This window comes from Lactuca sativa, chromosome 8 (assembly GCF_002870075.4).
Source record: "Lactuca sativa cultivar Salinas chromosome 8, Lsat_Salinas_v11, whole genome shotgun sequence".
NCBI lineage: Eukaryota > Viridiplantae > Streptophyta > Magnoliopsida > Asterales > Asteraceae > Lactuca > Lactuca sativa.
This window is the reverse complement of record NC_056630.2, coordinates 4,029,862-4,101,950: the sequence shown is the minus strand read 5'-3', so window position 1 is coordinate 4,101,950 and position 72,089 is coordinate 4,029,862. Positions and strand designations below refer to the sequence as shown.

Sequence of the window (72,089 nt, the reverse complement as noted above, 5' to 3'; positions counted from 1 at the left end):
ATAAAAAGATAAAACAAATCAGTAGAGTTGTAACAAAAATTTACAAACTAATAGTTCTAGTAACCTAATGTGTGCCTCACTATAAACAAGATTTGTGCTGATTTTTTTAAATGTGTGCCTCAATTGTGTCCACTCTTCCTTAGTAACACCACTCAATGACTCTAAATCTATGAACTTGCTCAAAGTATCTATATTACCTGCAAAAAAAGAAAAGAAAAGAAAATACAAAATATGTGTGAAGATGGATTATTACATTGTAAGAGAAGTAAAGAACCTTGAGCTTCCTCCAGTGGGACACATGGGTAGTCAGACTTGATACACTTTGCAACATGTATATCTCCTAATGCAAGATCAACTTTATTTCTCCAACTAGAAGGCCATATGAACCTCTTTAGTTTATCCTTAAAAAGAGAAACATAAATTGAATTATTAGATTATTTATTTATTTTGACAAAAGTAGTTGAAAATATTAAATACCTGACCAAAGCCAGCATTTACAAAATCATTCACAAAGTTCCAACTTCCAACAGCCCAGCAGTCGCCTTTTCTCCTTTAGCAACGATTCTATCGATATCTTCATCTGTGATTGTACTATCCTTTGAATTGAATACCATTTCAGCACCAAACCTCATCATTTGTAGCATCTCATCTTTGTTTATAGCTGCCAAAAAAAATGTCATGTTATTTAGAAGTAATGGGAACTAGTAAAAAGGTGATGTGAAGAAATGCTTACTCTTTTGCTCAGCTAAACGTCATTGTTGAATAACCAAAGCATCAAGTGCAAGCTTTTTATAAGCTCTTTCAATGACTTTCTCCTCTATAGTGTACTGTTATGTTTACAATCAATTAAAATTAGTAAACAATCATTTCAGCAGCCTTGTCATCTATTATAGTACACCACAAATTCCTTTAATATAATAAGACATGGACTTGATTAAACCAATACTTTCATGTTGCATAACAAATATAAATATAAATGTTAAAAGTATGAACCTGTAAGAATATCAACACCTTGAAGTCAAAAGTCAAAAGTTGAAATGGTAAATACCTGTGAAACAGCCTGTTTACACAACTGATGCACAGTCTCATCATTCATTATAACTCCTGTGAAATGTAACACACATGAAAAATGAGGGAAAAAATGTAAACATAAAGCTATTTGAAAATAAATGAAATCTCAATACTGTTAACATAAAGCTATTTGAAAATAAATGAAATCTCAAAGTAACATGATTGCAATGCGTGGTAGATTATGTGAGCTTAATAATAACTAACCAACAATGTGGCAGATTAATAAATTAATAAATGTGGCAGATTAATAATAACTAACCAACAATGAAATCTCAATACTCGTTATAACAGAAAAGGTATAAATTAATAAATGTGGCAGATTATGTGAGCTTAATAATAACTAACCAACAATGGAAACGTTGTTGTTAGCCATTATTAATTTACAATTCAAACTATAATCAAATAAAAAGTCATCCACTATCACATACCCACAAAAAGAAAATTGTTTTCCACAACTTACTTGAAGCCAATCAGCAACAGCAATGATGGTTTAGAAGGATCCCATGAGAAATATGTTGTGAAGAAACAAGGTTCATTTTCCTCCATTACTTTGTATAATGGCACATATGGCGACAATCCATCAAGAGATCCAGCCCATTCTATGTATTTCTAAAATCAAATTCATCCAAAAGAAAAAAAAAAGTAAATTAAGATAACATTTTTTTAGTACTAGTTACAAGCGATAGCAATCTACCTTTATCTCTTTGTAGATTACATCATCATGCTTTCATTTATTTCCATTACATCAATTGTACTTTTTTTTCTTGCAATTAACCCTTTATAGTTACCTTTTGCTGCAGTAATCTATGATTTCCATAAATGCCCTTAGTTTCGTACTCATTCAGCCAGAAATACCCTTTATAGTTACCTTTTATTTTCTAATGAAGGATCAAATACTTTCCTGAAATCTTTCTGCAGCTTGAGGATCATCTGGATTCTTATTTGCGTCAACTTGGCGTGCCTGATCAACTTGGCGTGCCTGTTCCATGTGGCGACAATCCATCATGAGATCCAAACGAACACCTCAGCATGTGTATCTAATATCAACATATCCTCGGGCAACAGGTCATCTTGATCAAAGTTGTAAACTTCTTCAATCTTAATTAACAATAATAATAAAAGAAAAAAAAAGTAAAACTAAAGTGGTATTATTATATGTTTGTGAAATTGAAACCTTTAATAAGCGAGAATGCAAACAAGTGAGGAAATCTAGAAGTCTCCAGTGATACTTTGGTGCTAGTGAAGCTTTGGTTCCCTCCAAATCCAAGCCAAAACGTTGATCAGCTTTCTGTTCCTTCATTTTGGAATTTTGATTATACCCCATGCTCATCAAAGACAACATAAAAAAATCATCAAAAAAGTATTTGATTATTGAATTCTTTCTTTTTTCACATTAATTGTTGTCTGAATAAGGACATTATACCTTCAAAGAATCAACAATTTTAGCTGCCCATTCTTGTTGTTCAAAAGTACTGTGTGTTCCTTTCTAGATATATAAGCTGAAAAGACAAAACCAATATAAAAAGATTGAAAACCAATACCAATGGATTTCATCCAGATAGGGAAGTTTCAGGTGGTTGTTCTGGAACTGAACTTGCACTATGATGTTTTAGACTGTAAGTTGCAAAACAAAAGAATAAATACTAAGAGGACATAAAATAAGGATGATTCAATTGAGGAAATCTCAATTTAGAAAAAAAAATGTTTAAAAATGAATATTTAGAAACAAAACTAATAAATAATAATCATTAATTATTAACGAACATACTTGGTTAATTGCTTGGTTGGCTCCACTTTCCAAAAGCTCAGGGGGGCGATCCGTTGTGAGTAATAGAAGAGGTAAAAAATCTTGAGAAGATTCCACTACCTGTAAAAGTGTAAATTATCCACCTTTTTATAAAAAATGGAAAAGGGTAAAAAATTATGATTTTTTTATAGACTTCCAGCAGGTAAAAGATTTGAAACTGGAGCGCTTGATGAGGTTATAACCACAGCTGGTTTTTGACATCTTTTCTGCTCATTCCCTACATGCACAAGGTTTGTGACCCCTTTTGGAGAAGAACCATTAAACCTATAGAAAAACGAATTCAATGTTATAGGTGACCATTGAAGAACAATCTGGATTTAAACTTTAGATCCAAAAACTCATATCAAACATTTGAATCCATCAGACAAGTTACCTGAGAAGTTGATAGCAACATTCTTGTAAAATTGTCATTCAATATGATCAACAACAGGTAAAAGAGTAGCATTTAGGAATATAAAAGCCTAAGCATGTATATATTGCAGAAAGTGGCCAAAGCCCTGGTGCCTGGTGGTAATAGAGTAACAGTTTCCCATACTACTTAATATCGAATAATCTATTGTTATTATTGTTCTATCTATAAGATAAATCATAATTCTATTAACCTAAAATAAGAATCTTGCATTATATACTCTCAAATGAATTGAATAAATACTTCATATTTTTTGTTCTATGGAATATATAAACCATAAAATTGTAGGCTTTTACTTATACTCGATACCAGAAACTGCTCCCTCATATCACGTGATTGCACTGTACCCGTCACTTGAAGCAATTTATCAGCTAATTTCGATTTTCTATGATCAATATGTGCAATGATGGAGAAATTTTTAATGTTTTCTGTGGGAACCTTCAATTCAATCAAAATCACATGTTTCAAAATCGTAGATACTTGGAAGCTTCTACCCAAAGAGGTCAATCAAAGTGCTAAAACTCCATTCAAGTGTTATCAAATATGTGGGAATGTGACTCGAACAAAATACATAGTTGTAAAATAAAAAGGATTAATGTAACCATACCTTTAGAAGACGATCTCGACCAGCGATAAATGTCGCTTCTGAGGCAAAAGCATCTTTGGAGTCATCACAAGCTTCATCTTACTGCTTCACCTTAGCAGGTGTATCACTAGCAGGAAGACTCACTTATGCAACTATATACCCATCCACGAATATAGTAACTAGAGACAAAGAAGACATCTTCAATTACAAACCCTAGGTTTCCCCAATCTTGAGTGAAAACAAAATGAATGACCTGATAAAGTAATTCGAGTTGTATTCAATTACAAACCCTAGGTTTTCCCCAATCTTGATGATTACCAAGAATAACAGGAGAACGGAAGCAAGATGAGCGATAGGATGAGTTGAGCAACGATTGTGGTCGACACGAGTGGGAAGAAGGAAAAGATTAGGGATTTCATGGCGGGGAAAAACTTGACTGGTCTTCTAACGAAGACATGGTAGGTGTTGTAGGTGATTGTGGCTATGGCATTGAGGAAGAAGATGTAGACAAAAACAGTATAGAGGAGATGAATTGTAAGGTTTTGATGAAGATCCGGCCGTTGGTGGTTTCACAGTGAGGCGATGGCTAGCGGCGGCGAGCAGAGAGGACTCGTCGCTTGAGGAGCCAACAATCGAGAGGAGAAAGTGGGTGGGTGAAGATGTAGAGGATAAAGTGCAGAGGTAAGGAAGCGGGGTACATCAAATATTTGGGGGATTTGATTTCCCATAGGCGCGTATTAAAATTTTATAAAACGACATTTATACATGACGCCCGTTTAATTTAAGTGCCCTCCGTGTTTGTAATTTTTTTTTGTTGGACACTTAATTTTAGGGCACGCATAAATGCGTATGCTCTATCCTTTTAATTATGAAAACCTGACATTATTTCTAGGACACGCACAAAATGCATAACGTAAATCTGCGTGTGTCATTGTTCGCGCGTCATTAAAGGTCTGTTTTCTAGTAGTGGTTGTTGAAACAGAAAAAGGAATCAATGAGGAACGGTCGGAGAAGCCCCTCTTACCATCATTGTCGGAAACAACAGCCACTAGTTGCCATCCTCGCTCCCTTCTCCGGCGATAACGGGTCCAAAACATCCCCGGATGTCCATTGTTGCTGCTTCTAGACAACCGACTTCTTCATTCTTCGACCGATCGAGCACCGGTGATGCTTTTTCGATTCATCACTGCCCAACATCCCCACCTCTTCTTATGCTTCCGTTCTTCTTCCTTCTCCGGTTGGACTGAGTGACAGGGACGCCCTCCGTGGAAACGACGGTTGTTGTTGCTCTCTTTGGTTGGATTGTTGTCGCCGACGGTGAACAAGGGACCACCATTTTGACTGCCTTCGTGTTTCTCCTTTCTTGATCAGACGAGGGATCGAAGACCTCTTGTCGACTGTTTTCTGTCCGTGATCCTTTCATCTTCTCTGGGGATTCAAGACTAATAACGTGTTTTAATTTTGACTAAGGGGGTGTTTGGATAAATTATTTTTTAGCTTATTAGCTTATTGCTTATTAGTTTATTGTGGTGGGAATAAGCAGTTTTTTAAAAAGTGTTTGGATTACCTTATTGCGGTGGGAATAAGCAATAAGCATTTTTAAGTGTTTGGCAAACAAGACAACTTATATGAGTAAAATGACCAAAAAGGGCTTCCTCTTATATGTTAACATATTTTTCTTATTAAAACAATACATTTTGTTTCTTAAATAATAATAATAATAAGAGAATTAAATATCCTCCTACTTTTCTTCCTACAAATCCTCATACCCAATTAAATGATGACATGTGTCATATTAGTATACTAAAATATCATTAAATGAGCATTAAATGTTGAACATGTCACTATCTAATTTGGTAGGATGATTTGTAGGAACAAAAAGTAGGAGGATATTTAATATTACTAATAATAATTTTCTTATTCATAAGAACTAAAAAAACATTTACCACATTATTTTTACACCTATTTTTAAATTGATCGGATACACCTATCGAAATATTCAAGAAACATGAGACCATAATGCTCTTATCCATAAGAATTAAAAAAACATTTATCATGCAAAACCATATGAGACCACAAATTTCATTTCAAATCCATATTATCCAGCATATTATCCTAAATATCCAAAACAGTTTCATGCAACTACATTAAACCATAAAATGAAAAATACGAAAGAGTTTCAAAACAAATCATACGTCATTACATGCACGAGTGTTTGACCTTGAGAATATTTGTCCCGCAATCATATCGCGTACTGCACTCATATACATATCGTCACTTCTATGTTGTCTACATGATAGTTCATCATGTGGCTCAATACCATCAGCGGGTCCTTCATCATTGTGTGGAATACAAGATTCTTCTTTCGCTATTTGAAATGCCGCATCACCACTACTGCTCATTCTAATGTAATTATGAATTGCCATTGAAGCTAGCACAATTTTAACTTGGGTCTCGAAGTTGAAATTAACATGCATATCTCTTAGTAACACCCATCGAGCCTTCCAGACTCCAAAAGTTCGTTCAATTACATTGAAAAGTGACGAATTATAATAGTTAAATTTTTCTTTGAAGCCTTTTGGTTCCCACAAGACACGAGTCTGTCCACGTCGAAAATCAGGAATATGATAACTGATGTTTGAACCTTTGTAGGGAGAAAGATAACCTTTTTTATTAGGATATCCGGCGTCTACAAGGTAAAACTTACCTATAGTTTTGTTGAAGTATGGATAATACCGAGGGTTATTTAAAATATGTCCTGGTATAGTTTTGTTGTAGTTAGCATTTGGTTTGATGATGTCCTTACTTAGGTTAACCACAACATCCAAGGCTTTATGAAAATGTCTATGGATTGTTTCCCCAGAATGATTAAAGAACACTCTTGCACTAACCGATTTCCACATCCATGCTCTAAGTACAACAAGAAAATACCAAGGGACTCTACAATAGATACACGACATGATTTCTTTAACCCATAATGTGCAACAAGATCCCTACATAACATGTTGAACACCGAGACATGTAATCTAAAAAGTTCATAACATCGGCTCTCATGATCGTTAAGTATTTCATTGATAAGCATGCTTCCTGTGCGCAAAGATGAACGGAGACGTCTACATACATATTTCAATTTATGAGTCAATAGTAACCCTTTGACAGCAAACCCACATAAAAGAAGTGTTTGAATCTCTTCATTTTCTTCAATTTCATCACATAACGAAAAGGAAACAAGGGTAAGATTGAAATTTACCACATTCTAGATAAAATCATGGCAACATCATGGAAAAGTAAACAAGAGCAAAATCATGGGGCAAGGGTAAAATTGACCACAAAACAAACATGAAACGACATTGCATAAAACAAACACAAAACAACCGTTTAAATTTAACATAATGGATGAAAGGAAAGGTCTAACACATAACACATGACAACCGTTTAAAGTCTACCTAATAGATAAAATCATGGAAAATGAAACAAAAACAAAATCATCGGACAAGGGCAGAATTGACCACAAAAGTAGAGTATGTCTAACACATGACATAAAAGGATAAGTCTAACACATGACATAAAAGGAGAGCATGTCTTCAACTACTTCTCTTTCTCTATAAGCCTCTTGGGAAACTCCACCTTTGTTTCGTTAGTCTTTGGAACCATAAAATTCTGACGAGCTGGCTTCTTTAAAAAGACCTTTAACGATTCTAAATATCTTATTGAGCCTTCTTCAAAACCTGGAAAAGTAAAGACAATTGCCATGCAATCTTCGGTTGTGGGTGACTGTGTGGTTTGTCTTTAGGGTTGAGTGCTCCTTGTTAACAAAACATCAAAAACAGTGTCCAGTTTCTCTTCATATGACGAGTTTGCCATACTTTTTCCCATTTTCCCTTCAAATTTTCTTTTGTTGTCACGCTTGGGATTTAACTTCTTTCCCCTCCTTTTCATACTAGACCTATCATATGTGAGAATATGATCAACATCTTCAAATAAGCGGACTTCGTCAGTATCCACTTTTCCATCCGTAATATCCACAAACTGTACATCATCCGGAGTGCTATTGTCGCCAAATTCGCAAGGTACCTTGGCCTTGTCTCTAACAACTACGGTATCCTGAAATAAAGCCTCGTAATATGTCTAATATACATCCAAATTCTTATCCTTAAACTTAGCATACTCTTTATCTTCCTATATGTACAAAATGAGAATGTCACGAAAAACAGAATACAAATAATACATTGTTAGATAAAATTTTTAATTATTACCTTTATTTTCTCATCCCACCATTCCTTTGATGCTAAGATTATATTTCTCATGGGATCAGTTGAAGTTCCCATTTCTAGTCTTGTTAAACGGTCATAATATTTGAACTATTTCCGCATAATGTCCCATTTGTTTTTCATTTGATTTTTGTCCAATTCTATACCCATTCGTTCCAAAAGCCTCTTACATATATTTTGGCACACGGGCTATTTGAAATAAGCACCCAATATATTCCCATTTTTAGCTCGGTCATACAGTCCTCAAGAAATATCTAGAATGTATGACGATCCCAATGAAACCTATTTGTAACTTTCACTTTGGGTGTATCAATATCCACATCATGAACATTGACAGTGTCCATTACCTATATTACATCATGATAAGGAATGAAATAAATTCTTAAATTTCAACCTGATGTTGAATCAAAACATGCAGAGGAATTTATGAATACAAACAAGAAACAATACCATCAATAGGAGCAAATAACCACAAGAATAATGAAGAAAAAATAGAAGCATCACAGGGGGGAAGTTTATGATCAAGCATCACAGGGGCAGTTTACCATCACAGTGGCAGTTTTTTAGTAGGTAGGAGCAAAAAAAAAACAACATCACAGGTAGAAGCATCAATAGCAGCAATAACAAGAACAATCAAGAATGAAGAAAAAAGAACAATCCATGGCTTCATCGTCTGTTTATGCATGAACGAACAAAAAAAGGCAAACAAGTTGTGTTACCAGACGAGAAAAAAAGGAAGAAGTAGCAAAGCAGCAAACCTACCTGATCGTCGATGGTTGATGGCTTGAAGATCATTGATGGCTAGTTTGAAGATCGTCGATGGCTAGTGGAGAAGAGGGAATAGCGATCGACAACAGATGTGAAGCAATTGATCGACAAAAGGATTTATAGGTTTATGTATCGTTTTTTTGAAGGGTAATTAAGTAATTTCCAAAATCATTAAAAATAAGCAATAAGCAATAAGCATTCCCCCCCCCCCCCCCCTGCTTATTAAAATCTGTTTATTTAGCTTATTCCTACCACAATAAGCTGATTTTTTAATCTTCCTATCCAAACACTTCAACTCAACTTATTGTGGTGAAAATAAGCAATAAGCAATAAGCAACCACTTTTTTCCCTATCCAAACACCCCTAAGTTAAAAGTCAAAGAAATCTCAAACTTTCATTTAAATTAATCAAAACTTACCCTCACTTGACAATATATTTCAAGATCAGTCCAATCCTCAAATATTGACTCCTTTTATTCAAAACAACCCCCCATTTGTATTAATTAATCCAAATAAGCCCTTGTTTGAGCTATTTAATCAAATCAGCCCTTCCTTATTGTTTTTAGACCAAAACACCCTCCATTCATATTTCAATATTTAAATCAATCATTTCGATTTAAATCATTTCAAAAATAATCCCATTAGTTTTATTCGTTATAAAATAGTTCGGAAACGTTTCAAAGTTTGAGAATTGTCAAATTGCGGTTTCTCACATCAAATTTCACAAAAATGGACCAACTACAAACAAATCAAGCTCACACTTCAAGGGTAAGTTTCTACGGACCCTCTTTTACTGTTTTAATATTTTGGGGAGAATACATGCGTGTCTATTCAAGTTTTGATGATTTCAAGTTTTATATGTTAAAATGCATCATAAAGGTTATTGGTCAAATGCTTATGAAATAGCAATCTAAAATGTTATAAATCATAAATCAATCATACAAGTTAAAGTAGATTGCTAAAATATAATATACTTATACATTGTTATGAAATATTACTTAATATTAATAAAAGTCACAAGATTTTTAAGTAGATTGTTATAAAGATATAAGTATATTTGTGAATCTTAAATTGAAAGCCTTGTTGTATATATACATGAATATGTTTGAGAAAGCATGAAAAGACATTATACGTATAAACAAATATGATATTCAACATAATTATGTAAAAAAAATATACATTACCTTAAACGGTTGATAAGCGACATTTAAACAAATACATAATAATTAATTAAAAATATACCAAAAATCAATTATTATTATTTTACTCTAGATCATCATGTAGAAATGATTTAAAATAAAATGTATACTTTATTTTTATATTTATTATAAAAATATAAATCATTTTTACTGTGATACGAAATCTATCATGTATGACAACATAATTAATTCTCAGATTCTAAGAATCGTTACCAAATAAATTATACATCGCATAAATTATCCAATTTATTGAATGTTATGGGAATTGTTGGTTTCATGTTGGTTGAAACCAGGAAAATATTATGAAAACAATAGTTATGTTGTCTAAATTTCAAAACAACAGATAATAAAATTTGGAAATGTGTTAAGTCTTACGAATATCAAATACCATAAGAATTCAATCAATAATTATTCCTAAACATCAAATAGTTATAGGTGTTCAATATACTTATAATGGAGAGTTTAGGATTAGGATGCCTAGACTCATTGTTAGGATCCAACACTCACAGGTCTCTCTGTAGAAGTTACGTTCATTTCTAAAGCCATATGAGTTAAGATCATTTACTAAGCTATATGGGCTACCTTGTAACAACACCAAGACCGTATAAGTTCGGTTTTATAGACTTATATGGGTTGACATCCCGACATCGGTTGCTAGTTACAACCGTCGTCTGATAAGTCGAAACGATGGCGTTCCTAAACTATAAAGTCCACGACAGTAAATAAACGTGGGTGTGGACTTTCAGCACTAAAATTTCCAAGTGTTGGTGCAGAGGTGTTCGTCACAGTTCGATTATGAGCTCATTTTATACCCCAAATGTATTTTTATTACCGTATAGGATTGGAATAGGATATATACGGAGATTCTATCTACTTATACTAGTTGAAAGAGAATGTATGTAGTGGGATAGATTATGACTCAAAAAGATAAGTGTCAGTACCAGAAGTTAAGTAATATAACACTTAATTAATATCATGACACGACTGAACGAGGTTTATTAACTTACATAAAACAAGCTATTTATATAAAACTCCTTGTTTTTGTACGAAAACACAATGTTTATATGGGAGGAGTTTGCCCCACTATTAGTGTCACTTCATAAATTAAGTAAGATAATACTTAATAATTACTATGACACAATCTCACAAGTTTTATAAACTCAAAACTTATGAGTTTTACATATAAGGCATACCAATTCCCGTAAGAGTAAAGTTGGTTATCTTATGTTTTACAAAGGGTGACATGCCTTATTTTTATATATATGGTATTCAAAATCTTTATATAAAAATACATTTTGGTCATGAGAACTACAAAATTTTGATATAAGATTGATTTACTTATATATTCACTAAATTTTGAACTTTCTGATTCGAACAAACGAGATTTCTAAATGAGTCCAAATACACTTTTAAAACTCATTTGTTTTTATACTTTTGATATAAAAATACATATTTATAAAAGTTGGCCAACCAGATAGATTTTATAAAACGCTTTTGGTTATAAAAAGTACTTTGTGTCAAAACCTATAGAACTCACCAACAATTTTTGTTGACGTATCTTAATGCATGTATTCTCAGGTTTCTTAGCAGGTTGGAAACATTCGCTCAGAAGACTCTCCGTTATTTTATTATACATTTGTAAACGCCAAATTGTTAGGCATGTGTCACGATTTAGCAATAGTCATTGGTAATATAATTTCTATTTCGATAACAATAGAATATTATATTTGTATTGTTCAATAACTGTGATCACTGATTTACGTCGCATACATCGGCGTTTCCACCGGCGGACGGGGTGTGACAGATGCAAACTCTGGCGGAAAGCTTTCGTCTTAGATAATCCGTTAGGAGCTCAAAGACTTATATGCAACCTCGATCCAAAAATATAAGCTCAGAGATATGCTTGTTTAAAACTCCGATTCTATATCTACTTATTCAAAAAACTTGAATTCCATATGTGATTGTTAAAAAAGAGTCACGCAAAAACCTTGTCGTATCCTTCAAGACCTCATCATTTCCTTCCATCAGAGATTGTCTCTTTCATTTGGTGTATATGGTAGCTCCAATGTGTGGTTTGTTTTGTGGGTTTTTTGTTAAAGAGAGAGAGGACACACTAGTGTTTTTTTGGTGGTGTTGGATAGAGAGCGTGAGGTCGATGAGGTCGGAATCCGCAGGTACGGCCGGAATCTGCAGGTGTGGCCGACAGTAGTGGGTGGCAATCGACGGAAATGATGGTGGTTGACGATGTCGTTGGGGATAGTTTTTTATGGTGGGACTTTTGTATATTAATACATTTTTTTAATTAAGAAATAATAAAAAAAAAGGAAAAGGAAAATATAAAGGGCATTATAGTCTTTTTATGTTTGAAGGGATCAAAAACATAATGAAATCAAACAATAAGGCCAGTCCGAGTGCAAAAGAAATGTTAGGGACAAAACGTGAAATATTTGCAAACCACAAGGACCATTTTAATAATTTTTTCTAGTTTCTTTTTTATTTGTATTGTAAACCCTAATTTTTTATTTATAAATTTGACTGATGCTAAGAAATCAAAAACATCAAAAACAAAATATATAAACATGTGTATATTATTTATGCTTGTTTTTCTCATGTTTTATCATTTAGTATTACATATATTTTAAAAGGGGTAAATTACACCGATCGTTCATTATACATATGTCAAAACTTACGTTTAGTTCCTATTTCTTCCACGTTTAGTGTAACACCGTGAATTTCAAAATAATTTTTCACAAATTATAAAAACATTTCTCATTTAATTTTCATAAAACATTAAGTTTAAAATCCCAATTCACATCACACAAAATCCCAAGATCATATATATATATATATATATATATATATATATATATATATATATATATATATATATATATATATATATATCAAAAATCCTATGCGTGTGTACAAATCAAGTCGGCGCCTTCCCACGGTCATCGCTAGTACCTGAAACAACAACACTAATACTGTAAGCACAAAGCTTAGTGAGTTCCCCAAAATACCACACATAACACATATTAGCCACTCGAGGCTATAACTCTATGAGTCCGTGCACCCAAACTCTGTGAACCCTCGGGTTCTAACTCTGTGAACCTTCCGGTTCCAACTCTATAAACATGCACAGCATAAATCACATAGAAATAATGTAGTACAACACATCACATACATATAGCATACAAATACTCTGTCACATAACTCTGATTACCTACTCAAGGTAAAGTATAGTGAGAAGACTCACCTCGTGTATCTCGATAACTCGCGAATCCTGGAAATCACTCGTGCTCGATCCTCCGAGCTATAATCCTCCTATAACATCATATGTCTCTAATTAACACTTTTACCACTAAGGTTGACTACCCCTATCAAGTCAACACCGGTCAACTCTGGTCAACGGTCAACTTTGACCGGACTCGGTGAGTGCACTAGGGCGACTCGGCGAGTCTAAGCGTTTTCACCAACTCTCTAGGATTCCCTTTTTGACACGTCGAGTACTCCCCTGACTCGACGAGTTCCACCTGGCATGAATCGCGGGGCTACCACGACTCAACTCGCCGAGTCTCAAGAACAACTCGGCGAGTTCCAGTTCGACTCAGACCACCTGCCAACCCTCTCTAACTCTCCCTGACTCACTGAGTTAACCCATAACTCGGCAGGACCACTCGCTGAGTGGTTAAGGGCAATCTTCATGCTACTCGCCGAGTCTGTTCTTCGGACTCGGCGAGTCCATGCCATGCGTCAACTCAAACTTGCTTCTGAGGTCAGATCCACTCCAACAACTCATAGATCTGGCCCTCCTAAGCTCATTCATCACGTAAAGTTCATATCTTGGTGCTCATAACACACCCCATGACTCATAAATGGTGTTTTGACCTCAAGCACAAAGACTCCAATCCAAAACCCCCATGGATTCATAAAAAGCTTGGATAAAGGGACACTCTGGACCTCCAAGGGTCCAGATCCATAACCTAACTCGCTTAAGGGACCAAGGAAGCACTAGATCTAGCCACAAAAGGGCTCAATAAGCCCTAAATCAACATAAACATCAACATAACAGAGAATGGCTCGAAGATGGTACCTCAAATGTGATGTTCTGGACCTCAAATCTTCAGGAAGTGGCTCCTCTTGTTTCCCCTTGGCTATTGCTTCCTTTCCCTTGCTAGATAACACCTCCAAGGTCAATAATGGCTCCTTGATTTACTCCAAGCACTCAAGCTCGCTAGGGTTTCACTCAGGGGACTGGTGAGCACAAATGACGGCCTTAAGGCCCTTTAAATAGGTCCCAAACCCGAGAAATTAGGGTTTCATTAAACAACGCGGACTCGCCGAGTCCATTCCTTGGACTCGCCGAGTCCAGGCGCGAACCCGCGTCCAGAACCGCGATCCTACTTGGCGAGTTTGAGCTCCAACTCGCCGAGTCCCCTCACAAAACACCAAAAATATATACATAAAAGATACCTGGAAATCTGGGCTGTTACAACTCTCCCCCACTAGAACTAGACTTCGCCCTCGAAGTCTCGCTCTGAAAATAGCTCCGGATGCTGCTCACGCATCTCACGCTCCGGCTCCCAGGTCATCTCTGATCCCTTCCGATGTTGCCACTGAACCAACACTAGGGGCACCACCTTGTTCCTCAGAACCTTGATTTTCTGATCTCTGATGGCCACTGGTCTCTCGGCATAATTCAGGCTCGCATCCACCTGAATATCCTCTAATGGAACCACTGTCGACTCATTGGCTATACACTTCCTCAGTTGCGACACATGAAAAGTGTCGTGAATTTACCCCAACTCTGCTGGCAAATCCAAACGATAGGCTACCCGGCCTACCCTCGCGATCACATGGAAAGGACCAATATACCTGGGCCCCAACTTGCCCCTCTTCCTGAATCGAATCACTCCTTTCCAAGGGGAGACCTTCAGAAGAACAAAGTCGCCGACCTGAAACTCAAGCTCGGACCGGCGCCTGTCAGCATAACTCTTCTGTCGGCTCTGAGCGGTCAACAACCTCTGTCTGACCTGCTGAATCTGCTTTGTCGTCTGAAGTACGATCTCTGTACTGCCCATCACACTCTGCCCAACCGCTCACCAACAAATGGGGGTCCGACACCTCCTCCCATACAACAACTCAAAGGGCGGCATACCAATGCTCGAATGATGGTTGTTGTTGTAGGAAAACTCTTCCAAGGGTAAATACGCATCCCAGCTACCCCCGAAATCCAACACACATGCTCGGAGCATGTCCTCAAGCGTCTGAATCGTCCGCTCACTCTGACCGTCTGTCTGGGGATGATATGCGGTACTAAAATGCAGTCTAGTACCCAACTCCTCGTGAAACTTCTTCCAGAATCTGGAAGTGAAGCGCACATCATGGTCTTAAACAATCGAGATCGGCACCCCATGCCGAGATACCACTTCCCTCACATACACCTCCGCCAATTTCTCTGCTGAAGAACTCTCACTGATGGCAAGGAAGTGAGCGCTCTTCGTCAACCTGTCCACAATCACCCAAATTGCATCAACTCCTCTGGCGGTCCTCGGCAATTTGGTGATGAAATCCATAGTGATATGTTCCCACTTCCACTCGGGAACCTCCAATGGCTGCAACTTGCCATGCGGCCACTGGTGCTCGGCCTTAACCCTACGGCAGATCAAACACCTCTCAACAAACCACGCAACATCCCTCTTCATACAGGGCCACCAATACTCCTTTCTCAATCGAAATACATCTTAGTGGCCCCCGGATGTATCGAAAATTTCGACCGATGAGCCTCCTCCATCAAAATGGTACGCGTTCCTCCCACAAACGACACCCAGATACGCCCCTGAAAAGTCATAAGCCCCCGACCATCGATAACGAACTTTGAAACCAAACCAACAACTCATTCCCTCTTCTGCATCTCAGGTTGCACAGCCTCGGCCTGTGCCCCACGAATGGCGTCCAATACCGGAGCTATCACAGTCAATCTCAAACATACATCCCGCAGTGGAGTGCTCTCCGCCCTGCGGCTCATCACATCGGCTGCCACATTAGCCTTGCCTGGGTGGTACAGGATCTCACAATCATAATCCTTGACCACATCCAACCACCTTCTCTGGCGCATATTTAGGTTGGGCTGATCCATCAAGTACCTCAAACTCTTATGGTCCGTGTATATCGTACACCGAACCCCATACAAGTAGTGACGCCAGATCTTGAGGGCGAACACCACTGCCCCCAACTCTAGATCATGGGTGGGATATCTCGTCTCATGAGGCTTCAGCTGCCTCGATGCATATGCTATCACATGCCCTCTCTGCATCAGCACTGCTCCCAGCCCCAAAATTGATGCGTCACAATATACCACAAAGTCTTCCATCCCTTCCAGGAGAGCTAACACCGGGGCTTCGCACAACCTTTGGCGAAGTGTCTCAAAGGAGGTCTGCTGCTCGGGGCCCCATGAAAAAGCAACACCCTTCCGGGTCAATCTGGTGAGTGGCACTGCGATCTTAGAGAAATCCCTGATAAACCTCCGATAATACCCTGCCAATCCTAGGAAACTCCTGATCTTGGAGGGTGACTTCGGCACCTCCCAACTCATCACCGCCCCAACCTTGGCCGGATCGACCAATATCCCTTCCTGGTTAACGAGATGTCCTAAGAATTGGACCTCCCGCAACCAGAAATCACACTTGGAGAATTTGGCATAAAGCCTCTCCGATCTCAGAACTCCGAGAACCTCTCTCAAATGCTCATCATGCTGCTCTCTGGATCTCGAATATACCAGAATATCATCGATAAATACAATCACCGACCGATCCAGCATCGGCCTACACACTCGGTTCATGAGATCCATGAATACTGCCGGGGCATTGGTGAGCCCGAAAGGCATCACCACAAACTTGTAATGCCCATAACGCGTCCTGAACGCTGTCTTCTGGACGTCCTCATCCCGCACCCTCACCTGATGATATCCAGACCTCAAATCGATCTTGGAGAACCAAGATGCTCCCTGCAACTGATCGAACAAATCGTCGATCCTCGGCAACGGGTAATGGTTCTTGACCGTCAGCTTGTTCAACTCCCGGTAATCAATGCACATCCGGTGTGAACCATCCTTCTTCTTGACGAACAGGATAGGCGCTCCCCACGGCGAGCTGCTCGGCCGAATAAACCCCTTCCCCAGCAGCTCCTGAAGCTGTGAGGATAACTCTTGCATATCTGGAGGTGCAAGGCGATAAGGCACCTTAGCGATAGGCGCGGTCCCCGGAACCAAATCGATACTGAACTCAACTTGCCTCACAAGAGGCACTCCCGGCAACTCCTCGGGAAATACATCCGGGAACTCACGCACCACCGGAACCTCCTCAACTGAACTCGGCCTCTAGGAAACCACCCGCGTATCCATCACATACGCCACAAAACCCTTACAGCCCTGCTATAGACACTGCCTCGCCCTAGCGGCCGAACAAAACGTTGATCCTGAACGTGTACCCTCGCCGTACACCGAAAGAACTCCCCCACTAGGGTCTCGTATGGTCACCAGCTGACGCTCGCAGTCGATAACCGCACCGAATCTGCTCAACCAGTCCATGCCCAAAATGACACAGACATCACCCATCGCAATAAGAACCAGATCAATCGGGAACTCAACACCGAAAATCTCGACTACGCAACCTCGGAGAACCTCTGTGGCATATATCACCCTCTCATCAGCTATGGAAACTCTCAGAGGCCGACTCAACGCCTCACGACTAACACTGATATGCTGACTAAAAGCCAAAGATACAAAAGACCGACTCGCACCCGAGTCAAATAACACCAAGGCAGGTACAGAATTCACAAGAAAAGTACCTACGCATAACATAACATAAGCATAATATCTCAACATCAAAATAGATACATGAAAGAATACATACCAGCCACGACATCGGGCGCTGCGCGGACCTCCTCCGCGGTCAGCTGAAAAGCTCTCCCTCATGCCCGCGGTGCCTTGGCCTTCACTGGCCGACTCTCTGTAGCTCTGATGGCGGCAGGGGCGGATCCCTGAGGTGCTCCCTGAGCTGATCCCCGCAACTGCGGACACTCCGCCTTCCGGTGTCCGGTCTGGTTGCAGTGAAAACACACCGCAAACCCCTTGGGGCACTCCTTGGCCATATGCCCCTCCTTGCGGCATAACGCTCGTCAAAGGTCTCAATCAACGTGGTCTTGATAGACCCAAACATCTCTGGTATCTCTGCCCTGATGGCCACAGCCACCTCCTCATGGATGATCCGGCGGATCTTCTCATCACTGGTACCACTGCTCTCAGGCATCAAACGTGTCCTCACCATGATCTACCTCTGAAATACAACATACGATAAATTAGAACCCATTCAAGCATACTCACACTCGTCAACTCTTTCCTCCTTGATCCTTGGTATTCCAAAGATTCTTACTTGGGCAGTACACCGCTCCGGTGCTTTCAGTAGTACGGGCCCAGTACTACTGTCCGCACCGTATCCGAATACACCCCAAGTCCTCCTCTTCGGATCCCAAATTCCAAGTACTCTATCATGTATAGACCACTCTCTAATAGATCTCTCATAAGCCCCTCGCTGCTACCTACTCACTCTCAAGCATCTCATAGCAGCTCACCTCTTCCTAGGATAAGGCATCGCAAATCAGGCCACTCTAGTCCTAATAGGAATACCTAGCCTACTTTAGCATGCGAATACATCATATCAATATCAATACCACATAACATAAAGGTATTTTGGGAAATCACCGTTCGGGCGCGGACTGATCGTACACACAACTCTGCTCTGCGTTTTTCAAAAATCTTTTACTCTTTTTGAAAATAATTCTTAAATCCTCAGTTTGAGTTCAAATACGCCCGAAGGTGTACTCGAATCCCTCAAACCAAGGCTCTGATACCAACTTGTAACACCGTGAATTTCAAAATAATTTTTCACAAATTATAAAAACATTTCTCATTTAATTTTCATAAAACATTAAGTTTAAAATTCCAATTCACATCATACAAAATCCCAAGATCATATATATATCAAAAATCCCATGCGTGTGTACAAATCAAGCCGGCGCCTTCCCACGGTCATCGCTAGTACCTGAAACAACAACACTAATACTGTAAGCACAAAGCTTAGTGAGTTCCCCAAAATACCACACATAACACATATTAGCCACTCGAGGCTATAACTCTATGGGTCCGTGCACCCAAACTCTATGAACCCTCGGGTTCTAACTCTGTGAACCTTCCGGTTCCAACTCTATAAACATGCACAACATAAATCACATAGAAATAATGCAGTACAACACATCACATACATATAGCATACAAATACTCTGTCACATAACTCTGATTACCTACTCAAGGTAAAGTCTAGTGAGAAGACTCACCTCGTGTATCTCGATAACTCGCGAATCCTGGAAATCACTCGTGCTCGATCCTCCGAGCTATAATCCTCCTATAACATCATATGTCTTTAATTAACACTTTTACCACTAAGGTTGACTACCCCTATCAAGTCAACACCGGTCAACTCTGGTCAACTCTGGTCAACGGTCAACTTTGACCGGACTCGGTGAGTGCACTAGGGCGACTCGGCAAGTCTAAGCGTTTTCACCAACTCTCTAGGATTCCCTTTTTGACACGTCGAGTACTCCCCTGACTCGACGAGTTCCACCTGGCATGAATCGCGGGGCTACCACGACTCAACTCGCCGAGTCTCAAGAACAACTCGGCGAGTTCCAGTTCGACTCAGACCACCTGCCAACCCTCTCTAACTCTCCCTGACTCACTGAGTTAACCCATAACTCGGCAGGACCACTCGCTGAGTGGTTAAGGGCAATCTTCATGCTACTCGCCGAGTCTGTTCTTCGGACTCGGCGAGTCCATGCCATGCGTCAACTCAAACTTGCTTCTGAGGTCAGATCCACTCCAACAACTCATAGATCTGGCCCTACTAAGCTCATTCATCACGTAAAGTTCATATCTTGGTGCTCATAACACACCCCATGACTCATAAATGGTGTTTTGACCTCAAGCACAAAGACTCCAATCCAAAACCCCCATGGATTCATAAAAAGCTTGGATAAAGGGACACTCTGGACCTCCAAGGGTCCAGATCCAAAACCTAACTCGCTTAAGGGACCAAGGAAGCACTAGATCTAGCCACAAAAGGGCTCAATAAGCCCTAAATCAACATAAACATCAACATAACAGAGAATGGCTCGAAGATAGTACCTCAAATGTGATGTTCTGGACCTCAAATCTTCAGGAAGTGGCTCCTCTTGTTTCCCCTTGGCTATTGCTTCCTTTCCCTTGCTAGATAACACCTCCAAGGTCAATAATGGCTCCTTGATTTACTCCAAGCACTCAAGCTCGCTAGGGTTTCACTCAGGGGACTGGTGAGCACAAATGACGGCCTTAAGGCCCTTTAAATAGGTCCCAAACCCGAGAAATTAGGGTTTCATTAAACAGCGCGGACTCGCCGAGTCCAGGCGCGAACCCGCGTCCAGAACCGCGATCCTACTCGGCGAGTTTGAGCTCCAACTCGCCGAGTCCCCTCACAAAACATCAAAAATATATGCATAAAAGATACCTGGAAATCCGGGCTGTTACATTTAGTCCCTCCACACATAAAAAAACAAATTTGCCATTATTTATTTATTTTTTTGATTTGTTTATTAATTATTAATAAGTAATGTATTAAAAATTTTGTTCAGCAGCAAAGAAAACAAGACTGTAAATTGTTGCGCTAACTTGCTAGCTTAGTCTTCTACTACTAGTCTAATTATCTTCTACAATTAGTCTAATTGGTAACTAAATTTTGCTTCAATATCTTATTCATTTGTATCAGAAGCTATAAACCCCACCAACGCCACTATTATATATCTTCTCATCTTCTTTCTCAACTCCGGCAACCACCACTTTATCACCATCGTTAACCGCCACCCATCACTACCAAAAACCACCACATGTCACTCATATTTCTCTATCACCACCACAGAACTCATCCCACTAAAGTCTAAACCTGAAAATAGCATATCAGTGAAAAAGCGTGCAAGTTTTAAACAAACGATGGGCGGTTCTAGATAATTTTTGAAAATAAGAACTAAAAGTGCATTTTGACATATGCACGAAGTACGATTCATGTAATTTACCCATTTTAAAAACAATCAATCTATAGTAAAACCTCCATTCTTGAAGCCCATAAAAAAGAACATTCAATTAAATCCACAAATATTTGTTTCCTTCTTATTCGTTAAAAAAGAAAAACAAAACATCAATCGGCTTAAATGTTAATTTTCTTTCAGACCAATGAGTCTGAATTTTCATATAAGCTGTTAGATAAGCCCATTAAAATACGGTTGTTTCATTTATATTTCATGTTTTACTTAAAATAAATAAGTTAGATTTGTTTAATGAATTTATACAATTTAAAAAAAAGAATTTAAAACTAAAAATGATTGTTTAAAAAGTACCTATAACAATATTCTAAGTTTCTAAACAAGTTTGTTGGAGTCATATGTTTTTTGAAAAAAATAATCATCAAACACCCAAAAATTTTAAGTTTGATTTCAATTTTGCCATTTTAATTTGTTATTAAGGCTCTACAAACTCTTAAGTTAAAGTTTCATTTTTCCACGAAAATAACTAAAGATTATGTAATTGTAGCAGATATATGATTGTATATAATAAAATGAAGTATATTAGTAAAAAGTTAAAATATACATCCACCAAAACCAAAATATCATAGGGATAATACAACCTTAAATATAACAATGTTCCAAAAAAACTTATATAAGTATCAAGAACCTTACTTATCACCACATTTTCCACCACCACCATAACAACGATGGTTTGATAATCCATTTATGGAAATAGATCAAAGGCAGTCACATCCACGCGTGATTCACAACCGATGGAAGAATTTGATTCATTTTATAAGTTCAGAAAACGAGAGTTGATTAGAAGAGTTTGTTATATATCATCGACGCTATGAAAGTTTAAATTTATAGGTAAGTGAGTTTGGATAACAAAGTCACCATTTTTGAAAAATTAGGGAAAAATAAGGGTTGATATGTATGAAGGAAACTCAAAAGCATGGTTAATGAAATGTAAATTAGTGAGTTTTATTACATGGTCACCTCCAACAGCCACTCACTATCATCAAAATGTAAAGGTTGCGAGGGATAAGTTTTGACAACAAAAAAAAAAAGACAAGGCATGGACAACAAAGAAAAAGATTGAAAAGAGGAAAAACTATGGTCACTAGTATGCACCGTGTAACAAAGTGTGGTGATCATGTTATTTTAATTATTTATGTCTTACATATAGTTATCAAATATCAATAATCATTGTAAATAATCTATAAAATATCTAGTAAGTTTTGAGGATGATTTAGTAATTTTAACATAACATTTTTGTTATATACTAGTGTTGCCAAACACAAAACATGTAATTTGTACAATTTTGTTATGTTTTGTTCAATCCTGCTCACTTTAGTTATGTTCTCTCTTGTTCATACATCTAACGCTACCTTAACATAAATAATTTTTTTACAATACAAAATAGAATCCAACATCATATAATTTGAGTTCCACCTAGCGTAAACTTTATACCTTAAACACACTGATTATTCTAGATTTGTGTAACATTACTTAAAACTTGTGTTTCCAATATTAAGAACCTTTGTAATACTTTACACTCTCTAGTCTTACAACAACATCATCATCCTCTTTTACACCAACCTGCACAATTAAATCCATTATATATGCAAAATGCATAACATTTAAATTGAACCTTCACAAACCAAATCAAACTCATTCTTGATAAAATCAAGTATAACATCATTACTTTAAGTGTAATATGATGGGTTTTGGTCCTAAGAACATCATATGTGCTCATACAAACCCTACTGCTCGGATCTAGGTTTCTCTATTGTACATGCAAGTTATCCAAGACTATAAACCCTAATTCTAGCATACAAGTAATCATATTAAAATGAGAATAGGTTTATAATGTTACTTTGATTGTTATGTAGCAATAACAATCCCAAATCTACTTGTATTGACTTTGGAAGGCTTAGAGTCACAAGTGTCACTCCTCTAATGGCTCACAAACACCATAAACAAGAGGATGAAGAGGAGAGAGGATGGAGGCTGCCCAAAACGTGTTCTAACCGTAGAAAAGAAGTTCCCACCGTTCTTGAGCCTTAAGGGTTCTTTATATAGTGAGGCTATTAGGGTTATCTAACAAGGAAACCCTAATTTGGTTGCTTAAGCCCTAAGCAACCCATAGACTCCTTTAATCAAGCCCTTGGACGATTTCCTTATGGGCTTCCCATAAGAATTCGTCCACCTCTCGATTTAAGACAATCCATGGCCCAAATTGCAATTATCTTATAATTACAATTCCAGTCCCTTAAGTTTAATTAATCTCTTTTAGTCACAAAACTAATTACCAATTAATTATTGACTAATATTAATTAAACAATATGATTTCTCCTTTAATATATTATTCTCATAATATATTAAAAAATCATATTTAATCCTTTCTCTCCATAATTTATCCTATCAAGTTGCTTTGGTGAAGGCAACCCAAAAGGACCATGCACCATCGGGTCAAGTACATACCAAAATAGTTATGGACTTAGACACTAATCCAACAGTCTCCCACTTGGATAAGTCTAATAACTATTCTGCGTATGACTTCAGATCCTGATCTGCAATCATAGCTTTCCAAAGCCGCTGTCAACTCTGATCCTATCAGATACGCGTGTCCTTAGATAAGGGATCATATATTCCTCCATTCTAGATATCGTATGATTTCAAATCATTCTCTTTTTACTATATCTTGATTCCCGATTTATGACGACTGACTAATTGAACAAATCAAATTAGCCCTAGCCCGGCCGAGCATTTACGTTTGTCATCACAAAATAATCGAGGGGCCCAAAGATATCGCTTTTATCCTGCTTTGGATAAAAGGAACGGATAAACTTTGATACAATGCTTGCTTGCACTCACTAAGCAAATCACACACAACAATATGTTTTATAACACCAAGTTACTAGTGCGTTTACATATTATCAATGTGCAACCGATTTGTAAGATACAACTCACACATCTCGGTTTCAAGAATATAAGATGTTATCGTCTCACTAATCACTCGTGATACAATTTCATGGACTGATCCAAGTGAGCATGGGTTTAATCCAATGCTCAAATCACATTCATAAGCACTCATGAACGTTGCAGCAAACATTTTCTTATGTCTAATACTCTTTTAGACAATCCACACACCAATTCATGACAGTCTTCATTCATATCTACTTCCAACATATGAACGAATGTGGCCCGTTCGAATAATTCGATTATTCTTAATAAATTCAATTATTCTGGAAGTCAAAACATGCAAAGTGAAACACAAGAATAATACTAATCCCATATGGCCTCAAACCTTTGAGTATAAAACACCTTTTATTTATCACCATATCGATTACTCATTATTTGTCGTTTCGGGTAATCAACTTCTTACTTGAATTATTACACTAGTCCCATGCTCCTAGCATGCACACAATGTTTACCTATGGTTCTTACTTTGTGAAATAGACCAAATTGAGCACATTCCCAATCATTCTCATTTCACAACTCCAAATCCTTTTTCATAAGTGTAAGAATATCAAATACTTGCCACTTATAGAATATGCTAGATTCTAACATTCTATGCAACTATCCTTTCGGAATGTCACTGCACCAAAGTCTCAAAGACTATTGCCAATGATATTACAAAGTCTTCTATCGGAGATTGTTACAAGACAATTCCTTAGATATGATGTCTCTCAATCAAAGTACATTCCTTTGAACATCCTTTTGCATAAAAGTTTCTAATCTAGTCATAGATTTTTCAATATTCAATTCCCAATATGGACACGCTTCCATATTTTCCATATGACAACTCATTCTTAATAGAATCTTATCTATTCGTAATGATGTCGATATGGTCCATCCAATATGGAAACATTTCCATAATTTCCATATGACAACTCATTCTTAATACAATCTTTTCTATTCATAATAATGTCTATATGGTCCATCCAATACCATGCTTCCAACTACTCACAAACGACCAATCCTCGTCAAACTTTGGATTGTCCTTTGATAGTTGTTTAATTATTTTATTCAAAACCAATTCTAGTCCCTTTTCCCTCTAAATATGCTTGACATTTGGAAAATTTTAGAATGTCAAACATTAAAGCATTTGCAATCGATCCTATACCCGAAGCATATGGGACACGACGCATAACGTTTTATTTGCTATGTTCTCAAAATTCAAATTTTGAAGAGGAATGTCGTAATCATAATCGAAATTTTAAGAACACACTATGTACTCTTGACTAATTTATTAACATTTCTCAACCTAATCCTTTAGATTTGAAATGAAGCATAATATTCTCTCCCTTAATTATAGCAAAACAACTTTACAACCCTTACTACTTTGCAAGGTATAACTCTTGTTTTCTATAATTAATATTGCTCACTTGCAATACGTGCCTTAATAATCATACAATCATAACATTTATGCTCCCACTATCATGATGATTATTATAAAACATAACACTTATGCTCCCACTAGCTTCGACATGTATTCATAAACATCTTAACTTTCAGAAAAACAATGCTTATTGAATTTCTTAAGTTCATGTTTCTCATACTTAGTGCTTTGATAATCTTTTATCAAGGCTTCTTGAACTTATACACCTTTGCCTTCGATAGTTCATATGTGTGTCTAAACACTTAAGACTAATTGCCAAACCTCACAATTCAAATTATGGAAAGGGATACCGTAACCATAATCGAATTCGAGAATGCAATTTTACAATCACTATCTTCTTAAAATCTTTCTTAGTGAAAGCATTTCCTCACAATCATTTTCATAAAGGAGGAAATCTTATGACACTTAGATTTAAACGGTGTATTTGTTCCTATCCATGTGAATTTGTTAAAACTAAAGTTTACGATAAATTCAAACTCATATGGACTGAACTTTCTTAATCTTGATTTCTTGCCTTATGGTAGCACAGCTGCCCACCATGTCTTCCAAGTAGTTAAGCAGCTCACCCTTTCCTATCAATGTACCTTTCATTGATTAAGGTGCTTTGCCTTTTATGCATTCAAAATGAGAACTCATAGGACTCACATGCATAATTAACTCAATTGGAACAGCACAGAATCAAAATATTGTCAACACGATAGGTTGTAAACCTCAACTCGTGTGCTAGTGATGATCGTTAAGGTTTATTTGATTTGTTCTTGAAACCTTTCAAGACCATTAGGGCTCCCACTGACTCCTTGACATATAAGATTCTTTTGTCAATAAACATTTCTTGACAAACAAATATTCAAGAGTTAGTGTAGCTTTTATCAAAACACTTCATAAATTGGTCTTAGTCGGTCTTTGTCTTATTCAATACATCACAACTTTCCACATTTGATGAATGTTATAAACCTTTAATACTTTTCACTCATTGTCACAATCTTAACTTTAAGACTTGTTATTGGAACGAAGTATGATAGACTTCTTGATTTAACCATTTCTTCAATCTTTGATTCCTCTTCTTAAACATACAATTGTACTAAGACTCACTTAGAGGATCAATTAAGATATGGTTCTTATCATTAAGACCTATCATAAAGCATAAAAGCTACTCTCCCTTCTTCTTAGAATGGAGAAACTTTTATCTTTCTGCCTACTTGATTCTTCTTATTCGTTCTGCTATTGATCTAAACCCTTTAATCAATTCAGAATTACACCTAATCTTGTAAGTATAATCATATTTACTAAACCTTTAATAAATCATGACGAATATCTTTGTTACTCTTATGGTGAACTTGATCAACACACAACTTTGTGTACTCGATATCCTAGTCCTTTCACTTGACACTTTGTCAATGAATTAGTCTAATTATTAAATATGAGATTTCTCATTCATCATGCAACCAAGTTGCGTGATTCCAAATTTCTGTCCAATTGAAACTTTGGCGATGAGAAACTCTCCCTATTTGGTAAATTCTCGACATTTCCATAACATAAATAAGAATCATATCCATTCGTTGTAGAAATATTCAAACATCAATTTTCATAACGATTTCATTGCAAGGAAATAAAAAAATAAATAAATGAGTCAAACAAAATTTATTTTATTTATAAAAGCAGTGGAAAAATTAGTCCTTACAATGCAAAATCCATTGAAAACTATGAAAAAGGAAAATTTCTAACAACTATCTAAGCTCAAAATCTAATCTTCAAGTCCATGCGATCGAGATCCATCTCTTGTGATTAGATTCATCTTGCTCTCTCACCAAGCTTCCTTTCTTTTCACCGATCCTGCAAAACATTCAAATGCAATCTTACCACATCATGTATTAAGAATCAATGAATAAGAACTCAACGAAGTTAGATAGTGGATTTTACCTGAAGCGCAGTCATACTTTTTGACTCTCCCATCTCTTAGATCTCTTAGGTAAACAGGGCAGCTTCGTCTCCAATGCCCCTTCTCTTGGAAATAAAAGCAAATTGACTCTCTTGGAACAGGACATGGAACTACTTCAAACATTGCCTTTCTCTTATGATCAAACTTTTCGATCATAGCATGTATTTCGTTGCCATTGTCTATTTCCATAGAGGTCTTGAAGGCAGATTCACCAATCAACTTTGATTTTCTATTGCGCCAAATCATTGCTGATTCAGCAGCAATAAGCATATAGGTGAGATCTATAAGGGATCACGTCGTGGTTCATCATATAGTACTCTCTTACGAACTCACTATACGAGTTAGGAAGTGACTGAAGAACCCAATCAACATCCATCTCCTCATCGACAACAGATCCCATCATTCTTAGTCTATCAAAGTGCGACTTCATCCCTAGGACGTGTGCACACACCGACTTTCCTTCTTTATGCTTACTTGCCAAAAGGGCTTGGGTGATATTGAACCTTTCAATTTTACAAGCTTGTGGGTTAGGGAGAATAATTGGAGGAGGAGGAGGAAGTGAAGCATGATTTCTTGTTCCTCGATCGAATCGTGGAATATCATCTTCATGTGGAATGTTTGTTCCACGGGATTCGGGAAGACCATAGTTGTCGAACTTTGACATCTACAAAACGGGAGAAAACAAAATTCAAGTTAGTTGATAGATTGAGTCCTTAGTAAATCACCCAAATGAGATACTAAGGCTAGGACCCAACACAATATTCTACAACTCGGGAGAGGGATGTCGTAACCCTAATTGCAGAATATTTGAAGGTAAGTGAATGACGATTCACTAATTTCCACCATGAAAAACGAAAAAGAAATTTAAGTTTTAAATTTATGAAAACTCCCAGATTCTTTGAGATTCATTGAACTTTCAATGGCACATTTAAATCTCGATATGCCCCTCTTGTTTGTGACTGGGAAGTCGATTAGGGCATAAAACTACATATAACCTTTCCCTATATAGGGTTAGGTTCAATGGAAAATGAACAATTAGGGCAACATATGCTGGAACCAATGATCAAGTGACACGTGTCCATTTCTTTATTCATAAGCAATGTATTATGGAAGTTATTTATGTAGTTATTCCAAAGTGATGTGTTGTCATGCTTTCATTGGTTCCAACATGTGTTGCCCTAATTGTTTATTTTCCATATAACCTTTCCCTATATATATATATATATATATATATATATATATATATATATATATATATATATATATAGAACACCAATATAAGTTAAATCCATACAACTATCTTATGTGGTATGTTTACCTTGGGAATGGATTATTAATGACTTAGTAGGGTAATCAATTGTTGATTTTGTTCATATTTAGTCTTTTTTTTTGTACATCATATACCATACAACTTGTTATACACGTTCACATCCTAACTTTACGACTTGCTGCTGTAGGTAAAATGGTAATATGTGAACAACTTCAACAAATTAGATGATATATATTCTACAAAAATAGAAAGACTAATAAATGTTAAAAAAAGTACCTCCCCACCACCTCTCCCACCGCCACAATCGCCACAAGCACCACCTCCACCACCGCCTTTGCCACCACCTCCTTCATCGCCATTGCCTTCGCCTTCACCACCTACCGCCACCACCTCCTCCACCTATACCGACCGCCACCTGTTGGATCTATATGCTCAATAATCATTATTGAATGATATTGCTAATAACATATGATCGTATATGGTTACACCTTAATCAAGTTGGCACATATTAAATATTTATTCTTATTATATGATTACTAATAAATAAAATCAAGTTTGTTATTTAATTATAGAATAGTTATTTTTTAATAAAATAATAATTCAATAGAGTAGAACTAGTTATTGTATCACATGGTATGATTTAATAAGTCATTTATAAGTTTTCGGCCACTTTGGTTACCACCTAACTTTATAACTACATGGACTAAACTAGTTCTTGAAATAAGTCAAACTTTTTCTCTTTTTTCTCTCACTAAAATTGTGACTTTCAAAGGGATTGATAGGTTGCTTTCCAACCTCCCACTTACGCATACATTACTTGTAGGATATTTGTACTTTACATTAAATGAAAGTATGGGCTAAAGATCTTACATGTGAGTATACAAAGTGTGAGTAATGCTTGCATTTTCACCATGAGTAATGCTTGCATTTTCACCGCTTCTTCTTTTTAGAAAAGTATAAAAGCCATAAGTTTCTTTCCACTTTCCCTTCCCCCCCCCCCCCCTCCCCCCTCTTTTGAAGTTAGTGAAGAGTGTTACTTGTGTAGAAGTGTTTATCCTTTAGTGCTTAATTATGTCAATCACTTAAAGGCTTAAGAAGTCATAAATACAGAAGGGAACTAGTATTCCAAAGTGTCTTACTCTTGATGGTGTATACATATAGAGAAGTTCAAGCTTCTTGTTCTTATGCTATATTCATCAACTCCCCAATTCCAAATGGAATCAAATGCTCAAAATTTTGTCTTCTTAATATCCTTGTGTTGCTATAATTATTTCATCTAATTGGATCCTCTTGACGATTTTGTTAAATTGTCTAAAATTAACTAGTTATTTATTTAGTCTTCTTTATATATATATATATATATATATATATATATATATATATATATATATATATATATATATATTAAAGGGTAAATTACACCAATCGTCCCTCATGCATATGTCAGAAAGCGTTTTTAGTCCATATTTTCAAAAATTAACTCGAACCGTCCCTCGTTTGGTTTCAACTTGCACGCTTCATCCCTCAAAGGTGAATTTATTGCGAACTTAGTCCGTTCCAGAATTGAAATGAGGATAATACCCTTGTGTTTTTATTTTATAATTAATTTATTTTTACCCTTATTATTATTATATTTAAAAAAAATAGCCCCTTCACTTTCCTCACATTTTTAATCAGAAATAAACACACATATTCAATGAGAGGGAAAGTGCAGACACAAATCGTCAGCCACCACCATCGTCTCCACCTCCGGTGAACCTTTCTCTCCATGTATCACCATTTACATCCAATTCCGCCAGCCCCAGAAACGAGGATACCAATTTCATATCGATAGCTCTTCTCGGATTCTAATCTTCGATCTGTTTCTTTAACGGAAGAAGGTTAGGGATTTTCGATTTTGTTGTAATTGTTGCGTTTTCGATGTCTTGTTTAGTTGAAATAAACTCATCATAGTGACTCTGGTGATCTCCTCTCCGTATGGACCAAGACTCTCGGCGGTCCCCTTTCTGTTTCCACCGCACCTGTCACATTTCTTTGAATCCAAATCATTGATGGAGATGTTGTCGAAAAAAAGAGTAAAGTCTAGATCAATGGCATCATAAAGGTGGAGAGGTGGTTTCCGATGGGTTCTACATAGAGATGGAGACGTTGCCGCTGCCTAGGGTTTTGATCTGCCACCTAGGGTTTCTGATCAAGCTCCACCGCCTGTTTGGGGATCAGTAACATAAAAAATAAAGTGTGCATGATGAAAGGGTGGTTGTCGGAGGTCTGATTCTTCACGTTTTTTGGTGGTTAGCATTATCGATATGAGGTTCTTCGAAAAGCAGTGGGATTTGGGGTGACCACCAATGCATTTGATTTTGAATCCTCTTTCTTATACTACGACTCGTGAGTTTCTATTTATAGGTTTATAGTTTGATTTTCAGGTTTAGGGTTTAGTTAGATTTGATTTCAGGTTCTTGTTTATTAAATTTAGGGGTCGTCGGATTTTTGGGAAGGAAAAATGTGGGATATGTTCAATGGTGATCGGACATAAGACACATCTTCCAAAATAGGTGGTGGTGGAAAAAAAGGTCTTTTTATGTCCAGAGGGACGAAGCATGCAAATTTTAAGCAAACGAGGGACGGTTCGAGTTAATTTTTGAAAATAGAGACTAAACACGCTTTCTGACATATACACGATGAACGATTAGTATAATTTATCCTATATTAAAAAAAGATCTTTTTTTTGGCTTCACAAAAACCATCACCACCACCTGTATCACTCCCTTCGCGATGGTGGAGGTAGTAGTTGAGGTGGCAGTGATGGTGACGAAGGTGGAGGTAGTGACGCTGACGGTAGTAGATGTAGTGGTAGTGGCGGTGACAGAGGTACAAACAACAGAGGTGGCGGCGACGATGGCGGAGGTATAGATAACAGAGGTGGCGGTGGCGGTGACGATGATGGTTATGGTGTTCGGGGAATTCTTTTTATTCAAATTTAGTCATTTTCTTTTTATCTACCCTTTTACCTAAAGGTAGCAAGTCGCAAAGATTATATACAGATTAAATAAGTTGGATAGGAAAACAAAATCAACAATTCATTATCTATTAGACGTTTTTTTAGTTTTTTCAATTAAAAGGTATTTCTTGAATATTTTTGAAAGTTGTTTACCCTTTATTGACATTAACCCCTATTTAATAACATGATTTTGAAAAGAACGATTGCAGGCAAAACTCCTTTGCCGAGTTCTTCGGAAATGGGAGAGCACAAATAGGAAGACGCAGAGAATTTCGTCTGAAGATTCGCCGGAATTTAATCGGAGAGAACGAAATGGAGAAGGCGATGGCGTTGGCTCAGCAGCAACAACGACAACAAATGCAAAAACAGGTGTTGATACAACAACAACAGCAGCAACATCATCATCATCAACAACAGTTCCTTCTATTGCAACAAATCCAACAACAGCAGCAGGCCATTTCTCGCTTTCCTTCTAACATCGATTCCCATCTCCGGTCACCGTTGCATCCGATAAAAAATCAGCAACATCCACAAAACCCTAACCCTAATCACCTACAAAACCCTAACGCTTCAGTTTTACAACCCAATCGGTCACAAGGTCTTCCTCATACATCTCCTGCGCACCAGTCTGAATTGCATATGGCATATCAGGACGCTTGGCGTGTCTGTCATCCCGATTTCAAACGCCCTTTCTCTTCCTTAGAAGACGCTTGTGAGAGGTCTGTTTATTACACATAAGTGCTCCTTTTTCGTGAATGCATCTTCGTTATAATCCATAATTTTATCCATTCTGAACGCAAATATTCTGCACAAAGTGCGAGTTAATTTTTTGAATATAGTTTCCTTCGATCTGAGATCTCTGGGGACGAACACTTAAGTTACTTAGATCATATTAATACCATCAGATCTTCAGTTTGTTCATCTTATTCATGAGCATTTGATCCACTAAAAATTTAATTTACAAATTGTTTGTCAGTTATATCTTATTAATGTTTCTCATTGATTTCTCTCCAGGCTGCTACCTTACCATGTGGTTGCAGACTATGAAGCCGAGGAAGACGACAGAATCCTTGATTCTGATTCTACAGGGCAAGCATTATCTCGGTCACAGCAATGGGATCAAAACATTGCTAACAAAGTATCTGAATTCACTGCAACCTTTGAGAAACAAGTTCTTGCCTTCAATATCATCTCCCGAAAACGAGCCATGGGGGAATTCAGATCAGAAGAAAGATTATTGGTTGAACAGATGCTCCTTCAGGAAGAACGCCGAGCATTATTTGAAGCAAGGGCAGAAATGGAAACACGAGGGAGAGAAGCTCATGCGGCTAGTCTGCGCATGGCGGTTATTGCCCAAGCAGAACAGGCTCGAGCTGAGATGATGGCTAGGGCTCCAATTAGGGCTAATGCATTGGGAATGGGAGCTCATGAAATGGATCAAGAAGTTAATCATGATGAGATGATGAATGGATGGGGGGAGAATATACACAGAGATGAAAGAGAACCTTCTGAGGATTTTTTGAACGATGAAGAACGAGAAAATGGAGATATTGGTATGCAGAGTGATTGGCGTGAAGGGGGTGAATTTGATTTGAACATTAGGTGATCGTTGAAGCATAATTCTAGTTATAGTTCAACTTTTTTTTTTTTTTTTTTTTTTGTTTTTTGTTGCCTAAAGTCGAAACGAAACCCACATAATTTTGGTTTCGAACCCCTAAATGTCTTCCCATTTGTGGTTTTGAATTGTGTAAAGAGATGAAAATATCGATCGAATGAACAGATGTGTAGAAGTGAAAATCCATGGCAAAGATATTTGATGAATTTGCAATGCATAATAGCAAAGAGAAATCAAATATCCTCACATTTATCTTCCTAACATTTTTTCTATTTATTAGATCAAGACAAGTATCAAAACTAAGATAGAGAATTAGTGGATTCCATATGTCAATATTTGATATCCTTAGGAAGACAAGGAAGATAAATATGAACAAATGGCAGCAAGATATTTAATTTTTCAATAGCAAGATATTTAATTTTTCAATAGCAAAATGAAGTGGTTGGAATGCAACTGAACAACCTCATATCATGTGAAACTTAGATATGGTATAAGATAGATGTAAGAATAGTTTTATTGGTGAGGACAAATTTTGATTTTCGGGATAATCACCAAAATAATCATGTTTACATCTTTTATAGAATATGGGATTATCCCTAAAATCAACATTTGTCTTCACCAATGAAAGTATTCTTATACCATGTTTACGTTTCTCATAATATGAGGTTCACTTGCATTCCAACTATTTCATTTTGCAAATTTCTTATACCATGTTTTATTTTCTCATGATATGAGGTTCACTTGCGTTCCAACTATTTCATTTTGCAAATAAAAAATTAAATATTTTCATACCATTTGTTTCTACTTATTTTTCTATTCCTATCAAATATGGACATTTGCAATCCATAAATTCTCTCTTTTAATTTTGATTTTTAATTTTGATATTTATCTTGTCAAGTGACAAGTGACTGAGTTGTTATCTAACCATTAGAGTGCGAACGGACGTCTGAAACTTGATCTTGGGTGAAACTTGATCTTTATGATTTAATAGTAAGTAGGTGTGACACCCATCTATTACATGCGTTCATTTAAAAGAAAATTTAAATATAAAATTCAAAATATTTGAAAAGTTTGAATTTATAAGAAAAATATTGAATTATAAAAATTAAAGTGTTTTTTTTTTCTCTTTTCAATTTAAACAAACGATTTATATAAATAAATAAAGGAAATTAATGAAACTTTAATTTAGTAATTTTGAAATTAGAAGGCAGGTCCATTAATGAAATTGATATGCACTTATTATTAGATTTAAATAATATATGAAATTTAATAAAATATAAAAACCATAAAATGACATGTGAAATAAAAATTAATTTAAAATAACCATAAAATTACATGTGACAAAATGAATAATGTTAACGTTATCTAACGGTCACGTTAAATGTAACAAAGACGTTATTGCCTTGGTTGAGACCCGGTCTTGGCTTCAGAGAGCCAAAGCTGAAGCGATAACTCATCTCTCGTCACAAGGGAAGAACATCCCATGTGATCTCCTTATTCACTCACAACCAGTGAGAAAGCAACAAATAGCCCAGGTGACGCCCAGAACTGACGTCACCTGGCGGTTAGTTAGCGTGAATAACTCTCCCAGTAGGAGGAAGCCATGTTTCACGCTCACAAGGCACGGTCCCCACGATCCGTTAGAAACATGTATAAAATGACCTCTTCCGTCTCAAGGGATAGATCCATCTTCTCTCTCACAGAACTTACCCTAAAATTATTTATCTCAGAAAACTAACTTGATCGTCGGAGTGACATCCCGGGAGAACACACGGTCGTCATTTAACGGTTCTTTTGTGATTGTGTTCTCAGGCAAACACCTAAGACAGATCCATCCTTCAGCATCCAGAATATCTGTAAACATGTCACAACATTTGGCGCCATCTGGACGTATCCTCAGAGTGATACAGCCAATAGACGATGCAAGTTCCTCGTATAAGAGGGATCTAAGCCCAACAGTATCTGGGATGTCAGTAGAAACTCTGTTCAGAACACACGAACCACTCCAGGTGCTGATGACACAGATCCAGCCAATTACGATAAGAACAACAGAACCAGGGCTCCAGAGCAATTTTCGGCAATTGTCATCAAATGTCTCATCACCTCAGATGGCGATATCACATCCCAATTTGTTGTAAACGAATCTGTATAATGTGTAACGTCTGTGTTTCTGGGTTTGTCATTAATGTGGATCTAATAGTCTAGGTTAAAATTTGTAACCCGTTTTGAAATAATAGAAGTGTATTATTTGAGTATTATGTGTTATGTGCTTAATTGTGTGTCTTAATTGAATTAAAAATAAAAATAAGCGTCAAAATAAAATGTTAGATAAAGCTGATATATATGTATAATGTTGTAGTAGTTGAAATGAGGTTTCCGAATATAAAAAGAACGCTCAAATCTGACTTCGTATGAGGAAGTTATGATTTTCTGAAATTTTTACTTAGCAGCATGCAGCCCGAATACTCGATTCGAGATCGAGTGATTGTTGGTTGAAACAATCTAAACGAGAATCGAAGATCTCGTTGATAGTAGCGCATTGGTGAAAAGACAGACGAAAACGGACGTCGGATGAAGAAGTTATGAATTTATAACGGAGTTTTCTTGTCCCGGCCTACTAAAAATAAGTAATAAAAATAAAGTCAAAATTAGCCGACGGAGTCTAAACAAAAGTTGTAGAGCGTAGTCTCACCTACGCGTGGATATAAAGAACGTCGAAAACGGAGTTCGTATGAAGAAGATATGAATTTTCGAAGTTTATTAAATAATTAAAATTAAAATTTAATTATTAAATTCTGATATTATCCGAAGGAAGGGGGGAGTCATCGATCCGATCCGAAGTAAGCCCAAGTAGTTGAGTACGCCCAGCGTACTCCGATGCATGCACCGCCTCGGACTCGAGTGCTCCAATGACGCATGCAATGACGAACTGAGGCGTACGCCCAGCGTACTGCGAGGCCTCAGCCTCCTATAAAAGGGTTGCGATGGCAGCCGACTCCATTTGCCAAATTCTCTTCTCTTTCTCCCCTTTTGCATCGTTTTCCGTGCCAAAAGTATCCCGAAGCCTTGATATCAATCTCAATCCCCAAAGCAAGTTCCGAAGCCCCGAAGATCCCAAGAAGTGCAATTCCCGAGCCGAAGCTCTGCTCGCGAGAAGCCCGGTTTTTGTGAAGATCTTCCAGATCTACTGAAGAATACTACTTCTACAAGCCGTAGTGCTGTCCGATCATCTTCTGATCATGTGAGTGTGTAGTTACTTTCTTCTAATGCATAATTATGAAGTATTTTATACGAAATACGTGTTATGTGTATAATTTTGTTGTTATGTGTGTGAATGTATATTCACTTTCTTCTATCTCATAGATATGATTTATTCTCTATGAAATACGTGTTATGTGGGTGTGCCTCATCTGTTATGTGGAATATGTATTGAATGAGAATGCTATACAGGTTTTAAACTATGTATAAAAATATATATTTTTATCTACTAATATGTTGGGTAGAACATGGGTAGATAGTTGATGTGTGATAAACAGATGAGAGGCCTCGATGTTGTTGTTGATCTAGTTATTCAGCGGAGTATGGATAACGACCACAGACTCTTTCTAGACAGTCTTGTGGAAGGCTAGCAGGTTCATAACCTATAGGTGTTGTGAACGATGTGTTCACCGGTGTACTCTATCCCCCTCATGGTTGCCTTTAGGATATCTGTTGTTGAGGAAACCCCTTAGCAGTAATGTCCGTCCCGATGAAAATCCTAGATTAGGTCCCTTGAGATAGATGTTGTTTTACGGACGTAAAGTGAGGATAACGGGAATGGGTAATCGGGTTATTGTTGGTTGGGGAAATTAAATATAATTATTTATTGTGGGTTGAAAACCCTATATGCTCACCAGGATCCCAAGCCTGACCCACTCAGTTTTATTTGTATTACAGGAAGTGGCGCAAGGGCATAAGATGGATGAATCATCGAGTTGTTTTGTTTACAAGTCTGTATATGTATATATTTGTTGAATGACTTGTAATGTTATCGTTTATGCTTTATGGTCTGTATCGGAACATGACATCCCGAGTTTTGATTATATAATGAGAATGCACCTCTTGATGAAATGATTTGATAAATATTATTTTATCATATTTTGTTTTGGGAACAAATTCCGCAACTCTTTTAAATCAAAAGGATTTACTCTGAAATTATTTTAAAAAGCATAAATGAAATCGGTCTTTTCTGGCCGAGATTTTGGGGATGTCACATAACAGCACTGAAGTATTCACTATCTCTAACTCTCGTAAGAGAAATGCGCCTCACTACGTAGAAAACGAGATCGAGGGACTCTCGAGAAACCTACTCAACATCAGTTTCTCGAGCAGTGATCCCAGACCATCAAGCTAGGATCCACGAGACCTATTCCTTATATCAGGATTTATTTATAACACGAAGGTCCATCGAATATACATTGACAATGGTAGTAAAACTTATCCTGTTCGAATACATTCCAGCTTTTCAAGTTCCTGAAAACACATGCATTTTAAAAATACGTCAACATAAAGTTGGTGAGTCCACAAGTTTTGACTCCATAAAATAATACATTTTCACACATTCAAAAGTCTAGTTTTGAAAGTATCATTTTGACTCTCCAACATTTAGTATGTATATTAGGTATAATAGTATACTTATCAATTAACTGTTATACCTAAACATTTCTTAATCTTAAGGTACAAGTAGGGGAAAACTTATACTTAACATTAATACTTATATACAACAAAGTATAATGTTTCTAACAATTTGCTACCATGAGCCTGTAACCGTTGCTATGACATAATACCTCTGATAAAATAATACACTCATGATTTATCATGAGAAACAAACACACTCATGATTTACCATGAGAAACAACACCATACGCTTCATCGACGCCGGAATAATAACAAATAAAAGGATAGTTCATCACTTGCTTTTGGTTGACTGTAGCTAATAGTCACAAGTGGGGTGGTCAACCCGTATACTAATTATACACGACTTCCTCGCTCACACGGGATTAACGGTTACAGTTAAGAGGATTTCCGCTAAGATCCCCAATCTTAGTTGATGAATACAATTACTCATGTAGACTTTGACGGCTTCCTATAGCTCTAACAACAAAAGCATCTTCATGTTTAAAACCCTAAGTTACTAGACTATGATTTTAAACATTACTCCTAACTTCATAATATTTAGGCAGTATAACAGCTATATCTTGAAGTAAAACCAGGTTTTCTCTTGACCTAAAACCAATAATAACAACATATAATGTTTCTAGTTTTATCTTGACATAAAACTATCAATAACAATATCAGGTTTTATCTTGACATAAAACTAACAATAACAACATATAACATATCCAGTTTTATCTTGACATAAAACTAACAATAACAAGTTATAACATATCCAGGTTTATCTTGACATAAAACTAAAAATAACAACATATAACATATCCATTTTTATCTTGACATAAAACTAATAATAACAACATACTTGTAACATCCCAAAAATACAAGCCAAAAAATTTCATTTTTAAATACGTCATTATAAAACCAACAGTTTAATAAAACATTCGTAATATCATGTCATGTCAAAACCAAAGTAGAAATAATCAAACGTGTTATCATAAAATAATATCAGAGTGTAATCCCAAAGATCTCATGTGCGGAAAACCATAGTGTGATGCGCTGCGATCAAGTCGACTCCTTTCCTTTAAACACGAAGTACCTGAAACCAAAACTGAAAACCGTAAGCACGAAGCTTAGTGAGTTCCCCCAACATACCACATAACATACAATCACATAACATACAAGTATTGTCAGGCATATCTGGGTGCCCAACCTACCCGTTCGGTACTCTCGACCGGATACTGACCGGTATATCTGGGAGCTTGCCTCCCCTTCGGTCCTCTCGACGGGACACTGACTAGCATATCTGGGTGATGGTCTCCCCTTCGGTCCTCTCGACCGGATACTGACCAGTATATCTTGGAGCTTGCCTCCCCTTCGGTCCTCTCGACCGGATATTGACTAGCATATCTGGGTGCTGGTTTCCCCTTCGGTCCTCTCGACCGGATACTGGGGACTATTTCACCACCTACCACTACCACATAACATATATATCTCAAACTATCTAGCATGGCTGGGAATAACCGCCCCTTCGGCCCTATCGACCAGTGTTCTGGGGGACTATATCCCCCTACTGTCACTAGCACATAGCATCATATCATACTAGCACAATAACATATAACAGGTAGTAGCAAACCTAGATGAATATCACAAAGACAAACATCTATCATACAATCCTACTGGTGGGCCGGCATTGTGGCAATAAACCAACCTCTACTGGAAGGTAGCTCACCTCACACTGCTGAAGTCCCGTAGACACAATCCCATACTACTGAAGTCCCGCAGACTCAACCCCACCTGCTGGCTGACAGATTCCAGATCTGTCAATATCAAAACATCACCCAATTAATAATTGGGTCCCACTACATAACCATAAACACTTACTTTGGATAATTACATTACCCCAAGCTTGGCTTATTCAAGCCCAAGGCCCAATCCGTAGGCCCAAAGTCAACTAGGAATCAAAACCCAACACATGGCCCAATTTTCCAAATTGGGCCTAGGCCTATACATGGTCTCATTAACATCATATAATCATTAAGGCCCAAACTATGGCCCATCTTGTTGGATTAGTGTCTAAGTCCATAACTATTTTGGTATGTACTTGACCCGATGGTGCATGGTCCTTTTGGGTTGCCTTCACCAAAGCAACTTGATAGGATGAATTATGGAGAGAAAGGATTAAATATGATTTATTAATATATTATGGGAATAATATATTAAAGGAGAAATCATATTGTTTAATTAATATTAGTCAATAATTAATTAGTAATTAGTTTTGTGACTAAAAGAGATTAATTAAACTTAAGGGATTGGAATTGTAATTATAAGATAATTGCAATTTGGGCCATGGATTGTCTTAAATCAAGAGGTGGACGAATTCTTATGGGAAGCCCATAAGGAAATCGTCCAAGGGCTTGATTAAAGGAGTCTATGGGTTGCTTAGGGCTTAACCAACCAAATTAGGGTTTCCTTGTTAGATAACCCTAATAGCCTCACTATATATAGATCCCTTAAGGACCAAAAACGTGGCTAAGCTTCTTTCTAGGGTTTCACACGAGTTTTGGCAGCCTCTAACCTCTCTCCTCTTCATCCTCTTGCTTATGGTGTTTGTGAGCCATTAGAGGAGTGACACTTGTGACTCTAAACCTTCCAAAGTCAATTCAAGGAGGAATTGGGATTGTTATTGCTACATAACAATCAAGGTACTATCTTAAACCTAATTATATGTTAATATTGATTTCCATATGCTAGAATTAGGGTTTATAGTCTTGGATTCAAAGCATGTACAATAGAGAAACCTAGATCCAAGCATTAGGGTTTGTATGAACACATAGGATGTTCTTAGGACTAAAACCCATAAGTGGTATCAGAGCCTAGCTTGGTTTCAATTGTATTGATGCATTGCATATCTGGAAAATTCGTTTTTTGGGTTTCTGGAGGCTGGACTCGCCGAGTCCAAGGTGACTCGACGAGTCAACTCGTAAGATGGAGGTTATCTCGGGATTTCTTGCTGTTTTTGCATTGGGATAGTTACCTTATCATGTTAGATCAATATTAATCCGGTTATATGATATATTTGACTCTTACCCACTGCACTCTTGACTAGTGGAGGGTCGTTAGCCGAACGAGTAGGATAGGACGAAACCTTCCATTATAAGTATAATGAATCATTAAAGTAACTAAATTTTTTCATAAAATTCCCAATCTTAGTTACTTAGGCAAAAGTGAATTGATGCAATTCCATGAAATTACACTTTGTGCCCTTGCAAAGACGTTAGTGGAGCGTGTGTGGTTTATCGACACACTAAATGGTTCTAAGCAAAGGTAGCAAAGGGTGACTCAATGTTTGTCATAGTTCGGTGGAGCGTGTGTGGTTTACCGGCACATCGAATAGGTGACTGTAACATGTGAGGGCACCATGTAAGTTTGCATGGTTATTCACACCCGTTTTGTGATCCTCGGCATCCCAGTCACAAACAAGAGGGGCATATCGAGATTTAAACATGCCATTGAAAAGTTCAATGAATCTCAAAGGATCTAGGAGTTTTCATAGATTTAAAACTTAAATTTCTTTTTTGTTTTTCGTGGTGGAAATTAGTGAATCGTCATTCACTTACCTTCAAATATTCTTCAATTAGGGTTACGGCATCCCTCTCCCGAGTTGTAGAATATTGTGTTAGGTCCTAGCCTTAGTATCTCATTTGGGTGATTTACTAAGGACTCAATCAATCAACTAACTTGAATTCGTTTTCTCCTGTTTTGTAGATGTCAAAGTTCGACAACTATGGTCTTCTCAAATCTCGTGGAACAAGCATTCCACATGAAGATGATATTCCACGATTCGATCGAGGAACAAGAGATCATGCTTCACTTCCTCCTCCTCCTCCAATTATTCTCCCTAACCCACAAGTTCAAAGGCTTGAAAAGTTCAAGATCACTCAAGCCCTTTTGGCAAGTAAAAATAAAGAAGGAAAGTCGGTGTGTGCACACATCCTAGGGATGAAGTCACACATTGATAGGTTAAGAATGTTGGGATCCGTTGTGTGTGAGGAAATGGATGTTGATTGGGCTCTTCAATCACTTCCTAACTCATATAGTGAGTTCGTAAGAGAGTACTATATGATGAACCGTGACGTGACCCTTAGAGATCTCACCTATATGCTTATTGCTGCTGAATCAGCAATGGTTTGGAGCAATAGAAAAGCAATGTTGATTGGTGAATCTGCCTTCGAGTGCTCTATGGATGTAGACAATGGCGACGAAAGACAATAAATGATCGAAAAGTTTGATCATAAGAGAAAGGCGATGTCTGAAGCAGTTCCATGTGCTGTTCCAAAGGAGTCGATTTGCTTTTATTGCCAAGAGAAGGGGCATTGGAGACGAAGCTTCCCTATTTACCTAAGAGATCTAAGAGATGGGAGAGTCGAAACGTATGGCTCTAATATAGGTAAAATCCATTAAATAACTCTTTTAAGCTTCTATTCTAGATTCTTAATACATAATGTGATAATATTACAATTGATGTTTGGTAGGATCGAAGAAAAGAAAGGAAGCTTAAGGGAAGAAGTGAGCAGAATCTAACCGTGAAAGAATGGATTTCGATCGCATTTCTCGAAGATCAGATTCTTAAGCTACTACTTAGAGTTAGAGTTAAATTGCTAAGAAAGATGTATTAGCATAAGTTTTTCAATGAATTGCATTGTAAAGACAAATTTTTCCGCAATAAAATAAATTTTGATTTTAAATTTTATTTATTTATCCTTGCAATGGCGTGTATGAAAAATTGATGTTAAAATGTTTCTATTATTAACAATAATGGATTTGTTTCTTATTATGTTATGGAAAGTCGATAATTTACCAAATATGGAGAGTTTATCATCGCCCAAAGTTTCAATTGGACAGAAATTTGGAATCACGCAACTTGGTAGCACGATGAATGAGAAATTTCATATTTGAAAATCAGACTAATTCATTGACAAAGTGTCAAGTGAAGGACTAGGAGATCGAGCACACAAAGTTGCGTGTTAATCAAGTCCACCATAAAAGTAACAAAGATATTCATCATAATGTACTAAAGGTTTAGTAAATATGATTATACGTATAAGATTAAGTGTAATTCTGAATTGATTGAAAAAGTTTAAATCAATAGCAGAACGAATAAGAAGAATCAAGTAGACAGAAAGATAAAAGTTTCTCCATTCTAAGAAAAAAAGGAGAGTAGCTTTTATGCTTTATGATAGGTCTTAATGATTAAGAACCATATCTCAATTGATCCTCTAAGTGAAGTCTTAGTACAATTGTATGTTTAAGAAGAGGAATCAAGGATTGAAGAAATGGTTAAATCAAGAAGTCAATCATACTTCGTTCCAATAACAAGTCTTAAAGTTAAGATTGTGACATTGAGTGAAAAGTATTAAAGGTTTATAACATTCATCAAATGTGGAAAGTTGATGTCTTGGATAAGACAAAGACCAACTAGAACCAATTTATGAAGAGTCTTGATAAAAGATACACTAACTCTTGAATATTTGTTTGTCAAGAAATGGTTATTGACAAGAGAATCTTATGTGTCAAGGAGTCAGTGGGAGTCTTAATGGTCTTGAAAGGTTTCAAGAACAAATCAAATAAACCTTAATCGATCATCACTACCACACGAGTTGAGGTTTACAACCTATCGTGTTGACATTATTTTGTTTCTGTGCTGTTCCAGTTGAGTTAATTATGCATGTGAGTTCTACAAGTTCTCATTTTGAACGCATAAAAGGCAAAGCACCTTAATCAATGAAAGGTACATTGATAGGAAAGGGTGAGCTACTTAACTACTTGGAAGACATGGTGGGCAGCTGTGCTACCATAAGGCAAGAAATCAAGATTAAGAAAGTCCGGTACATATAAGTTTGAATTTGTCGTAAACTTTAGTTTTGACAAATTCACATGGATAGGAACACATACACCATTTAAATCTAAGTGTCATAAGATTTCCTCCTTCATGAAAATGATTGTGAGGAAATGCTTTCACTAAGAAAGATTTTAAGAAGATAGTGATTGTAAAATTGCATTCTCGAATTCGATTATGGTTACGGTATCCCTTTCCATAATTTGAATTGCGAGGTTTGGCAATTGTTTACACACACATATGAACTATCGAAGGCAAAGGTGTATAAGTTCAAGAAGCCTTGATAAAAGATTATCAAAGCACTAAGTATTAGAAACATGGACTTAAGAAAGTCAACAGGTATTGTCCTTCTGAAATTTAAGATGTTTATGAATACATGTCGAAGCTAGTGGGAGCATAAGTGTTATGTTTTATAATAATCATCATGATAGTGGGAGCATAAATGTTATGATTGTATGATTATTAAGGAAAGTATTGCAAGGTTAGCAATATTAATTATAGAAAACAAAAGTCATACTTTGCAAAGTTGTAAGAGTTGAAAAGTTGTTTTGCTATAATTAAGGGAGAGAATATTATGCTTCATTTCAAATCTAAAGGTTTAGGTTGAGAAATGTTAATAAATTTACTCAAGGGTACATAGTGTGTTCTTAAAATTTCGATTATGATTACGGCATCCCTCTTCACACTTCGAATTTTGAGAACATAGCAAATAAAACATTATGCGTCGTGTCCCATACGCTTCGGGTATAGGATCGATTGCCAATGTTTCAATGTTTGACCATTCTAAAATTTTCCAAATGTCTAGCGCATTTAGAGGGAAAAAGGACAAGAATTGGTTTTGACTAAAATAATTAAACAACTATCAAAGGACAATCCAAAGTTTGACGATGATTGGTCGCTTATAAGTAGTTGGAAGTATAGTATTGGAAAATATGGAAATGTTTCCATGATTGGATGGACCATATCGACATTATTATGAATAGATAAGATTCTATTAAGAATGAGTAGTCATATGGAAAATATGGAAGCGTGTCCGTATTGGAAATTAAATATTGAAAATCTATGTCTAGATTAGAAACTTTTATGCAAAAGGATGTTCAAAGAATGTACTTTGAGTGAGAGACATCACGTCTATGGAATTGTTTTGTAGCAATCTCCGATAGAGAACTTTGTAATATCATTGACAATAGTCTTTGTGACTTTGGTACAGTGACATTACGAAAGGATCATTGCATAGAATGTTAGAATCTAGCATATTTTATAAGTAACAAGAATTGATATTCTCACACTTATGAAAAAGGATTTGGAGTTGTGAAATGAGAATGATTGGAAATGTGTTCAATTTGATCTATTTCACAAAAGTAAGAACCATAGGTAAACATTGTGTGTATCTTAAGAGCATGGGACAAGTATAGTAATTCAAGTAAGAAGTTGATTACCCGAAACGACAAATAATGAGTAATCAATATGGTGATAAATAAAAGGAGTTTTATTTATACTCAAAGGTTTGAGGCCATATGGAATTACTATTATTCTTGTGTTTCACATTTGCATGTTTTGACTTCCAGAATAATTGAATTTATTAAGAATAATCGAATTATTCGAACGGGCCACAGTCGTTCATATATTGGAAGTAGATATCAATGAAGACTGTCGTGAATTGGTGTGTGGATTATCTAAAAGAGTATTAGACATAAGCAAATGTTTGCTGCAACGTTCATGAGTGCTTATGAATATGAATTTGAGCATTGGATTAAACCCACGCTCACTTGGATCACTCCATGAAATGTATCACGAGTGATTGGTGAGACGATAACATCTTATATTCTTGGAACCGAGATGTGTGAGTTGTATCTTGCAAATCGGTTGCACATTGATAATATGTAAACGCACCAGTAACTTGGTGTTATAAAACATATTGTTGTGTGTGATTCGGTGCGTGAGTGCAAGCAAGCATTGTATCAAAGTTTATCCGTTCCTTTTATCCAAAGTAGGATAAAAGCGATATCTTTGGGCCCCTCGATGATTTAGTGATGACAAACATAAATGCTCGGTCGGGCTAGGACTAATTTGATTTGTTCAATTAGTCAGTCGTCATAAATCGGGAATCGAGATATAGTACAAAGAGAATGATTTGAAATCATATCTCATATGATATCTAGAATGGAGGAATATATGATCCCTTATCTAAGGACACACGTATCTGATATGATTAGAGTTGACAGCGGCTTTGGAAAGCTACGATTGCAGATCAGGATCTGAAGTCATACGCAGAATAGTTATTAGACTTATCCAAGTGGGAGACTATTGGATTAATGTCTAAGTCCATAACTATTTTGTTATGTACTTGACCCGATGGTGCATGGTCCCTTTAGATTGCCTTCACCAAAGCAACTTGATAGGATGAATTATGGAGAGAAAGGATTAAATATGATTTATTAATATATTATGGGAATAATATATTAAAGGAGAAATCATATTGTTTAATTAATATTAGTCAATAATTAATTAGTAATTAGTTTTATGACTAAAAGAGATTAATTAAACTTAAGGGATTGGAATTGTAATTATAAGATAATTGCAATTTGGGCCATGGATTGTCTTAAATCAAGAGGTGGACGAATTCTTATGGGAAGCCCATAAGGAAATCGTCCAAGGGCTTGATTAAAGGAGTCTATGGGTTGCTTAGGGCTTAACCAACCAAATTAGGGTTTCCTTGTTAGATAACCCTAATAGCCTCACTATATATAGATCCCTTAAGGACCAAAAACATGGCTAAGCTTCTTTCTAGGGTTTCACACGAGTTTTGGCAGCCTCTAACCTCTCTCCTCTTCATCCTCTTGCTTATGGTGTTTGTGAGCCATTAGAGGAGTGACACTTGTGACTCTAAACCTTCCAAAGTCAATTCAAGGAGGAATTGGGATTGTTATTGCTACATAACAATCAAGGTACTATCTTAAACCTAATTATATGTTAATATTGATTTCCATATACTAGAATTAGGGTTTATAGTTTTGGATTCAAAGCATGTACAATAGAGAAACCTAGATCCAAGCATTAGGGTTTGTATGAGCACATAGGATGTTCTTAGGACTAAAACCCATCACATCTATGACCCAATTTTCCAAATTGGGCCCAAGCCCCTTACATGGGCCTTACCTTAGGCCCATTAAATTATTCTAGTCTAATTGCTTGATCTTGGATAGCCCATTTAATAACCCAATCATCAAGGCCCGAAGAAAGGCCCAATGATAAACCCAAATGAGATTAGGGTTTCACATAAAATGACAATTAGGGTTAGGTTTCCTACTTAACCCATTAAGGACTTAATCCATTAAGTCCATTATCGCTTAGATTAATCTTTGCCAAAGTTTATTATTTAATATCTCAAGTTATTAAATAATTTGTGTGTGTGTGTGACCCGATTAATTCTTAAAGTTATGGTTTCATTGGCATTAGGGCTTTCCAAACCCTAATTAAGGTTTCCAACCCAATACCAGCCCATTTATTAATTTGTTGGGCTTTCAGATCAATTAGGGCTTTATTGGGCTTATTAAGCCCACTAAAAAATATTATTAAGCCCATTAGGGTTTTATTGGGTCCATTAGAGTCCATTAAGCTTCATTGGGCCCATTAGGGTTTTAGTCCCTTGTCCAATCATCCAAACGAGTCCAAACACCATCAATGCACACCGCCACCCGACACAGCGGCCGTTGGCGGCAGCCACCACCCTACGGTGGTGGTTTGAGATTTCTTTCCATTATTCCAATTTTTACAATTACAATGAGCTCACGAAATAACACACACACACTATACTAAAATAAACACACATACACAGGCGGCACATGGCGGCAGCCACCACATCATGGTGGTGGCTGTGGTGGCTTTTCTCGTAACCCCGGCCAACAATACTCCATACTACACTCCCTCGGGATAAACACGCACGCACCAAAATGTACCCATAGCCACCCCACACACGGTGGTCGAAGGTGGCAGAGAACAAAACGACGACAAGGTGGTTCTCCTTGAGCTTTTCTGTACAGCGAACAACCCTTTACACGCCACGGAGGAGCAGCGATATACACACACACAAACACGACAGCAGTAGCAGCGAAAAATGTTCGCTCGCTAGCAGGTCCCCGTCGTCGCCGGCGACAAGAGCTACGATTGACATCATCAGAGGCAGCAGAAGCTTCGTCTTCAGCGGGTGGCGCATCGGCGGTTCGTCACAGAGCTACGAGCAAAAAAAGAACAAGCAGCGAAGGGTGGTACCAGTGGCGGCGGAAAACGATGGCAATAAAGCTCAGAAAAGCCCACCTTGGCGAACGACGGCTCACCGTCTCCATCGACCCTCGGCGGTTCTCCGACAACAGCGTCGCAATGGCGACCTTCCCTAGCAGCGTAGTAGCCGGCGGTACTCAATGGTGAGGTGGTAGGCATCTCCGCTGATCGGAACAACGAACAGAAGGGAGGTGGTGGCGGCTGACTTCTCCCATGGCGGCTGGAAAGGCTCTCCTTAGGGTTAGGGTAGGCAACGGTTATATACTCCCGAGCCCCATAAGCATTATTTCCATAATGACAGAAATGGTGACAGAAATGGTCCCTCCCCATAAGTTCTCTTTAAATTAAATCCCATATTTCCCCTTTCAACCCCCACCAACTAAATACTTTACAAACCAAATCCGAGATTTGCAATATAGCCCCTATCTTCTAAAATCTTTACAAAGATAATCCATAACTAACAAAACCTCCCCTTGCTTGACAAATTCTTTCCAATTAAGGTCCAGAATTTACCCTTCAGCCCTCCACTTCTAAATTTATGACAATTAGACCCTCGAGACCATCCATTGATATATATATAATTATTTATTTTAGGGCTTCTATTCGCTTATTATTTTATTTATTTATTTAATAAATAAACGGGGCTTTACAATACTATATAACTTAACATTTAGAACTTTCGAATATAACTTCGGTATTATATCGCACACAACATATATATAGAATCCTAAGTATAACTCAAGATCTACATTAGTAAATTAACATACTGATAAGTTAATAATAGTTGTATGTATTCAAAATGTTATATTTAGAACAATCATATCCCGATTATCATAACTATATACTATCATATAGATATAATAATAACATATATATATATATATATATATATAATAACCAGCATGCGTTTCCTCCCGAAATATTAGAAAGTGGGGTCGTGAAACTCACCCTAGTAGCATGATTTTATGTTATCTAAGCAATACGGTCAGCATGCGAGATCGTCAGGGCGCGGGATACAAGATGGCTTCAGCAAGGGAGAGAGGAGATAAGGAAATGGTGTAAGGAATAGCTGAAGTCGGACCTGTTATTTATAGTAAGGATTTTGGACTCTCATGTCGTGAGTTTCATAAGGCTCACGTCGTGAGTCTTGCATGATCACCCCGTAGACTTGCCATTTGCGTCCCTAGCTTCGGAAGGTGGCCATGTGACTCCTCACGTCGTGAAAAACTCCTTGTTTACGTTGTGAGTTTGGATCCTATCCCCTCACAGCCTCGTCACACCTTCTAGATTCCGAAATGTGGCAAAATGACTCATCACGTCGTGAATTAACCCTTGTTCACGTCGTGAGTTTAGTTAGATTAGGGTTTCTGAAAGCTGAATCTTTGGAAGGTCATAACTTTCACATACGAACTTCGTTTTTGACGTTCTTTATATCCACGCGTAGGTATTTACGAGTACTACAACTCTCTTTTAGACTTAGATAGCTAATTCTAAGTCTATTTTAAATTCCTCTTATTATAGAGATTTATAGTGTTCGGTTTATCATAACTTCTTCATGCGAAGTCAGATTCGGACGTTCTCTATATTTTTGGAATCGTATGGACGTATACTTTGAGTTGTATCATGAAGAAAGTTCATATTTGTATTAGAATTTATCATGAAATACATAGTACAATTATCACATTATATGATTAGCATAATCACTTCTGATTGTTATTGACTATTTTGGCTAGTGTTACATATTCTATGAGAATAAGATTCATACAGTATATACAAATGAAGTAAACCATCAAAATCACAAGATTAAAACTATAAATAAAAAATATTTATTTCTTCAAAAACCGAAAAAAAAAATTCAACAGTATCTTCAAAAATTCTATAAGAACATCAAACACATGACAAATTTATAAAAGTTTTTAAAAACTTAACTTAAAATTCTTAAAAAAATTCAAACACAAACAACACTACCAACCCTAAAAGAAAAGATTTTAAATATGTTCATATTCTAGAAGAATGCATTTCATATGAACTTTACAAAACCACAAAGCTTTCTAACAGAATATCATCCTAACAGAATTCTAACAAAACCCGACAACATATTACCAAAAAAATAGTCTCTTTTCTCCATTAAAACACATAACATAATAAACAATCACAAACCCTTTTTTGCAAAACATCTCTCGCATATTTGTTAAAATCCAAAAATTTTATCGGGTTTTAAATCCCCAATTTCATAAAACCCTAATAAAAAAAATACCCCCTTTTTAAACTATTTCGTTCTATTTTACTTAAACCAACTAAAAAACCACATGCAAATACTTCATTGGTAGAACATTCCAAAAGAATGTTGTGTATTCAAACGATTACCTTAAAAAAACTTATAAAAAAAGATTACCTATAGGCAGAGCGACGAAATCATCATGGTCTTCATCTAGAATCAACACTGTTTCTTGTGTGTTCTTAAATTTCGATTTGAAAGAAGTCGTCCTTGTACTCCTCATTGCACTGCAATTTCTTTTACTTCGAACGATCACAACGCAATTTCTATGAATAATCTTCAAGAATCGATCACTTTATATAACATATACAACAAAATCTACCGCTTTTTGGGTTGAGTAGAGAAGATATAGTTTGCTTTTGTGTTCCGATACAGAGGGTAGTGGAATCCGGGTGCATGCGATGTTATAGGGATTATGCGGGTAGTTTGCATCAATATATTCAGTTTCCTATTTTAATGGAGAGGACAATGTATACTTATACCCTTATTCATCTTTTATCTTTAAATGAGGAGCCATTTTCATTTATTGTATATCAATTTAATATTAATCATTTTTTTTTAGAAATTAAATAATTGATTGGCCCACAATTATGCATACAGTAACACAATAAATACTTTAAACAAAATAACCTAAGTCTCTCTCTCTCCCTCTCTCTCTCTCTCTCTCTCTCTCTATATATATATATATATATATATATATATATATATATATATATATATATATATATGCCACACTTCAACCATATTCATTTGAAACCCCAATAATCTTTCAAATGCCTTTTAATAATGATTGTAATAATTTCAACATATGTTATTTAATTGATTGATTAATAATAATATCAATGTTTTGAGACCCCTAACTCTTTAACTTATGTTATTTAATTGACTAGTTAACTAAAATGTTTTGGCTATAGAAGGTTAATATTTTTATGTTTGGTTACTCATATGTGCTTCTTTTCTCTTTTCATCTTTGTTATAAATATAATTTTAAATAGTACAAATAAAACACAAATTAAGCTAGTAAAAGTTGATGTAAATCAATATGGAGGGAATGGTTGACATTTGAATTTCATCACTTGAACATTTGGTTGAATAATCATTAGAATCTCAATGTGCAATACTTGCGTTCAATATCTAACTTGGCTATAACAAATTATAATCATAAGTTACCTCAACTCTTTTTAATTATTAAAATGGATAAATTAGCTCATTAAGTCACAAAATTATTGAAGCATGCAATATGTGAAAAACAATTAGCATTAGGTTTTAAGAGTTACCAAATCCAAAAGGTAATAAAAAAATGTTTCCATAACCATTATGTAGACAATATTTTCTTAATTTATATGAAATGAAAACGAACACTTAAACCAATTGTTGTTAATTAGTTTGAAGATCCATTACTTAATTAAGACATTAACCAACAAGATTAATATTCATAGATCTAAACTCATGATTAAAGATGTATAAATATGAATGAACTTTTTCTAGTAAATATATTCATAGGCATTCAAACCCAAGTTCATAACATTCTTCAAAATAACCAAATATTCAAGTAACTACATCCAAGTCAACCAAGATTAGATTGGCCTAACATGGATAAACTTAAATAAAAGGAAAAGTGTTTAGAAATACCAAGCATTCAAGGACCAAAATGAGATGAAATTGATGTTCATCAAGCCTTCAAGAGAGCTTCAAACTCCAGAGAAAATGCCCTTCAAAGATCTGGTCTAAAGTCCAAAAGACCCTTACCAAACTTCTCCAAATAACAACTAAAACAAAAATCCAGAAAATGCCCCTGTCGGGAGTCCACGCGAGCCGCATGGCTCAAATGTAAAAGTATTATCCGAGTCGCGTGATATGTTTGCATGTGATATTGGGCTTTTCAGCAATTGGGCTCCAACACTTGTGTTCTGGTCCAACTATTCCCCATCTGATTGTAAGCCTATGATTCTTCTAAATTGCTTCAAATTCGGCCCAATTTATTTCTTTTTAATCATTCAAAGCTCAAATACTTGTTTGTTTGATCATTCAAATGTGTAAAACCCAAATGTTGCTTCCATCTTCTTTAAGTCCAAGACCCAAAAGACAAATTTTCATAAATCAAGTAGCCCATATTTTCTTCAAGTCTCCATTCACCAACTAGCCTATTTTGTACCATCTTCAAAAGTCACAAAGCCTAATGTTCTTCAATCTTTAAGTCTATTTGGTTTCTGCATTCCCCCATCATTCTTGCTTCGCATAGTCTTTGAAATATCTAAAATTAAACACAACGATCAGAAGGTTTCTTGATACAGATAAAAATAAATAATACAAAAATATACATAATGATTAGCTAAAAATGAAATATAATATGTTAAAATAAACTATAAAAAGGTAACTAAAATACATCTATCATGATTTCATTTTTAATTTCGATATTTAATATTTGAAAGTTTATATATAAAACCTTTCATGTTTTGTTGTAATATAAATAATAAAATAATAAAATCTACTAGCAGGGGCGGACACAGGATTTTAAAGTAGGGGTTGCACGGTAGTAGAAAAAAAAAATTCGAAAATTTTTCCACCGCGGCCGGAAAAGTTAGGGGTTGCCAGTGCCACCGTGGACCATCCCTAGGTCCGCCCCTGTCTACTAGGTCAATATTATTTATTGATAGCTAATTCAAACAATTTTTTTTAACTTAACAATATTTCTTAAAGAGTATTTCAAATATATTGATGTTATAAAAAAAATTGATACTAATATTTATTTAAATAAAATTAAAAACAAAGGTAATATCAAAATAAAATTTAGATATTCTTTATGGGAAGTGGTACTTCCACGGCTGTTTTTTGATTGATCCACGATTTTTAAAGTAAATTGATGATTTTACCCCTCATTTATATTTAGGATGAAATTAATATTATTTAAAGACTTCTTGTCTTCGTATCTCAATGACTGTTTCTTCCTTATCTCATCCCACCCAAATGGAAAATCTCCGGGGAATCTCCTCTCTCAATAATCAGTCATGGGGTTTAAAGAAGAAGGATCACCCCATCGCTTCACGAAGCTGTGACAACCGCTATTCACAACCTGTTGTTATTCTTGCAGATGCAGTCGTCGGCAATTTTAGTGTCGAATATTACAGATCCTTGGTTTATTTGTCGTCTCCGTTCTAAGTCTCATCCCCACCGTTTGCTATTCCTCTGAAAACACAGATTACGTTTCCAAATTACCCACTCTACCGAGAACTCTCTATTGTGCATCTCCATTTTCATTTATTTCAAAGGTGAGAACCAGATAAAAGAGTTTCTTTGGTGCCCAATTCCGTTTCAGTTTTCCATCTCCAAAATGTAGAGCGAGATACACTTTGGTCGTCAAAGGAAATAAGAAGACTGGAATTGCCAATTCGGTATCCAAATTTCAGTATCTCGTTTCCATTAGTTTTCCATCTCAAAAAGAAGAAGAATGAAAGCTTTAACAGTTGGGTCGCCGGAGAGAAGAATTAAAAGTTGAGGTCGCCGGAGGAAAGAATAAACTTAAAAAATTAACGGTTGAAGTTGTGTGAAAGAAGAAGCGATGGCAGCAATTAAGAAGTCTTGAAACCCTTCAATCTTACTTGATTTAAAATGAATTATATATATATATATATATATATATATATATATATATATATATATATATATATATATTAACATTATTACATTGATCAGTATATTTGCCACTTATGAATATTCCCACCATTTTGTGGGATGCCGTTCATTCTCACACTATATTATAACCCATGGAAACCACAGTACACAAAGTAAAATAACATATAAACTATAAAATAATAACCATTTACTGATTTGCAAAAAAAATCCTTTCTTGATGTTATGGGCGTGTCGGGTTCGTGTCGTGTCGAAACACTAAACAGGATGAAAGTGCACGACCCTAACTCGACCCATTTAATTAACGTGGCGTGTCGTGTTAACCCGTTTATTTTCGTGTCGGGTTTCGGGTTAGGCTATACCTTGAAATATGTCGTGTCATGTGAGGTTAAAAGAAATAGCATGGTGAAAGAGTAGGAGTTAGGTAGGCGAAAAGGAAAAATTAATAGTTTGAAGGTAGAATAGATGAAGTCATAGCAAGTTCTGATGACAAAACTAAAAGAGTGGGAGTTGAGTGACAAGGTCATGTGGATGTGAGAGTGGTGAAAGAGACTGGGTAGTTTGGGAGAGAATGGAAAAACTGAAATGAAGTCTTGATCTAGACAACTAAGTCATTTCAACATTAAAAACAATTCAATTCGAAGGTTTTCTTTTGCTTATGGTTTTGGTATTGTATCTTTCTAGATTATTTAAATAATTCAAAAAACGTGCATATAAATAAACGGGTCATTTTCGAGTCATATTCGAGTTGAAATTCTCAACACTAACCTTACCCATTTAATTTTCGTGTCGTGTCGTTTCAACCTGTTTATTTAAACGGGTTGAAATATCTTACCCAAACTCGTTTATTTCGTGTCGGTTTCGTCTAGTGTCAATTTTTGCCACCTCTATTCATCATAAGCATTGTAGTTTTTTTTTTTTTTTTTTTTTTTTTTTTTTTTTTTTTTGTAAAACGACATTGTAATATGTATTATAACATTGCACTTTCAAACAGTTTGAAATAGTAAATAAATGCATAAAGTATAATATATATAAAAAATATTTTGATAAAAAGAGGATTACATTTTAACACTTTTGAAATTTCAACATTCATTAACTATTATTTAGTTATTTTATAAAGTGTTACAAATTACAGCGTGGTTAAGAAGAATTAAACAAAGACAACAAAATCTGCTTACGTGGGGAAACCATTATGTTGTTTTTTTATTAAATGTTACAATTTATAACAATGTGTCTGTGTAATGAAAAGGTTTCATTTTTTTATGATAATCATGAAATAAAATAAATTTTTTGATTAATTTTTGGAACTTTTTTTAGAATTGTTTTTTTAAAAAGGTACCTAACGTTTAAGGATAGTTAGTTGAATGGTCCCTCTTAGTGATTTTTTTTTTAATAACAAAACATAGAAACAACAATTAGTTAATAAGTTATTTAATTATACATTATTGACTTACTATGTTTATCTTGCATAGCTATACCAATAAAAAAAGGATTTAATTTGTTGATTAGTAGGGATTGCAATATTATCGATTTCAATTGCTCAATTATAAGGATATTAACTGAGAATTTTTATAGAGATTAAATGGAAGGACGAAAATGAAGGAACATATGGGAAAAAAACATATGTGCAATGGACAATTTATGTTCTTGATTTAATGAGATTGTAAATGAGTTTGATTTTTTTGCATATCATGTTCCTGATTTACTGTAACGTGAGTTTAAATGACCAAAAGGTCATTTGTAGTATTTCAGTTTGCAGTATTCTTGGCATATTCTTGGTGGGGGAAAATGTTGGGAGGTAGCTGAGGAATTGACATGACACATAAATGATATTTTTATTAGTATACATCTTGTACATCAATTTCCGGACCTTTTTGCAATTTTGGGTTACATAATTAGTTTGAAAGTATATTGCTATAATTGATGGGAATGTTCAGCAACCATCTGATTATTTGAGTTACATGATTAGTCTGATATCTGTTGTAACAGAACTTACCATCCAAATGAAACCATCATGGGATTTGTATCGATAGAAATCCTTTCTAGATTAAAAATGAAATTATTATTAATAAAAGATATAATTCAACTTAAACAGAAAGACAATAATACGGTAGTCACATGCAACTGAAAAGTAGAAAAATTAAAAAGAAAGAAGAGAATAATGAAGTGGAAATTGATATTCATGAGAAAAAGTAGCAAAATTGAAAGGAAAGTTGATGGATTGATTGAACTTACACTGATTGAATCATCAACTTTAGGTCTTGAAAGAATAGTCTTCTCCCCCGTAAAAGCTATTTTGTGCACATTCTTATGACATGCTTGAAAGAATCAGATATTCATCTACAAGAGGATAATAGAAAAAATGTAGTTTGAAATTTCATAGTTGCTTGCCACGGGGAACAACCATTTCAAGAATCTCAATGAAACTGCACTTGAATCAGTGTTAGAATCAAAAAGACTCTTAAGAAGCTTCACTTCTTCTTCAAGCTCATGTTCACGGACCTACCTGTACAATTCATTGAGCTAAGTGAGCACTAAAGAATGATTTGATAACTTCAAATAAAGTTACAGACTGACAACTCTTTCTCAAGAAGAGTAGGAGGACCAAGTTGTCATTTGTTATCACCTTTACTATTTCACAACTCCTCATTTCCTTGTGAACCTGGTCCAAGGCACATAAATTTAGTCACGCAGCTTGATCATCAACCTGTTAAAGTTAGATTGGGTGTGTAAAAATATACATTTATTGCCATGTTTACAATAACCTTTAATGAAATAATGGCACATATTTGTGGGATTCCCTCCCTTCTACCTCTTACAGTAAAATCTCCATCGGCGGAATAACAATCTCCATATAACTTGTGATTTCTCGATTAAAATTTTGAAACGTTCGCTTAAACCTATAATTGCTCATAATTTAGACATCTACAATCATCAAGAATCATGTTTAGATAGTGTAATGATGAGTCTCGGTGAGGGGTGGGGGTCGGTAATGTGATTTGTAGAGCTGGTGGGATTAAACATGGTCTATATAAATGTAAAATCCAATTGTATTAAAAAGAAGGTGATATGAGAGGTGAAGGAGCTTAGGGATGGAAATGGGGTGGGTTTGGGGCGGGGTTGACCATCCTTGTCCCCATCCCCGAGTGTCTAACCCCGTCCCCATCCCCATCCCCGATGGATGTGGGGAATCAAATCCCCTCCCCTTTGTATTTTGGGCTTTTCCTCAGCCCATCCCCGACCCATCCCCAATCTATCAACATAATAAACTCAACTTACACAAAAAAAACCACGTTTAATAAGTGTTTAAAACCATATGCCATAAACAGATTTTGTTTACATCAATCGTAAAGTTTAACAAGCATCAAAACAAAAAGTGTCGATTTGGTATACAAATCGACGAACAAAGTGACGATTGATGAACTCTTAGAATTGGTCAAGAATAAAAAATGAGCGGAAAGTATCTCTGGTACCATAATATGATTTAGAAAAGAATCAATTGAAGAGCTGAAAACATTCTTCTTCATTACTCAATTACATAATACAAGTTACAAATATATATTGTACAAGCTACGCTAACATACGCCACTAATATCTTTTCATTTTTTGTATGCGGCCCGAATTGTATGAGGAGCTCCTTCAAGTCATAATAGTCCCAATCATGAAATATTGCTTATTATGATACTGGAACAACAACCAAACCTAATTTGGAAAACCTAGTAAACAACAATTGATTGAAACCCTAAATCGTATAGAAACATTCAAAATTCAGAAAAGATGTACCGTTTTTTACCTGGAAAGAAGTGAGGGTGGCGGTGAGTGTTGTGAGATGGTGGTGCGGTGGTGAAACCTAGGGTTTCTCGAGGGCATCGTGAGATGGTGGTGCGGTGGTGTCTGATGATCAGTGGCGACTGATATTAGTGGTGGTGACATTTGTCCGATTCAATGTATATATTGGTGGTGTCTGATGATCAGTGGCGACTGATATTGGTGGTGGTGATATTTGTCCGATTCAATGTATATATTGGTGGTGTCTGATGATCAGTGGCGACTGATATTGGTGGTGTTGAGGTTTGTTTGATTCAATGTATATATGAAGTCGACAAAAAGGAATAGCATATCCGATTCAAATTTGACGAAGACTCCCTGATTTATTGTGATTACCTTGAATAATGAGTTGAAGATATTTTGATAGTTGATTGCACCAAATTCGGCGGCTGGAATTTAGGGATTCAAAATTCTTTATAGATTTGATATGGATCGATGAATCATTGAATTGGGCGAGAGAAAATAAATAAAAGTGTTGGAGAAAATGATGGTCTAAAAGAAAGACACATGATATGTAGTAGAGGTTTTTATTAAAAATGGAGATTTTAGCGTTGAAGATAGCGGTTAGTTAATCACCATTGTGGAGGTCCATATATCTTGTGCAGGTCCATATATCTTTGAATAAGGGTTTTCATTCTAAACTAGATGTGAGACTCATGTATTACATGAGTTTATTTAAAAAAATTAAATATGAAATTTTAACAATTTGAGAAGTTTGAATTTATAAGAAAAATGAGAAAAAAAATTTAATTGTTAAAATTAATAAGACTTTAATACATTGATTACATTACATATATAAATCATTTCTAATAAATATGTTATATATATATTACCTTACATATTAAATGTAAAATCTTAATTTAATAAGATGAAAAATACAATAAAATGACAAGTGGAAAATAAAAATTTTAAAAATTTTAAAAAATGTCATGTGTCCAAATGAAGGAGAAGATGACATATGACAAAAAAAAACCTTGATTTATTAAGGATGATATAAATGAATGGCATTATCTTCAACTTCTTTAAAAATCCATGGATATATAAAAAAGAGGCGTGGAAATATAAGTTTCCTTTTTTTTTTTTTATTGTTTGTTAATTCCGTTAATATTCAAAAACATATTGTTTATTGTTACTCATGACTTTTATATATATATATATATATATATATATATATATATATATATATATATATATATATATATATATATATATATATATATATATATATATATATATATATAAAATAGAAATTGCTTTCAAAACATATATAAAACCATGAATTTCAACTTAGTGTTTATTGCTACTCATGACTTAACTGTATATTTATAAAATAGAAATTGCTAAATTACATTCTATCCTGATAACTACAAACCCTAAATCAAATATTAACTTCACGCTTTCGTAGTTCTTTCTGCCGCTTCCCGCTTCCCGCTTCTGATAAACGGTGACGCTGCCGACGAGCCGGCGACCGGCGAAGCTGCCGACGTAGAGCATTTTCACAGTCGATACGGCGACGCAGAGTTCCTCCACCATCGAGCCGGCGACGCTGCCATCGGTATATCTGATTTTGGCCAACACTACCATCGGTGACAACGAGAATTGGATTGTCCAACACCGCTATCAACGACTCGGCATCCATTGGTATTTCTAATTTCGTACTGTTACCAATTTTGGTTTGTGCGTTTTTTTTGTATTTCTATTTTTTGAGTTGTTGCTATTGTGTTAATTTGTTGTGCTACTGATTTCAGTATTTATGATTTCGTACTGTAAAGAAATATTAGGTAGATTTATCTTCCAAGCATATTACACAGTTTTCAAGCTTGTCACGAGTGATTCCACTGGCTTGTTTATTTGAGAAATTATTGCTTCTCTTGTGAACTTGAATGCAAAGGAGGGTGCATAGTATCTGAACCTTTTACTAAAAGTTTTATATGTGAAATCTCTTAAAAAATAGTTAATGCTGTAATATAGAAGATCTCAATATAATATGGCGAGTGAATAACTTTTTGAATCTACATCTCTATTTCAAAAAATTTCAGACTCCCTAGAATTACTCTATGGACATGAGGACATGTCTGCATTTTTTTCCCTTTTTCAGTTACATTTTGGACAAAAATAGCCCTATTAGTTTCAGTGATTTCTCGTGGACTTCCCTGTGCAGCAAGGACTTGTGTCCATGACTCTATGTGCTTCATATGCATTGCTGAATAATCTGCTGATATGCTTAAGTTATGTGCTGTTATGTCCATAGAGTAATTCTAGATTTGTAATCTGTCACATAAATCTGATTGTATGAGTTTATTTTCAGATTTTGTTCGCATAAATGGCTTTTTATTTTTCTGACTGTATGTTTGTATTATTTTCTGTTTTTTATTATTTTCAGGTTTTGTTTGCATAAATGGTCACATAAATCTGTTTGCATAAATTTTGTGACATTAATCAGATTTTTATTATTTTCTGATTGTATGAGTTGTTTAGAACTTTAATATCACATATTCACACACACGCACAGTAGAGTCTTATATAGGAAAATTATTAGCTTTTATCCTTGTATTCCAGTGTATTTATCATGATTTGCTGTTGGAATTTGTTTAATTTTGCAGTGACAGCTGTGTTAGCAATGGCTACTTTGATTTCTCAAAATGCGGTTTCTAAAGACAGAGGTGAGAAGATGAAAAGAAAGAATCCTGATCTTGATGAACCTTTACCTTTAGATGTGTTACAAGAAACAAAAATGTCAGAAAATTTGAGCATAGTGAAGCCTAAGAAGAAAAAGAGAGAGGACAAAGAAGCTGAAACTGAGATGAAGAAACTTGAAAACGTCTTGTTTGGGTCTTTGTATCCAGTTGAGTTTGGGAAGAACATTGAAGAAGAAGAAGATGCTTTGTTCTTTACTGATCGGTCTGCCAACAGTGCATTGTCTGTATACGAAGAGGATGCAGCAATCATTGCCACAAAGGATTACGCCCCACGGACACCCGTTTGGGTAGACGAAGAGGAAGCAAAAACAAACATAAACATTTCAAAAGTCAACCGTTTAAGAAAGATCCGGAAAGAAGAAGATGAGAAACTAATATCCGGATCCGAGTATGTATCAAGATTGCGGGCCCATCACATGAAGCTCAACCCGAGCACAGACTGGGCCCGGCCCAATTCACATGTTTACAACTCCGATGACAACGATGGAGATTTTGATGGTATTCTTCAAACCACTGAAGATCTTGTTGTTTCGGGCATGGGCAGCTCAAAACTGCTGCCCGGGTTACTTGAGTATTCAAGATTAGTTGATGCAAACGCACAGGACCCATCCAGCGGTCCGATTAATTCGGTTCAGTTCCATAGAAACGGTCAGTTACTCCTAACCGGTGGACTCGACAAAAAGCTGCGGTTTTTTCAGATCGATGGAAAACGAAACACAAAAATTCAATCCATTTTTGTTGATGATTGTCCAATCAGAAAGGCGTCTTTCACGCCAGATGGTTCCCAGGTTATTCTCTCCGGAAGGCGAAAGTTTTTTTACAGCTTTGACTTGGTCAAAGCGAAGATGGATAAAATCGGGCCGTTAGTGGGGCGTGAGGAGAAAAGCCTAGAAGCTTTTGAAATCTCCCCGGATTCGAAAACAATTGCGTTTATTGGCAACGAAGGGTATATTCTACTGGTGTCATCCAAAACAAAAGAATTAATAGGAACTCTAAAAATGAACGGAACTGCCCGGGCTTTAACTTTCGGGAATCACGGGCAGGAGTTGGTAGCCACGGGCGGGGACGGGCAGATCTACCATTTTGATATGAGAAGCATGAGTTGTTTCCATAAAGGTGTTGATGAAGGGTGCTTAACAGGTACAGCTCTTGGAATGTCACCAAAAGGGAACATATTTGCAGCGGGGTCCGATAGTGGGATTGTGAATATTTACAATAAGGAGGAGTTTTTGGGGGGAAACAGAAAACCAATGAAAAGGATCGAGAATCTGACAACAAAAGTTGATTTTATCAAGTTTAATAGTGATGCGCAGATTTTGGCAATTTGTTCCAGTATGAAGAAGAACAGTATGAAGTTGGTGCATGTACCTTCCTTCACTGTTTTTTCAAACTGGCCACCAGCAAATAAGGCGTTGCAGTATCCTCGGTGTTTGGATTTTAGTCCGAGTGGAGGGATGATGGCTTTGGGGAATGCTGCTGGTCATGTGTTGCTTTACAAGTTAAACCATTACCTACATGCATAAAGTAGCCATACACAAGCTAAATCTGTCTGGTTTTTACCTTACTGAAGCATTTTTGTTTTTACTTGATAGGATTAAGTTACAGCGACATCTATCTTCGCTGTGTTTATTTTTGGCTAAATGTTGTTTTGGTTACAATTTGTATTATTTTTATTATTATTATTATTATTTATTTATGATGTTAGCTTATGTTGCAATTTCACAAAGAATGTGGTAATCAGATTTAGTCAGACCTACTTGCTTAATCTTGATAATTATTTACTACCGTTTGTTCAACTGAATGAAAATATTACAATACTGGATATTAAAAAAAATATATTGAAATCTTGATAATTTAATCGTAAAAGTATTTCTAGATATCAACCCATTTACTCGGTAGCCACGCATATGACTTGCTTACCGACATTCTTGCCGGAAAAGAGGCCAACAAAGGCAGCCGGTGAAGTTTCAATGTCATGGTTCATATTCTCTATGTAAACAATCTTTCCCTGTTTGTAGTAACCCGTAATTTCCTCCAAAAACCTGGGGTATAAATGGATAAAATCGCTCTGAAGGAAACCTTTTATTGTTATACGCTTTGATATAATACTAAACATGTTGCGAAAACTCTGCGGATCCGTTCTATTGTTTTGAGAAACCATCCCACATATGGCCACACGCCCATGGGCCCTCATGTTTGCGAGTGCTGCATCAAGCATCCCTCCCCCCACGTTATCAAAGTATATATCAATTCCTTGAGGGAAGTACCTACCATCATAGTAAATTACCAAATTACCCCTTCTTAGGTAACATACATACGTATATTTAAAAAAGACTTAACATCGATCTTTTAGGAAATATGTGGAAGTCGTTACCTCGTCAAAGCTGACTCGAGGTCTGATTCGTCTTTGTAGTTGAAGGCTTCATCAAACCCGAGCTTATTCTTCAAAAGTTCCACCTAATTAATGTACATTTTTTCGGTCACAATAGCATCAAAATACTATTATCATTTTTGTACTTTATTTTTCCTATAAAATTCTCAGACTAAATACATTCTCTTTTTTTTTTTTCTCAAAATAATTTTACCCTAGTGGGTTATGATGTCTGGCTGGATGAATTGTTGTAATCATAAGTTATGTTTCTTTTTTAAACCGAATAAACCGTCTAAACAAGAGTAAACGACCATTTTACCCTTGTATTCCAAAAAACAAATTTCATTGCATTCGTCAAATTTTTGCTCACAATAGCATCTAAATACTATTATTTTTTTACTTTATTTTTTCCTATAAAATTCTGTGACCAAATATATCCTATTTTTTTTCTCATTAAGTTGTATATGGGTAAAACAGTTTAATGGGTAATGATGTTTGGCTGGATAAATTGTTGTATACATAAGGTACGTTTATTTTCTAGACTGAATAAACTGTCCGAACAAGAATAAATGACCATTTTACCCTTATATTCCAGAAAAACATATATTCATTGTATTCGTTAATTTTAATTTGAGAAAAGTTAGGAAGGAAAAAGAACGGAAAATAGGTAAAGAGTTAATCTCTTGATACGTTAAGCCATGTTTTTTGGCTTAACCCATCAAGTCATTATGTCCAGGTTAAGTAAAAACAAAACAGCCATCAGCCATGTATATGTCCATATTAAATGTTTAAGCAATAAGCTCATTAAGTAAATAAGAAACAGGTAATATGTACTTTCTGGCTTGTTCCAGCGCTTCCAACGACATAGCATCCATGTAACTTAGCGAGTTGACCAACAAGCTGTCCAACAGCTCCAGATGCTGCAGATACATATACATAGTCTCCTTTTTTAGGAGCACAAACCTCGTAAAACCCAACATAAGCTGTAAATCCTGGCATGCCTGCATAATATTATATTTTTATATTTATATCAGGATTCTGTAACCACTAAATTAAATTCTAATACAATTTGGCCAAATTCCAGTTGTTAGACAAATTAAAGAGATTCTTGAAAATATGCTGTGTTAATTACCGAGAAGACCAACATGGTAAGAGAGAGGGATTCCATCATCTTGTTGAATTTTCCTCAGTTCATTAGTCTTCTTGATTAAAGTGTATTCTTCCCAATTTGTATATCCTGTTACCAAGTCCCCTCTTTTGAAATTTGGGTCATCAGAATCCAACACTCTTGACACTCCTAACCCCTCTATTGCCTACAACATATGTTCAAACGAAGGGTAATTATGCCATTTAATAGTCCAAATAAATTGATCTTATTAACATAAACTCTTCCTACACTACACACAAGTTCCTCAGTAAAGTCAGAAAAGCTAGGTAAATTATTTAATTTATGGTATTATACTGACATTCCTTTTAGGGGCAAATGATTAACCCTTTTCCTTTAAGGGGTAAAACTATTTAGAAGGAAAACAACAAAGGTTCATGATTTTGTGACTTTTAGAAACTCCTTATTTTCTTCTTGACAAAAGTCATTTCCAAAACATCTTTTTAACTATCCAAACACCTTTTTGGTTTTTTTCTTTTTTTAACTTTTTGGAAAAGTTAAAAACCAAAATTATTTTAAAAGCAACCCCTAACACCCTCTTATAGACTTTTTAGAAAAGTCTAAGAACTCTATATTTTGAAAAGTAGTACTTACCCAAACACCTACTTAGTTTACAAATTGGTAAATTCATTATTTATAGATTCAATTTTATGTAAAAAATCAACGATTGATTTTCACCAAATCATTTGGAATCGATAAAGTATATTCCTCATAAATCATAATCATTCAAAAGTGAACGATTGATATTCACTATTTTGGAGGTGTTTTGGTGTTCTCGTGATGACTAAAGAGACATAATTAAGATGCCTGATTGCAGAGGCCGGCAAAGGACTACCCGTGATGCAATAAAGTGTTGTACCATAATCAAACAAGAAGCAAGCATGAAAATGAAAGAAAGAAGAAGAAATCTTACAGATCCAGGAGAGAAGGGAGGAATATAGGAGCGATGGAAATCCCGCATACGGCCGCGCATGTAAGGATCGCATGACAAGTAGAGGTTCTTAACTAAAACGGCATTCGATCCCTTCGGTGCTTCCAATTTGATCGGATTTCCAAGCTTCAATTCCATGTCGGTTTCTTGTACAGATTCATTCGTATATCTTTTGAATATGATCTGCTTGTTTTCCATTGTTTTTCCAACCAAATCTATTTCCATGATCGCTCTCGGTGTTGCTTCGGTCGTCTATTCTCGTTGCTATTATTCAGTTCAGTTCAGTTCAGTATGGTTTGGTTTGGTGACTGGTGTGGTGAGGGTACCCTTATTTATGGCGGGAGATTGAACACCGTGTTAGAAATCTCCGATGACAAAGGTTTCCAAAGAGCCGGACATAATTTTATATTAACAAAATAAAAAATTAATATTTATGTTTAATGTTATCATATTTTTAAAAGTTTCTAGAACCCGTTGGTAAAACTAAAGTGGCTAAAAGACTAAGGCTGTGTTTGGCGCGCCACAGCTAGCTGATAAGCTAGTTTATTTTTCGAGCTTTTTTATGTTGTCGTGTTTGGTAAACTAAAAAGTAGCTGATAAGCTAGCTTATAAGCTAGCTTTTTGAAAAGCTACTTAGACTAACTTTTTATGAGTTTTTTTAAAATTTTCCAAATACACCCCTTAATTAATTATAGAAACACATATTCTTACATGTCCTTTTATGTAATTTTATATATTTCAGCTAGCTTTTCAGCTAGTTTTACCAAACGTTATTTTTTATCAGCTAGCTTTCCAGCTATCAGCTAGCTTTTTATTTAACAGCTAGCTTTTCAGCTATTCCGCCAAACATAGCCTAAAACAATCGGATTTCTTGAAAATAAATATTAACAAAATTGACATTACAGTATATAAAATACAGTTTTTGTACAAAAACAAAAGTGATCGCTATGACTTGTAATGTTACCGAAAATTACATGGAATTTTTTTTATTTTAAAATAGATTAATCGATTGAAAACCTTTATTTCAGAAAACCATATCTTATCACGAAGCCATATATATATATATATATATATATATATATATATATATATATATATATATATATATATATATATATATATATATATATATATATATATGGGAAAAGTGAATATACCCATAAGGGTATATAAGTTTAGGTACCCAAACTCACTATACTATGCCATTTTGTATCATATATATACATTGTAATTGTCCAATGTTCTTATAATTAAACTTCTAACTTGATTTACTTCCAAAAATTTTATAATTTCACATTTATCTTCCTCTCATATAATTTTCATTTTAAACTATAATATATATAACCTAATAGGTGTTCGGCCAAAAAATGTGATGTAAGAAGAAGATAATAGTGAAATTTTGAAAATCTTGAAAGTAAATCAAGTTATGATTGATGTTTAAGAACATTATAATGAATATATCAAACAAAATGATGTGTTATAATGCGTTCGGGTACCTAAGCTTATATACCCTTAAGGGTATATTCACTTTTCCCTATATATATATATATATATATATATATATATATATATATATATATATATATATATATATATATATATTCGGAATCAGATAGACATTTGAATAGATGGTCCACCCAAAAGCAATAAATCAAACAAAAACCATGTAGTCGGACATTAGACCAAGAGTTCTCATGCTATCCAACTTGACTGCATACAATCCCTTACGGTAAACATTTAATAACCAGTCAATACTATCATTACTCTTAACCAATCATTACTCTTAACCAATCATTACGCCTAGGAGTATCCTACGATCAATAGGAAAGACCCTACCAGTCTAGCAAACCAAGACACCAAGGTGTCATTTGTTTTTTCGAAACGAAAACGTCTGAAGTCTGCGGACCACCTCTGCAACCCTCTGTAGCAGAAGAGGGGGACCAAACGGCTGCAGCATATAATAAAAAGTTTGTTTGTTTTTAACCTATACAGACTGTTGCAGTAAGTTAAAGTAAGGTGTGAAGAGATATGAAGCAGAGGGTTAAGCGTTGCGCCACACAGCACACGTGCAACAATTTTTAAGTCAAAAGTCTTCTGAAAAACAAACAACTGCAAATGGCCAAGTGTTGCACGGCGCAACAATAAGTGGTCAGAAGTGGTTTTTAGAAAAAACAAACAACACCCAAGTGTCCTAAACTGCATAAACATAACACGAAGTCCTCCTAGTTAGCTAGCATACTCATAATTTAACAGTATCGTTATCCTACCATGTAAAAGATATACAATGGGATACGTGACATAGTGAGAAACTCACTTGAATTGAAGAACCAGAGGAGCACATCAACACTCTTACACCTTGCACTATCTCGCGAACCGACTAACACCAAAAGTAGATAAATCCTCAATCAGCAATCCTAATACTCCAAAAAAATCAGCATGACGTGGCGACCTCTTGCCACGTCGTGGGCATGTCCAGACAAAATAATCAGCATGCAGGACATTACCACGTCGTGGGCCATCCTTAACCATGTCATGGGAATTTCAGGACCAAAAAAATCGCGAAGCAGGACTCCACCACGTCGTGGTCACTCTTTGGCCACTGCTAGAAATCATTTTTCTCTCATTAAGGACTTAATCCATGTTATGGCCTTTGCTCCGACTTTTCAGAGGGATTCCTTGCCCCTAAATGAACCATAAAAATCTTTACTTTATGGACATGCATGTCCAATGCATGTCACTCTCAAAAGTCAAAACTATGTCAAAAGGGTAAGAAATGGAGTTAAAACTCCATGCATTGCACCAAACAATATGAAAATCTGGATCTAGAACATAGGTTGACCAAGGAACCGCGAAAAGTGATAAAGCTGCCAACTTTATCAAAACCAATCATTCATGCCAACATATAAAGAATAAAATGAGCTAAAAACCTATATCTACAAAGGATGAACCATAAATGTGAGAGCTTGGGGAATTACATAAGTCCAAAAGGTGCACCAAGAGATGAATACAAGATGTTAGTCGATTATTTGCCCAATAAGGCCTTCCTTTAACCTTCAAATGGTCAAAACACCAACAAGTAACTCAAGATACAAGATGAGAGGCTATGGTTTTGAGATAATAGGGTGGATGCCGAGGGAAAATGACCTAAACCTAGAGTTAAGGCCTTTAAATATGGAGAAAACCCTAAAAATTATGGGCTTAGGCTGCATCGGCCGCCACGTCATGACCTACCTCTTGCTACATTGTGGCTTCCATCTAAATGTGTGTTCCTTGTAACATCCTGATGTGAGGTATTTATAAATTAAACCCCCTTTATTTCATTTATATTGCATTTGGTCCCAAAGTTCAAGAATTGTATGCTAAAGGGGTTGAAGAGCATTGTTGTAATTAGGAGCCTTCGGAGCACGCAATGCATAGGTGGTGTACGCTAAGTGTACTAGGGTTTGGCTGGTATTTAAGCATATGTATGGCCTCATTTCCATTCACCTTATCAGCCCCCACCCTCTCATTCATGTTTGAAGCCCTAGTTCTCTTTGAGGAGCCATTTCTAGCCTAAGAGTGTGTGTTTGTGTGCTTAGAAGAAGAAGAAAGGAAGCCAATATCATCTTTGGAAAGTGAAGTACTTTGGGTTTGGGATTTACTCTTCATTTGTAACCCTTCAAAATTATAAAGCTTGCAACTTGATCATTCAATCATGTAGATCTAGAAATGGGTGTTTTAGTGATACTTTTTGGTCCCTAAATGTCTTATCTTGAGCATGGCATGTTCTTAATGATTTGAGTTGTCCTTTCAGGACCTAGGAAGGGTCCTAAGTCATAAAAATGAAGTCCCAATGGTTAGTTTTGCTCCATGCATCTTGTAGAAGGTCTTAATGGATTAAGACCTTGGGTTAAGCACTTAATGGGCATATAAAGTCATAAAGTTAGAAACTTTATGACTCTAGAGTGTATTTTAGCCTTGGATCTGAAATATGAACACAAGTTCTTAAGCCATTAAGAACTTATTGAGTTTTGAAGGATGCGAGGGTATGCCCCGCATACTCGGAGTACGCCCTGTGTACGAGGTCAACCACCCCGATGGTTGTCAACTGCGAGGCTTGGTGTACGCTCAACGTACCTCCAGAGTATGCCCCACGTACTCGCACTGGATCAGGTCGAATGAGTTGACTCGGTTGGGTTAACTCAATTGACTTAGTGCGTTTGACTACTTGACTTTGAATTTGACCAAGTTTGACCTTGAGGGTATTTTGGGAATTTGACAGAATTGGTCATTAGTGGGATTAGGTGCCGGTTAGAGAGCTAAGATTCAAATTTGGGACTTCATCAACTTTTGTTTAGTTTGCGAGGTGAGTTTTCCTCACTGTATTTTTAGGTCGAAGGCACCAAGGTCGGCCCGTTTGATTGATATCCTAGTTTATCACATGTTGGTATGATGTAGTGATCTGTTAGATATATATCCTAGTAGATATGATGATGTTATGCTTAGTAATCTGTGAGATCTGTCTAATTGTCTGTTGAATGGTTATAACTTATATGTATGCTTATATGTTATGTATATGTCGACATGGTTTATGTGTGGTTGGGTTGAGGCGAACCAGTGGAGACTGAAGGCCAAGAGACCTAGAGCGTCGTAGATAGATTGTAGGCCGGTGAGGCGTACCATTCAGGCCAAAGGCCCGGAGAATGTTCCAGATAGGTTGAAGGTCCGGTGAAGAGTACCAGTCATGTTGAAGGTTTTGTGAGCGTGCCAGATAGACTGTAGGCTGGTGGGGTGTTCTAATCAGGCTGAAGGTTATGTATGCATGATGTCTGTATTATTCTTATGTTATGTATTTGTACTTTAGGGGATCTCATTAAATGTTGGCTTATAGTTTTGGGTTATGTTTCAGATACTTCATATGATCGTGGAAAGGCAAAAGCATGACCGTACACATCCTCATGATTTCACTTATGATTTTGGGAGAGTCTAATGTTGAATATGTTTTGAAAACTATGTTTGTAAACAATTTGTGAAATTGGTTGCTTTTAAAAAGTTTAAATTTATCATGATTTTAAGGAGTATTACATTCCTGAAATTGTCTTGTCACGTTGTGGCAAAAGGTTTTTCCCAAAAACTTACATTTGATCTCTCTGAGCCCTCAATTGATTTATTATGGGAAACATATGTTACAACCCCCCCCCCTAAATTTGATTTCTTACTCGAAATATGTCTTTACAGGTTACTCTTAAAACACCCTTCGAACCCCTTGTAGGTTCTCCAAGTCCGCTACCTTCAACTCGGGTTAATGCCACTTTGAATGTAGGAGTCTACGACTACAATCACAAGGATTTACAAAATCAAGTGCATAAGCTAAACTCGAGCGAAAACTCTCAAAGATCGAAAATGCATCCAATGCATCACTAAGATGATACCTTACGGAGATGACCACCTTCCAACACCGATGTTGAAGCAATCTTTAGCGAGAAAAATACATGACCCAACGAAGGATGAACACCAACATGTCCACACTAACCCACAAAGAGAATAACTAACTTCCATGCCCATGCCTTGAAAATTCTAAAGTCATGCTCGACTCCTAGGTAGACAAAGCCACCCCATATGTCACCCATGCTAACCAAAAGCTCACAGATCGGATCTGACTGAGACCTCCCTGACCTTGCACCATCTTACTGATAACTTGAAAACATACTCCATGACCACCCGCCGATGCCGACAACCTCACACTCAAATATAAAGGCGAATCATAAAGACTACATTAACCTATACATCAATCATGATGATTCAATATTCAAAAATTCGATATGCTCAAGACCATATCGATCCCACACCGTCCTACTAATAAACTGAAATACGGAATCCACGGTCGACCACAATCATTGACAACCTCACATACAGACACCAAAAGCGAGACCACAAACAAAATCTAACAAACATATAAACACACCTCACCCACAAGCCTCACCCAAGATAACATAAACAAATAGGACTCGCCCATGGGTCTCACCCAAGATAACATAAAAAATGGGCATCGCCCCACAATCAAAAGCTACGTGATCCTAAGCACCAACACGACTCTAACAACCCTCATGCCTGAACGAAAAACGACTAAACAACAATGACAGGTCTTACTCACCCTACACAGATAGTGTGGCCATCCTATATTCTTTTAATCACCCCTGCAACAACCTATCTTAGCCGAGTGAATATTACGGGCCATATCGTAGTCTTACAACTCTCCTGTGATTACCATGGGCTCCCCCATGTTCTTTCCACAATCTACAAAATACCAAGAAAAACTAACACAATATGAAACCCTAGTCTAATAGACCCTATCATGTGTTCGGTTCGTGCTTTGAACCCCAAAGCCTTCGTCAGACAACAATAGGAAGAGAGGTGCACAAACAACCCTCGATCTGAGACTAATCACTAACCTTGACTTGTGCCGCCAAAGACGCTTCAAGTATTCAGACAAGATAACCTTGAATCATCAACATCTACTTTCCCTAATCACATCTGACCGATGGACAACATTCCTTACGTAAGCTTTAATTCGAACAACAACCAAAACCATCTATCCTCGTATCCTTAAATATGAACCTCTGAGATGACCTATATTTATAAATATTTCCATATGAAAGAGCGATTCTCCCCCAATTGGAATTTGCTAAACTCTGACAACTTCATAAACATTCAAATTCCAAGCCAATCCAATAACTCTATTGCATGGTTCCTAACAACCACACTCGACATTACTGTAACATCTCAAAAATTACAACCAGTTTAAACTTTTCAAATCAACCCATTGACAAATAAAAGTGTTTACAAAACCAATGTTTTCAAAACATTGTTCAAAACAGAGTCTACCA

At 36.2% G+C, this 72,089-nt stretch overlaps 3 protein-coding genes and 1 long non-coding RNA gene across 4 annotated transcripts in view; 2 read left to right on the top strand and 2 right to left on the bottom strand.

Moving 5' to 3' along the window:
- LOC111910984 (uncharacterized) overlaps positions 1 to 3,111 on the bottom strand; it is a 3,165-nt gene extending 54 nt beyond the window's left edge. Inside the window, exons 1-5 of the long non-coding RNA XR_008225726.1 lie at positions 2,840 to 3,111; positions 1,532 to 2,570; positions 1,049 to 1,104; positions 734 to 827; positions 1 to 661 (exon numbers count right to left, since the gene is read on the bottom strand). The exon at positions 1 to 661 is cut by the window's left edge and continues 54 nt beyond it. This is a non-coding gene — a long non-coding RNA (uncharacterized LOC111910984). The remainder of the gene's footprint in view (positions 662 to 733; positions 828 to 1,048; positions 1,105 to 1,531; positions 2,571 to 2,839) is intronic.
- A 28,960-nt stretch (positions 3,112 to 32,071) lies between these two features.
- On the top strand, positions 32,072 to 33,754 carry LOC111911001 (uncharacterized). Its single transcript, XM_023906767.3, has 2 exons — positions 32,072 to 32,595; positions 32,891 to 33,754. The coding sequence occupies exons 1-2, from the start codon at positions 32,189 to 32,191 to the stop codon at positions 33,480 to 33,482; spliced, it is 999 nt and encodes a 332-aa protein (XP_023762535.1). The 5' UTR covers positions 32,072 to 32,188; the 3' UTR covers positions 33,483 to 33,754.
- Positions 33,755 to 59,384: 25,630 nt separating this feature from the next.
- Positions 59,385 to 62,460, top strand: LOC111911002 (U3 small nucleolar RNA-associated protein 18 homolog). Its single transcript, XM_023906768.3, has 2 exons — positions 59,385 to 59,698; positions 60,661 to 62,460. Exon 2 carries the CDS (start codon positions 60,678 to 60,680, stop codon positions 62,277 to 62,279), a length of 1,602 nt encoding a protein of 533 aa, XP_023762536.1. The 5' UTR covers positions 59,385 to 59,698; positions 60,661 to 60,677; the 3' UTR covers positions 62,280 to 62,460.
- A 53-nt stretch (positions 62,461 to 62,513) lies between these two features.
- LOC111911003 (2-alkenal reductase (NADP(+)-dependent)) lies at positions 62,514 to 65,618 on the bottom strand. The gene is made up of 5 exons (XM_023906769.3): positions 65,206 to 65,618; positions 64,260 to 64,440; positions 63,962 to 64,128; positions 63,131 to 63,213; positions 62,514 to 63,023 (listed from the first exon to the last, which is right to left on the bottom strand). Exons 1-5 carry the CDS (start codon positions 65,446 to 65,448, stop codon positions 62,645 to 62,647), a joined length of 1,053 nt encoding a protein of 350 aa, XP_023762537.1. The 5' UTR covers positions 65,449 to 65,618; the 3' UTR covers positions 62,514 to 62,644.
- Positions 65,619 to 72,089: the final 6,471 nt, after the last annotated feature.

Bases quoted from the DNA above. Each gene is read 5' to 3' on its own strand.
- LOC111911001 (XM_023906767.3), top strand. From the start codon at position 32,189: ATGGAGAAGGCGATGGCGTTGGCTCAGCAGCAACAACGACAACAAATG. The intron at 32,596-32,890 runs GTCTGTTTATTA...ATTTCTCTCCAG, and splicing joins TTAGAAGACGCTTGTGAGAG to GCTGCTACCTTACCATGTGG.
- LOC111911002 (XM_023906768.3), top strand. From the start codon at position 60,678: ATGGCTACTTTGATTTCTCAAAATGCGGTTTCTAAAGACAGAGGTGAG.
- LOC111911003 (XM_023906769.3), bottom strand. From the start codon at position 65,448: ATGGAAATAGATTTGGTTGGAAAAACAATGGAAAACAAGCAGATCATA. The intron at 64,129-64,259 runs GTAATTAACACA...AATATTATGCAG, and splicing joins TTACCATGTTGGTCTTCTCG to GCATGCCAGGATTTACAGCT. The intron at 63,214-63,961 runs GTACATATTACC...TACATTAATTAG, and splicing joins GCGCTGGAACAAGCCAGAAA to GTGGAACTTTTGAAGAATAA.